At 30.9% G+C, this 60,948-nt stretch overlaps 5 protein-coding genes across 6 annotated transcripts; 1 reads left to right on the top strand and 4 right to left on the bottom strand.

Annotated features, from left to right (window-relative positions):
• Nucleotides 1-13,190: 13,190 nt before the first annotated feature.
• LOC114390971 (cytochrome P450 78A3-like) lies at nt 13,191-15,505 on the top strand. Its single transcript, XM_028351936.1, has 2 exons — nt 13,191-14,294; nt 14,535-15,505. The coding sequence occupies exons 1-2, from the start codon at nt 13,302-13,304 to the stop codon at nt 15,150-15,152; spliced, it is 1,611 nt and encodes a 536-aa protein (XP_028207737.1). The 5' UTR covers nt 13,191-13,301; the 3' UTR covers nt 15,153-15,505.
• A 9,703-nt stretch (nt 15,506-25,208) lies between these two features.
• LOC114391221 (cytochrome b5-like) lies at nt 25,209-30,130 on the bottom strand. 2 transcript variants are annotated; one of them, XM_028352272.1, is made up of 4 exons: nt 30,057-30,130; nt 29,763-29,863; nt 25,897-25,963; nt 25,209-25,757 (listed from the first exon to the last, which is right to left on the bottom strand). In XM_028352272.1, the coding sequence occupies exons 2-4, from the start codon at nt 29,847-29,849 to the stop codon at nt 25,471-25,473; spliced, it is 441 nt and encodes a 146-aa protein (XP_028208073.1). In that variant the 5' UTR covers nt 29,850-29,863; nt 30,057-30,130; the 3' UTR covers nt 25,209-25,470. The 2 variants fall into 2 exon arrangements, with proteins under 2 accessions (XP_028208073.1, XP_028208074.1); XM_028352273.1 differs by having other exon boundaries at nt 30,021-30,090.
• Nucleotides 30,131-34,380: 4,250 nt separating this feature from the next.
• LOC114390273 lies at nt 34,381-38,566 on the bottom strand. Its single transcript, XM_028350980.1, has 5 exons — nt 38,480-38,566; nt 38,265-38,313; nt 37,296-37,960; nt 36,459-36,609; nt 34,381-34,662 (listed from the first exon to the last, which is right to left on the bottom strand). Exons 1-4 carry the CDS (start codon nt 38,483-38,485, stop codon nt 36,460-36,462), a joined length of 870 nt encoding a protein of 289 aa, XP_028206781.1. The 5' UTR covers nt 38,486-38,566; the 3' UTR covers nt 34,381-34,662; nt 36,459.
• A 14,766-nt stretch (nt 38,567-53,332) lies between these two features.
• LOC114391058 lies at nt 53,333-53,986 on the bottom strand. The gene has a single exon (XM_028352058.1). It carries the CDS (start codon nt 53,984-53,986, stop codon nt 53,333-53,335), a length of 654 nt encoding a protein of 217 aa, XP_028207859.1.
• Nucleotides 53,987-58,506: 4,520 nt separating this feature from the next.
• Nucleotides 58,507-60,560, bottom strand: LOC114389428. Its single transcript, XM_028350099.1, has 4 exons — nt 60,183-60,560; nt 59,824-60,078; nt 59,377-59,536; nt 58,507-58,963 (listed from the first exon to the last, which is right to left on the bottom strand). The coding sequence occupies exons 1-4, from the start codon at nt 60,405-60,407 to the stop codon at nt 58,785-58,787; spliced, it is 819 nt and encodes a 272-aa protein (XP_028205900.1). The 5' UTR covers nt 60,408-60,560; the 3' UTR covers nt 58,507-58,784.
• Between the last annotated feature and the right edge of the window lie 388 nt (nt 60,561-60,948).

Consider the following 60,948-nt stretch of genomic DNA (forward strand, 5'->3'; position numbering starts at 1 on the left):
ATATAATCCAAATCTGAAGGGAGAGGGAGTGACTAGTTGTTTGTGAAGGGGTTAAATATATTTTTGATTCCTATAATTTAGTTTTTATTTTATTTTTATTATTATATATTTTTTTGTTTTAATTCTTATAAAATATGATTATTTTATTTTTTGTTTTTAAAATATTTTAGATAATGTTTTAAATAGTAAAAAAATGTTTTAAATAATAAAAAAATATTGTCGGACGAAAAAAATAAATATTTTATGAGAATTAAAACGAAAAAAATTAAAAATTAAAAATAAATAAATTATAAAACTAAAAATATATTTAAATCTAATAAATTTGTATAAAATATATGAAGATACTTTTTTTTTCTGTGTATATTATTTTTTAACTATTATAACTAGGAATTTTGATATTATTTGGTAATATTTTGATATATTTTTATAAACTTCAGCTTTTTAAGTTGACAATAAGATTAATTATCAATTGGAACTTAGTTTTACTTAAAACATTTTATCCCTTTTAGGATGTTTTGTGAATAATCAAATCAAGGTTCTTACCTATAAATTTAGCGTGCGTAAGTAAGTGAATACCGTAAATGAAAATTAAATATCATTAGATGAAAGATGGAGAGAGAGAGAGAGAGAAAGACCCTTAACCTTAACAAATTACAACAATAGTGGAGTATATAATTAAGTATAGCTTAACAAGAAAATTCATCAGCGCATATTAAAGTGTTAACACAATCCTCCATTGTGAGGATATGATTCTTGTCTTACCAATCACCTCCTCCGCTAATTATCTTAAATTGTTCCATCTTTCCATTGTGATAGACATTCATATCTTAGTTGATTTGTTCATTTAATTCTGCTTTTACAATAAAATAGCAGTGAGTAGTATGATTTAACATTTCCTGCATTATCCCAAAAGGATATATCACATATGTGTGTCAAATTAAAGATTAATTAAAAAAAACAAACTATTAAAGTTATTGATTAAATTATTACATCATACAAGGTACCAACTTGCAAGCCTGTACGTGCCGTGTTTGGGAAGATATAATGACTGGGATTGAGTTGATTGGCATTAACTTAACTGAAAGAATAAGTATAAAAAAAGCAACATTTCTTATGATATGATATATCATGGGTGACTAGTGTGGTGAATATTAAGCAGGCAAGGTGTAATTTAAAGGTTAAAATACTTCATTTTGCTTCTCGAATCAAATCTTGGGAAAGTAAACGAGAATATTACGAGCTCTGATCTATAATTAATGCTTCTATATTTTTATGTAGTTGATTGCACTTTGGTTATGCTCCATGCCTAAAGTACTCAAATTCGAAGGTAGGTTCTCTTCTAAAGTAAGATCCTCATTTTTGTTTCTTGTTGGGTTTTAGCGGGGGATGCAGCTCGCACATACCCTCTATCTACCGTGCATCTTAAAATTTTCGATCTCTATAGTTAACTTATTTCATGGGATTTAGAAAAGGTTAACATTGTTGTATTTACCCTCCCAAATAAAAAAGCTAGTGATAGGATATATTTCCGACAGAAACACTTCCTAGCTTTTACAAAAGTAATAAAAATGATTGAAATCTTTTAGAAGTAATGATATTTCAAAAAAGAATCAAAACATGAAAATATACAATTGTGGGACCCAATTTCACATCTCTGAAATATAGCCTCATGTGATTTGTGCTTTTCATATCACGACTAATTTTTAATACGCATGTCAAAAAGAAAGTGGCATACATGGGATATGAGATCGATCATCAACTCATTAGTGCAAGCCTTAGAAACCCTTAAAAAGCAAAATTCATCAAAGGACAAGGATATCTATTGTTGAACATATTCTCCATTCTTAGATCCATTTTTCTGATTAGAAATATTAAAAAAACTATTTATGGAGGAAAAAAAAAGATAGAAATCATTTATGTTTAGTCGTCCTCCACAACCATAAAAAGCCGGTCAGAATTGAGAGTATGGCATCATGAATCCAATAATCTTAGGAGATGTGTTGTTTAGATCCAAGTGGGGTTAGGTCCCCTCTAAGGGCAAGTCCACTAAGTTATGCTAATTAACATTCATTTTCAAATATTAAGGTAACCAATTTGAGTTTCCTTTACACTCTTAATTTCCTTGAATCCTTGTAACTAGGGATTGGTTGTGTTGCATTTTATTAATGGACAACGACATCATTCAGCAAAAAAAGATTGGCTCTTTTTTGTTACCACAAATTAATTCCCATGAGGCACAGTGTTTTCCTTCTCAATAAGATAGCTCTAGATCTTATTCCCTTCTCCCGTATAAAATAGGTCGGGGTTCTTATTCTCAATAAGATCCTAACATAATATGTGGTTTTTATTTACCATATAAAATCCTTTTAGTCATTCCAAAGTGTAATGATTGAATGACACCGAATTGATTTTTCTTTTTGTTAGTAGTGGAGTCAATTTTATTTGATTGGGGAACATTCACAATATAGTAAAGTTAATTTTTCAGTAGATCACTTTTTAAATATAAACGTTTAAAAAACGTTTACTTCTGAAACCTTAATTAAGAAAAATTCAACATTATCACATCAACCAATTACTCATTAACATTGAATTATTTTACACCGTACATAACTATTTAAAGCTATTATAATGATACTAAAATTACTTAGTTTAAGTGATAAAGAGCTTAATTTTCCTTAAACAAAGTCTTACATTTAAATTTTGTGAATGATAAAGTAAAGTCTTAAAAAGTGTTTTTTCTTGTAAAATGGGTTTACTCTAAAGATATTGTTAATGTATATTGGGTTTTCCATTAGAACCTCTGTCAAATACACCCATCATAGTTCGATTTAAATACAATACAAACTAAATCCAATACAATATGATCCATTTAAAAGTGATTTTAGATTAGATTGGATAATTACTTTTAGTTTAGTTAGAAAATAGTACATAAATCTTATTTTATTATCTCTTCTACACTTTTTATATCCAAACTAACTTTTCATATAAAACACAAAACTTATAAAAGAAAAAAAATAGATACAAAGAACAAGTTTAGATTAATTCAAAAATAAATAAAATAATAGACAAATCAAATACTAATATATATTTCTAAATAAATAATAATATGTAATTTTATGAATAAAATCATGAAAGAGGTAATTAAATATCAAAATTGATAAACATAAAATCATATAACTATATCAAGTAGTTAATCTCATAAATAAAGAATTAAAGAAATATATAGACACACACAATTTTGATTTTTATTAGACTATATCGGTTTCTTAAAATTGAATGTAAAATCCAATTCAATCTAATTATAATAATTTTATTTTTTTCATTTTTTTTTATTTTTAGTTTTCAACTTTTTGGTTGAGTTATATTATATCCTTCTACAAATATTCTAATATTTTATAATAAAAAGTACATTCAATATCTTAAAAAATATTTTAAAAAAATATTTACTATACAACACAAGTAGAATAATTAGTAATTTACACACTAGATTAAATTAGTTTAATTATGAACACCCCTGGTCCACCAACTCTAGTTGAATTATTAAGAGTCTCAAATATGTTTGAAGGATTATGTATAATCTCTTGAATATTTAAATATTTGTATTTTAAATTAGAATACTTCGTATGCTCCTTAATATATATTTATTTGTTAATAAAAAAAATTCCCAGATAAAAAAAATAAAAACATAATGATAAAAATTAATTGAAAAACGTGGTATTGACTATTGAAGACGTGCATATATAGTGAAATCATATTGCTCATAATAATTGTTTATAATACATCTTATATCGTTAATCAAAATGTAACCACAATAATATATTCTCAGGTACTTTATAGTTTGAACGCATACAGTTCCTAACTTCCTATTTTCTCTATTTTTCTTAAAAAAAAATATTCTCTCTATTTCTTAAACTATATATACACACCGTTAAGTTACAACTTACAAAGATGTTGTTGATTATGTCTTTTTTTAGACAGAAATTTATAATAACTCATTGTAAGCTGCTTAATTAACTAAGTTAATCCTTTTTAATCATTAGTTATGTCTTTATATATACAATTGATTCACTAAATTTCAGCAAGAACACAGTTTGACATCTTACGTTAATTTGTATATTCTCGTGCTTTTAATTTAATAACTATCAAACCTTAAATGCCATGCATTTTCGTCAAGTCCTAAAGCATGTTAGATGAAAATCATCGAAACTAATGCTAATAAACGAAGTTGATTGAGACGGTATACAAATTAACATCAACGCATATACTGGAGTTCCATAAAATATATACACAAAAATATAAAATGCAGTTTCTTCGTAGATTTCTATGATTCAAGGCGAATTTATTCCACTAATATACAAACATTTAATTCCAAAACTTAACGTTTGTAAATGTTAGGAACACTGAGGTGATTTCTTAGTAATGCATTTTAAGTTTTATAAATAAATGAATAAATAAATAAAAGGTCTCTAAACCATTTACTACTATTTTCCTCTAAAAGATACTAGTTTCCCAGCAACCACGTACTGGCATCAAAGAAAGATCCGGGACAAATACCTTAAACTAGGTTAATTAAACATGTAATCTAACAAATACCTTAAACTATGGATTTGGCATTGTCAAGTACGGTTCCAATACAGTGAAAATGATATTCAATTACCTGGATCCAATAAAATTAAGTATATTTTTCCACTAATGATAATCCGATGGAGAAGGTTTCCTAGAAGCTAGCTAGGTGCCTGTCTTGTTGGCGGTACCGACAATGCCAGGGTATAACTTGATTAGCTTAAAATTGTGTAGTCTACACGCTAATTAATTAATTATAATGGCTCAATGGTCTTGATGTGTACATCACACTTGCTTTTTTGGATTAAGAAAGAGTCATATGCGTAACAGAATTTGATATGACACTTTAATCCAAAATCTTAAAGTTTATATTTATAAGTCTTTTTCTCAATTATATGATGTTTAACTTATTTGTTTCTACTCAATGTGGAGCTTTACCCCACACTTATACAGTTATACTCCAAACATAATTCCATTATCTCCCTTAAGGTTGGAGACTAGCTGGTCATACACATTTGCCGTGTAGAAAAGTGTATGTGAGTCCAGTTTCAAGTGCTTCCAAACCATGGCTGAGTAAGGACAATCTCAGAGTAGATGAGATATGGTCTCTTGCTGATTGGTACACCTGCAGCACAAATTGTTAATAGACAAGTGTCTGTAAACGCGAAAAACCTTAGTTGGTAGGCTACCATGAAAGGTAAGCCAAAAAAAGTGAAAAATGTTTTCTGGTAGCTGCATCTTCCAGACCTAGGACCAATTGGCACGATGTGTATTAGGTGATGGACTTTCGACCATTAACCATTTGAAGGCAGAGTTAGACGTATAAACACCATTGCTTGAAGGTCCCCATATGATAATATCATCCATCTCATTATCGATGACATGATTCTGGAGTTCCTTCTTGACTTCATTTGAAATCACAGTTGCTAACATATTAAGACATCATCTCCCATTGTGATATATATCACGCAGTCTCATTTCAGTGTCTTGAATATTTACATATGATACAAGTTGGCACAAGTAATCATTCTACAACCATTTATCATACCAAATAGATATGTCTCCTTTACCAATACGAACCTGGAATCCCAATTTGAGAAAATCAGTGTCCTTTATTATGGAGTTGTATGTATATGATGCATCCTCCATCGCCTCTGCATGTAATATAGTTCCCCATACAAGTATTGTTTCTCCAATAACTAGACCCATGACTTGTGTCTATCATGGAGCATTTCCCATGTATGTTTTCCAAGAAGGGAGATGTTGACCGCCCCAAGCTTTGGGTTGGGTTAGAGTATTACAATTTAACCAATGACAATGTTTGCTTCCCTAAATAAATTTTCAAATTAATGCATCAATTTTATCTCATAGGCCCTCCGAGAACCATAGATTTTGCATGGTGTATACTGGCATTAAGGAGAGAACTGACTTAGGTAAGGTCACACGGCCTGCCCTGTTCAACAAGTTCATTTTCCACCTAGCTAGTCTTGAATTGATCTTGTCAAGAACAAAGTTGAAAACACTATTCTTTATTCTCCCTTTCGGCATAGGAAACCCAAGATATTTACCTATTTGCTTGGTGTGATGAAAGTGAGAGATCATTTTAAACTTATCCACTTTTGTATTAGACACATTATTGGATGTCATGAATTTGGACTTGTGGATATTAACACACAATCCAGAAGCATGACAGAAAGCATCAAGAACCTCTTTAACCAATTTCACTTAGGAAGATTTGGCCTCGGTGAATAGCAAGTAGTCATCTGCAAAAAACAGATGTGAGATACTAGGAGCATTACACTTAAGCTTTACTGGCAACCAAGCTCTCTCTTGCACCTTCTGTTGTATAAACAAAGATAATTTTTCCATGCATAGCACAAACAGATAAAGTGACATGGGTTCTCCCTGTCTAAGCCTTCTATTGGGTTCAAAACTTCTTAGCTTTTCACCATTCCATTTCATTGATAGCTTGGTGGAATTGGTGCAATTCATGATTAGAGTAACTATCTGAGGAGGGAAACCAAATTCTTGTAGTGTCATTTTTACAAAACCCCAATCCACTCTACCATAAGCTTTTTCAAAATCAATTTTGAATATGACAAATCCCTTTTTTCCTCTCTTCTTCTTATACACCTGATTATCAAATTCCTGACAGAATAGAGCATTATCAGACCTACCTCTCTTGGTGATGAAGCTACTTTGCAGTGGTCCAATCAAGTGATCCAAATGAGGACAGATTTTGTTGACCAGCACTTTGGAGATAGCTTTAAATAACACACTGCATAAACTTATTGGTCAGAAATCCTTACCCATAAAAGAGTTTTGTCAATCTTTGTCACTGGGGAGACAAAATCTGGAGACCATTTTTTGTACTGAGATAATGATCAAATATCATCCATGGCCCTTCCTCCATGACCTTGGTTCGGTCCATCTCTGTATCAAATTTCACCATATAGAAATTATTGCCAATATCTAGGATATCGAACCCTAGTGTTAATCTCCATAGTCGTGTTAACCTGCTTTTCATTACATTGTAAACAATACTCTTTCCAAGAAGCTTGACGACCAAAGCATCCTCCTATGGCACACACAAACCTTAAAAAACAGAGTTGGCTATGTGAACCATTGGCTTCAAACGAGTGTCATCTTCATACACTATTGTTGCTAGTTTTTGCTGTATCAAATCCACCTGTTGACGTGGTGGAGCAACCGCCTTATTTCCCCATGACCTTATCTTTGAATAGACACGTTGTTTATCGCCACCCCTACCATCTGGTGGCTCTTTTCCGGAACCGCCATCACCCATACCACTTGCAAAGAAAACAAAGTCTTAAGCCATTCTATTTTTTAGGGTACACTAATAAATGGATTTGAATCCAAGTTGATGAAAATGAATGGAAAACATGCAAACATCCCCCCATCGTATCTCCTTTACTTTTCTTTCTGCCATCAAATTGAAGGCCAATGAAAAACATGCCAAGTCTCCTAACTCCTCTATCTGTGGAATAGTTTGCAGTTTGGTTAGCAAATGTTAAAATATAAATATTTTTATGACTTAAAGTACATTTTTTGAAAAACATGCCAAGCCTCCTAACTCCTCTATCTTTGTAATTTTTTTTAAAAAAATTTATCCTTAAAAAGTTATGTTTTTGTTTTTATTTTTAATCCTTAAAACATTTTAGATAATATTTTGTTTACTGTTAAAAGTATTATCTAAGCATTATATAGAGTGTTAAGAAATAAAAATAAAATAAATATAATTTATAACAACTAAAAATTAAAAATAATTTTAAAAGGATAAAAACAAAAAAATATTAAAATGTTGGAACTAAAAGTATATTTAAACTTATTTGTATTAAAAGACAGAAAATTATGTTATACAAGATTATTTTTGCCTTTTTTATAATTTTTACAGTAATTTTTTTAGTTTCTTAAATAATATCCTAAAATACTACTTATTAGCAAAATTATTTTGATTATTATAAAAGTAGTATAAATTTTTTATATTATTAATGCATATACAAATTTTTCTTTCTATAAGAAAAACAAGAGGGATCTTTTCAAATATAATGTCACGATTATTTTTCCTTTTTAGTGATAAGTTATAACATGAAAAGACACGCCATTGTAATTCTTGTGAGATACTAATCGGTAGTAATAATTTATTTTTTATTTTTTTTAGGCTTAAATTTATTTTTTATATTTGTAATATAATTGTATTTAATTTTACTGTTTTTTTATTTTATTATCTAAATTTTCAAATATTTAATTTTAATATCTGTTATGGGTCAAAATAATGGATTCTTTCCACTAATAAACTATCAAATTATTAATTAATATTTATGAATAAAAAAATATCATTAATTAACAAAGAAATTAAATTCCAATTGAATGATAATTTTTAATGATTGGAGTCCCACGAAAAAGATGAGTGCAGGATGGAAAATTTGGGCAGAAGAAACAAGAAAGTGATGTTAAAAATGGATCTGAAAGGGAAAATGAAATGAATCTATGGACAGGGATTGGTAAAGGACGAGAAGAGGAAGAAGAACCGTTGATGCAGGTGAAGACAAATGAAAGGTGAGTCCCAATAAAATTTGAAACCCCACTTCACACGCCAGTCCCATGTGTTGTGGTCTGTATGTGAAAAGACAGTTCTGACCTAGAATGGAAGTGGAGTGTAAGAGAACTTAGATAAGAGAGGAACATTGGGTGACGTAGAGTAAAAAAAGAGAGTTTAGTGCATTGCAGAGTGTATGAGTGAGCTAGGGAGCAAAGCGTGGCAGGCTCGTACATGTAAACGTTGCCCACAATGTACTAGTGTACTCTTTGCTACAGTCTTCCACAGTATGCAAAATCACCATTCTTCTTCTATTTTTATAATACAACATTGTCACATACATAGGACCTGCTAAGTGTTCACATACGTCCTTTAAAATAAATGTAAAGCGTTAATAAACCTTTAAATAGCTATCCAAACATGGTATTGTCTCAATTACTACTATTTATCCAGCAATACCTATTAATATGAGAATAACCAATAGTTTGTTTTTTCTTTTTTGGTTGAATAGATAACCAATAGATTGTTATTGTTTTTTTGAAAGAGTAGTTTGTTATTGTTATTTACTAGTAAAATTGAAGTTAATTAAAATCATGCGATGACAAAAGAAATAATTGAAAGAAAAGGTTTGGTATTTCTGAGGATGGAGTTGATGTTAAGATTTAGGAAGATCTTTTAACCAGCAGGTTACTATAGAGGTGAATTTTGTTCATAGGTGATAGGCGTGGCATGGTATTTATTACGTAGTTTGGAAGAAGAATTAAAAAAATAAAAATGAAAATGTGTTTGGGAGAGAGGCCATACTGAGATGCTGATACTCATACAGTGTGTACTGAGTGCCCAAAAGCAATGTATGAGAGCCATAAGTGGATGGGCCTCATGTGGCCTTTCACACTCTCAGTCGCATCACCAGACAGTGTCGTGCCACACGACCCCCCACGTGTCAGACATCCTAATCTGATTTTTTACTGCTCCACGTTTATTTTGTCGTCCCAGGATGTCTTTTTTCCCCACGCGCTTTTCCCAACCCCACGCGACAAGGGAGCACCCCCAATCTCAATCCGATCGATATCTATCAAAAATTCACATTTTCAGTCCACTTCAACTTGTGATGTATCCATCTATTTTTTGTTTTTATTTCATTCCAATTTTTGTTCCGACCATTTACATTATGAAGCTACAACTATTAGGAGCAATGGGGTTCAATTCTTAACATGTTTCTCATGTCCTCTCCTATCTCTCGCGGCTAAACAAATAAAACCGCAATTTAAAATTTCCCCAAAAATAGATTCCCAATACTAGAGACATATCTAACTCATCCTCTAGACAGACCAAGTTATGGCCAAGGCAAGCCTAACAACATATCGGGTAGTAAACATGTTTGTCCCTTGAGGGTCAATATTAGGAGAATACATCTAAAGAGTTATTGAAAAATGTCTCGTATAAATAAAGGTATGTTCCACATCTCATTTCGGATTCATGATTAGGGTAGCGAACTTAGGAAAACAAAACGGAAACGTTTAGTTTTGGAAGATTGTCCTCCCTCCTGTGTCTTCTTGAGATGAATATTAACTAACAAAATTATCATATCATCTTTCTTCTCATTAAGTAAAAAAACTTGTTTTTTTCTTCGAATTAATCCTTAATTAATAATTGTTTTAACTTAAAACTATAACTATTTTAATTTTAAAATATGATTATTGTTTAGCACATTTTTATCAATCTAAAGTCTGAACCCTAGCTAATCTCCTCCACCTAGTAGCAAGAACTAAGAACGTGACCTTTGTATGTTCAAAATTTCTCCATCCATTTTGTTCAATTTCATTCTTACACTAGGATCGAGAGATGTGTTGACATAGAAAGCGTGAGTTACAAGATAGGAGAGACCATGGAAAACGTAAGGGGAGATGATTACAATCTAGGTTTGTAACTTTTGTTGTTTCTTAATTTCCTTTTTGTCCATGTTAGGGAAACTCTTTGGTGTCGATTGTATAAAACTTGGTTATCTAACTAATTAGCGCGAGCGATTCTTTATTCCTTTCGTCCATTGACACACTACGTCGCTCCCACACGCTACTTCGACCGTGAATCTATGATTGTACCGTTTTGTTACTAATTGTGGCCACCTTATGTGAATTGGGTTGCCTCCTAAGAGTGTGTCTATGCGGATATTTATATAAATTGTTTAACAAATTTTATTATTATAACAGATGATTTAACCTTATGCTTAGATAAAGAATCAATGTTTAATTGATTCATACTAATAAAAAATCATTTTTCAGTAAATTTTTTAAATATAATTTAAATTAAACATTCACTCTAACAACTTTAATAATAGAGTAAATATTTACATGAAAATTTAAATTTGTGATATTATAGAACTCATAAATTTAAAATAAACAATTAATTTAAATAATTATACACTCTAATGAAATTTCTCAAGTTACTTTTTAATTCTCTAGAATTCTAACCGGCTTTCATCAATAGGAAAGTAACATTTGATTTGCATCCTATATCCTTTCTTCGTCAATGTTTATCTCAGTCTATTATCTTATATGGCCGTGGAGTCAATTTTGGAAACTTCATTTAAAAGAAAAAATATTTTTAATTAAACAAGGAATAAATTGAAATCTATAGTAAATTTACTACTAAATATCAAAATAAAGACATGGCAGCATAACTTAATAACTATCGGTTTAAAAGCTAAGTGTACCAAAACCCCAAAATTTGTGGGGTACAAAAAAATCTCTTTTTTTTTTTTACAATTGATTATAGATATAAAAGTTAATGATAATCATGTTAAAAGTGAATCTCATATTCAATTTTTTTAGTTGCTGACTCATTTTTCACGTAATTTTTTGTGTCTTTTTTGTTTAACATTAATAACTTCATATAATTTTTATGAAGATGAATCTAAGATAAAAAAAATTTACATCTTAAATTAATAATAAAAAGATTCACAATCATACCTGAAAGTCGAAAATCATAAATTTTAAGGATTAAGATGTGATATGTTATTATTAAAATATTATTATGTAGTCCATATTTTATTGAAAAGGAAAATTTTAATTAAAATATCATGTTACATGTTATTATTGTTTATTTTATTGATATTATTAATAATTAATAGAAATCAAACTTAAATGTATTACGATAAAATCAATCAATTTGAAATGTTTTTTTACTAAAATTTTTAATGTTTTGTTTTTTACGGATGGCCAACTCGTTTTAGAGATGTAAACCAACAACTTCCTGTACGTACCCTAAAAGCATGTTATTGTAGTGGAGGTTACTGGAGGGATCCACCATCCCACATGTTAGAATGCAATGCCTCTCTAATAACTCTGTCACCACATTTCAACAGTTTTGGCGTCGTATATAGTAGTATAAACACGTTCTCGGGGTGGTGAAGGCATTCAGGGGCAGGTTGTGCCTAATAACAACCATTATCCTCCAAGCATTGAGTTTATTTGTATGAATGCTTAAGTGATTAAGTTGGTCTTTCTCCAAAAGAGTCAATCAGAATGCAGTTTTAAAAAATTTAATGTAATAATAATCATTAGTTTAAAAACAACAACTATTGATACGGTGGTTAATTTTATATTTTATAAAGGTAATGCACAAGATTCCTAACTGATTTGATTATCTCTCAAGAATAAAAAGTGCACAAGAGCTTTGCTGACTTTGACGAATAATATTCATACATTCACTCTTTTTGCATCGCATGCCGTGCCTCACGGCCACAACCACCACCGTGATGCCGGCGTTGTCCCCTCCTCACAGCGTGTGTAACTTGCGTTCTATTTTTCTCTCTTAAAGGTAACGCAAGGTCCTTCTCTTTCTCTAGAATTTTGTTTTTTTTTTTAAATTAGATTTGTGGATCAGCCAGTTTAACTCACGGAATCTACGAGATGAAGATGAATCAATATATTAAATTGTATAAAAATGTAGGACGGACTAATCCAATCCACTAACAATACAAACTTATGTGAATGTGAAGGGGCTTAGAGGGGAGGACTTCCTTACCCACCCATAATTATATTGGAGACCTAAAGCATATATATTCGTGTGTTGAAGGGAAAGCGAAAGAGAAATAGGTTAGGTAAAAAAAAGGGAATGGGTACAAAGACACACCAAAGCGGCCATGGCGCGTGCATTAATCACCAGACCCAATCTAGGAACTTACTTTTTCCAAGATTTCGTCTTGCATATGTGGCGGCGCAGTTCTAAAGATTTGCCCCGAAATAACGCTACCCCATTAATTTCATTTATAACCCCCCACTAAATAAATCATACTCCTCCTACTACTCGTTACCAACATCACAATAACAATAATTAATACACGTCCCTTCTTATTATTTTCAATGTTAGTATTACGTTATTATTATCAATCAATCAATTCCTTATTATTATTATTAATATTTTTTTCCCGTTGTGTACGATCCGTTTAGTTTAGTGTTTGTATGTGCGCCTTCTCGTATGAAACATGTAACATAAGATAACCAATAACCGTTTATGATTTTACTTCCCATACCAATCCCTCGAGTGTTTCTCCCTATATATATTCCTCAAACCAACCTCTCCCTTACTCACAACTCACAAGTCTAGTCCCTTCTTCCTCTATCTCTTTGGCTATTAGCAAACACTCTCATATTTGGTTGTTCTAGTTCTCACTACCATGTCAACCCACATTGAAAGCCTGTGGGTGTTGGCCTTAGCCTCAAAATGCATTCAAGAGAACATTGCATGGTCACTCTTGATCATCATGGTCACTCTCTGGCTCACCATGACCTTCTTCTACTGGTCTCACCCTGGTGGTCCTGCTTGGGGCAAATACTACTACTTTAATTACTGGAAAAAAACCACCTCAACCAACACAAACATCAACCTTAAAATGATTATCCCTGGTCCTAGAGGCTACCCTTTCATTGGGAGTATGAGTCTCATGACATCCCTCGCACACCACCGTATTGCTGCGGCGGGGGAAGCATGCAACGCCACCAGGCTCATGGCTTTTTCCATGGGTGACACACGCGCCATAGTAACGTGCAACCCCGATGTCGCTAAAGAGATTCTCAATAGTTCCACTTTTGCTGATCGTCCCATAAAGGAATCAGCTTACAGCCTCATGTTCAACCGCGCCATCGGCTTCGCCCCTTACGGCGTCTACTGGCGTACCCTCCGCCGCATCGCCGCCACGCACCTCTTCTGCCCCAAACAAATCAAAGCCTCCGAGCTCCAGCGCGCTGAAATCGCCGCCCAAATGACAAACTCATTCCGAAATCACCGTTGCAGCGGCGGTTTCGGAATCCGCAGCGTGCTCAAGAGAGCGTCACTGAACAACATGATGTGGTCGGTGTTTGGACAAAAGTACAACCTTGACGAGATAAACACCGCAATGGACGAGCTATCCATGTTGGTGGAACAAGGCTATGACTTGTTGGGCACCCTTAATTGGGGAGACCATATCCCTTTCCTGAAAGACTTTGACCTACAGAAAATCCGGTTCACCTGCTCCAAATTAGTCCCTCAAGTGAACCGGTTCGTTGGTTCAATCATCGCCGACCACCAGGCCGACACAACCCAAACCAACCGCGATTTCGTTCATGTTTTGCTCTCTCTCCAAGGTCCCGATAAATTGTCTCACTCCGACATGATTGCTGTCCTCTGGGTAAGTAGGCTATTTTACCAATTTTTTCTAACATTATAATAAATTAAATTATTTATTGGTCCATGTGTTTTAATAAACTTGACCTTATACACTGTTAAAAAAGTCTAGTCTAGCTTAATTAATGGAACAAAATGTCATATACTGCCATCACGAATAAAAAAAATTGACCTTGCATAGTACATGATATAAATAAATGAATGTGAGGTTAATGTTAATTTTTATTTTTTGTGGGGGGGACAGGAAATGATATTTAGGGGGACCGACACGGTGGCGGTTTTGATTGAGTGGATACTGGCGAGGATGGTGCTTCATCCGGAGGTGCAAAGGAAGGTACAAGAGGAGTTGGACGCGGTGGTTAGGGGTGGCGCTTTGACGGAGGAGGTCGTGGCGGCGACGGCGTATCTTGCGGCGGTGGTGAAAGAGGTTCTGAGGCTGCACCCGCCGGGCCCGCTTCTCTCGTGGGCCCGCTTGGCCATCACTGATACGACCATTGATGGGTATCACGTGCCTGCGGGGACCACCGCTATGGTTAATATGTGGGCCATAGCAAGGGACCCGGAGGTGTGGCTGGACCCACTTGAGTTCAAGCCCGAGAGGTTCATGGGTCTGGAAAACGAGTTTTCTGTTTTCGGGTCGGATCTGAGACTCGCTCCATTCGGTTCGGGTCGGAGAACATGCCCCGGGAAGACTTTGGGTTTGAGCACCGTAACCTTCTGGGTGGCTTGGCTTTTGCATGAGTTTGAATGGCTACCGTCTGATGAAGCCAAGGTTGATCTAACGGAGGTGCTGAGGCTCTCGTGTGAAATGGCTAACCCACTCATTGTTAAAGTTCGCCCTAGGCATGGATTAAGCACTTAATGATAATATAATTAAGCCTATCTACGTTATTAACTTGAAATGTTTTAATGGGAAGGAAAAAAAAAAAAAAGAGAGGTTTTGTTTTGCTTTTGCATGTGGCAAGTGCATGGCCCTTTGGAGCCACTAAATGTCAAGCGAATGGATGAATCAAAGGTAGAAAGCTTGAGATGGCTCTGTCTCTATACAATGGGGTCATCAGGGTTTTTTTTTGTTCTCTTTTTTTGTTTTTCTTTGTTTTTATTAAGTTGACTAGTCTCAAGTTGTTTGGTTATCGAGCAAAAATTAGAAAATATATCTATTTCCATTGTAAATATTTTGCTCAAATTAATACGAGCTTTTTAAGTTTGCCTCTACAACTATTCCCCACCGTTAATAATAATCTCACGTTAACAACTAAAATAAAAAGAGACAAGATCAATGAAGTTTATTTTGTAGTACAAATTTAAAAAGAAATGTTTTCTAAAGACTGGATGTAATAGTACACTAGTACATTCATGCTACTGTGGGTTTAGCTATTGACAAGTTAGCACACGTGATTACTTCATAATTGTAAGTAACGGATTACGGATTGTTGCTATATACGACACAGTGAAGCTTAAATGGACCAAATGTTAATTTGATTTTTCTGGAGTGTATAGCTTCGACGTAACTATATGTCTAATCAATGTCATGTATGGTTGAACGAGTATTTTCGTGGGGCCTATAATTTAATATCGCGTTGCGTTAGGAATTGCTGTAACAATCCCATCTCTCTCCCACGAAGGCAACAAGTACTGTTGATAGCCGTGTTTCGTGTTTCGATTATTATATTTTTTCTTTTACCTTTTTTTTCGTTTTCATTTTCTGCCCATTTATTATATTGTATATTGTATATAAACATGTAGATATGTTTCGACATCACACTCACTCAACTTTAGGATTTTCGGATCCAAGATATTGTCTCCTTTGATACTAGTCCATCGTCACAATTTTATTTTTTAGTAAATAATCCGTGACTTCAACCCATAAGCATGAGATTTTGTGGCTACCATTACAAGATATAACTATTATTCAACGAATTCCGTGAACAGAACGTCAAGTGCTTGAGTTTGCAACTTGGGGTAGTCATTTATCTATCATGCAGGAGTTGTCAATTAAACTAAAATTTGAATGATATTGGCAATTTGGCACTATTCAGTGATAGACAAAAACCTTGGCCTGATCTGGCTCTACACAAAGTACATGGTTCCCTAGGCTTTCCAGTTCCGTGGCAATTGTGACTGATCTTATGCACAGTGACATATTCATTACTATGGGTGGGGGCAACGCTAGGTTTTCAACTTGTCGTCACCTTCCACCTATGATGGTTTGCACCACAAACTCTTTTTCTTTGTCACAAAATTGGACCACATTTGATCTATATGTAAAATTTTCAAGGAAGAGGTATTTTAGACTTAGACTATATATGTAATTGACAGTAGAGAGGGTACATCTTACGCAAATTTAGAACCTACACAAGGGAATGTTTTATTTATCACTATGCTTTTTGTTAATCTTTTTTTCCCGTTTTGGTCCATTTGAATTTGGTTTTATGTAAAGTGGGTTTGCCCCATTTCAATGAAATTGGTTACCATCATGATGGTATGATAGGTAAAGGGGTCTCAAAATGATTATTATCACCAATATTTTCGGCATTTTTTGTGTACATAAAGCTGGCCATAACCATTCAAGTCAAAAATCAATTTAGTTGACCATGGTCTTCAATTATCCTATTCTGGTCAACTTAGACTTTATTCCCCTCCTCTTCTTTTTATTCCTTTGCACATTTGTATAAACAGAGGTAATTAACTTCTATTCTCTCTAAATTCTGGTTCAAGAACATGGGATTTGAATTTAAGTCATTGTAAACTTGCAATCATGGTAAGAAAATTATTTCAGCTAAACAAATTGGCTCTTCATGATTGTAAAATTGGATTCAAAATCCATTCAACTATAATAAGAAACTTTTTTCAATTAAACCAATTGAACACATTTGGTTTGGATAAGAACTATCAACAATTTTTTTGTACTATAGTAGTGAGCCCTAAGGATAAGAATTATGGCGAGTTCATCAAAACTCGCACGTTTACCATCTTAACCGGGCCCGAGTGTGGTGGCCTGCATTGGGTAAGAATCCAAATCCATTGAATATCTTGTTCCAACTTTTTAGGAAACAAAATGAATATTGCATTGACAACTCCAATTGTATGGAGGGCATGGAAAAAGATACTCATGTTTCTGTTCCTTCTGACTTAGGTTTTCTCCCCCGTTTTTTCTTTTTTTAATAACAAGAATATGCCTTATTTACTCAGGGTAGTATACTATGAATGAGGACTGCAATAATAATGCTTCCTTGACAACTAGATATATCTCAGTTGAATTAGATTAAAGCAATTAAGTTAATTTGATTGTGGAAGGTTAATTAAAACACATATCATTATCATCAACTTTATACATACTATACGGTATTGATTCACGAATACAGATATGGATGGTACTGTATATATATTGTCAAAGATGAAAACACTTGACACTAGCATAAAGATTTGTTTGTGTATAAATTGTCACATCTAACTTTTTATTTAAACACTAATCAAGCATTGGTCGCTACTAGATTATCAGCCGAAAAACAACAACACTCTTCATTGGTATTTAACAACTAATTTGTTTAATAATGGCACTAGTGTAATATGTGAGAAGTCCTTTTTCTGCTGCATGTTCTTCTTTCTGGTCCAACGTGGAGGAAATTTTGTTGGGAAAACTCGGACTTTCCGACTTCGTGAAGTTAAGATAGATACTTAGTAATTAAAGGTAGTAATGAGAGTACATGATTATAATTCTCCAATATGAAGATTCTTCCACTATATAAAATGATAGTAGGGTTACAAGGATGTGTTTACAAAATTGACTCACTCTATGGTGACTCACTCAAGCTTGAGGATAGAGACTTCCCAAGCTATTTATCTTCTCTCTCAAAGAGCCTCTTTCTCACTCTAAGGAGTGGATTCACTCTTGTCTTAGATCGACTCACTCTACGGTGACTCACTCAAGTTTGAGGATAAAGACTTTTCAAGTTATTTATCTTCTTTCTTAAAGAGGCTCTCTAACTTTCTAGCTTCCTCACTCTAAGGAGTGAATTCACTCTTGTCTTGGAATCGACTCACTCTACGGTGGCTCACTCAAGCTTGAGGATAGAGACTTCTCAAGCTATTTATCTTCTCTCTTAGAGAGGCTTACTCAAGCTTGAAGATAGAGAATTCCCAAGCTATTTATCTTCTATCTCAGAGAGACTCTCTACTTGAATCCGTTAGGAATGAAGGCTCCTACCCTTATTTATACTACTCCACCTCCACAATGAATTGTGGAGATTAATTCTTTATAATGCTTCACACATACTAGGAGTCTCTACACTCTTCTACTCCCTTCCATAAGGTTTCAGAAGGTTCCACACATCTCTAGAATATTCTAGAGGTTTTCACATTCTTCCACAAGCTTTTAGAGAGTTCTACACTACTCTAGGGTTCTCCAAGACGTTCTAGAAAATTCTACACTATTTTAAAAAGCTCTAGAATTTTCTAGAACCTCTCCAATTAAGGAGGGATCCCAACAAATTTTTATATGTTGATTACTTACTAGTCTACCATTTGCATCGTTTTCAAAACTGAATAGTAAAGTGTATATTCTCATTCACTTCTGACTAGACTTTTTCACGTATTCACTTTTAACAAGTTCCAAATACTATCTTCCTTTATTCAAAGGCTGTTGTACTTATCAACACAAGTGAAATGAAATGAGATTAGACGTATGGATGAGATTATGGGATCATGTGCTAGACAGTAATGACACCAAATGAGACAACGATCACAAATTGTTTTTTGTCAATGATAGGTAGTGTTGTCTAAACATGGTTCACTTCATGGTCTTTAAAATTGAGTAAATGCTGAGATCAAACAAATATTAAACATGTTGAGTCTTGCGTGTACCGTGCTTATAGCTTGTTTTTCCTATTTGGCTCATGTCATTAAGAAGGTTGAAGGAACAAATGGAGCCCAAGAGACAATTAGACCTTTTCTCGCAGTGAATTTGACAAAGACTTGCCAACAATTAATTCATTAAGCTAAATAAATAGTAGTAATATACATCAACCAAAAAACAGCCACAAGTATGGCCTAATTAACACGATCCTCTATATATCCCTAATTAAGGCTTGCCCTGCCTATCACTAGACAGAGACACTGACCCAAAAGCAAATCCAAGCACAAGGGACCAAAGGGTGGTTGTGGTTCCCTTGTTCGGATAAGGGAACTCAAACTAAGATGTTTTCCAATATTCCATGCTTCAAGTCCATTTCAATCTGATTACTTCATCTAGAAGAATAATGCTAGGTGCTTGCATATACAACTATACAAGGCTGTTTCATGGCCGTACGTGTGGTAGTTCCTTCTGATTTAATTAAATTAGTTGACAATAACCTTAATTTATATATGCCAAGTATTTAAAACCTGTGTATCTGAGGCCACGACCCATGAGGATCAAATTAATGATTCTCTCAGTAGGTGTTTTTGAGGCTAATGACCACACATATTGATAGGATTGTGACATTGACATATTACAATATCTATTTCATTTAGACTAAGAAAATAGTATTAAAAAAAATGATTATTCATACCTTCACTCTAAAATATATCAAGTGAGAGAAAGCAAGAGAAGAAATAAAGATGATAATATGATAGGTGATATAATATAATATAAAAACAGAGACATAAATAATAAGTGCTAACGAAATGTTTAAAGTTGAGGCGTATCCTTCAATCATTATGCAAATATTACCATTACATAAATGGTCTTGTCTCATTTTTTCTTTTTTTCTTCCTCCCTCTCTTTTTGTTGTATAATTTTTTTATACAATTTTTTTTGCATGAAGACAAAATATCTCTTTGATTAATACCCATCCCTTTTGGGTGGTTAGCGCAGTACATACAAGTATTTCCAAGCATATAATGATGACAAGGAAAGCGATCTACGTATCAAGTTGAGCAACATTGTTTTCTTTGCAATTTTAACAATTAAATTATATGGACTAATGATGTGATTGCCTGATAAAACAAGGCATTGTGGGGGTTCAACACTAATGCAAGGTTTCATTCATGCACTCTTGGGTTATATATTTAATGGAGGGTATGTCTGTAAGGGAAATAAATTTTGTTAGAAACAGTGCATTTAGAAAAAGAACAGAAAGACATGTCCTAAGGCTAATCAGAAAGATTAGTGATGATCAAGATGAAGTGTACGAATTTAATGTTCCCTCCTTGCTGATTTTGACACAAGCGTCCCATGACAACATTTTCTACTTTCTTATGTGTCTGTTTGGTGAACTCGACCATTCGAAGTATCTAATCTAATTAGGCCCTCTACCAATTAATGTGGCATATCCCCCAAATCTCGCAGATTTGAGACACATTTAATGATGAACAATCAACCCAGTAAGTTCTAAGTAATGCCATTTTTTGCAATTATTAGGGTATAAATCCAAGAAAGTCTGTTTCAGCCAGCTGATATTTTAATTTTCTACACGCAAGAGAAACTTAGCATGTACAATCCTACCTAGTAGAGAGACTATATTGTCTTTTACTACCATCTATAGGATTACATAGATAAGCTGAATTATTGGTATTTACTAATCACTGAAAATAATCGTGCCAAATTGGAACTTTCCGAAGTATTTTAATTATTATGGACATAGCCAGCCTAAAACCATGCACATGCAACAATTAATACAAAAGTCTAAGGTTACTAGCCTCTATATAAGTATAACATTATAGGAAACAGACAATAATAATAACAGGTAAATATAATGATCGGATATATTCTCAGTCAGCATCCTATTGCAAATTTAATATCCTTGGGAAAGTTACTAAATATGCTCCTTAAATGGCATTATTAGAGTTATTGGTATTCACGAATAACAGAAGAAATTTGTGCTTCTGAATTTTCCGTATATCCACAATTTTGAATTAGCATTTCGAAATTGAACAGTATGTCATTATCACAGGACACTAATCATCCTCATAGTTCTTCTTGAAGGATATAAATTACCTGTACTCATTTGATTTTCCTTTTCCTATTCCCTCAATAGAAAAACGATACGTGGTTTGAAAAATAACTTTCTCTCTTATTTGCTATTATTTTGCTAAGTGTCATTTTTTTATGGGAGGATAAGGAACGAAAAACACAAAAGGACAAATGATATGAATCTTGTAGAAGGTGAGTTTTTACAATAGTTTAGCTTAATCTTCTAAAGATTAAAGTTAGTGAATCTTGTTCTCGAGTCTTCTTTTTCTGAGTGAAAGCTAGATGTTTTTAAAGATTCAATATTGGGCGGAGAGGTGATCGAGTACCTAAAAGTATTCTAGTAGAGTATATCGTCAAATTAGTCTTTAGGATTTAAAAATTTTCAATTTGTCCTTGACTTTCCAAAATGACATTCATTTTATTTCATTTTTTTTTAACTTGAGTATCTCTTGACCGACAATTAATGACTAATGCTTTGAAGCAGTGAGATTCATTTAAAGGTTTCTTTTAATAAATATTTTTTATATGCAAACATCAAATATTAAATTTCTAATCACATGTTTAAAAGATAATATTATCTATCAAACATGACCCTCTATATTAGTTATTCCTTTTTAGTATAAAAGGATAGTAAAAAATAAAATAAAAAACTAAACTAAAATTTTGAAAACTAAAATGATTTGTGTAATCTTGAAAATTAATTAAATTGAAAATTTACTCACAGGCACTTATGAGAGTCAAGTAAACGTGACTTTCAACTTAATTAAGAATCTAAATAATATTATTAGAGTATCTATAATATATAGTTGTTTATATGAATTGTTTATCATAATTTTATATAGATTTAAACATTTTAAACAAAAATTAACTCCTATTCTAAGATTGTTAAAATGAGTTTATAAATTAATTTTATAGGTCCTACAATACTTAAAAGTATGTTTTTTACGGTATAATATTATTAAACAATAATTACTTATATAAGCAACTTCACAATGTTTTAGTGAGAAAAAAATTTAAACAACTTTACTTAAAATCAAACAACTTATATAAACACTCTCATGCCGTTCGAAAATGAATATTGGTTACTACCTTTATATAGGATCATGCCCTACAATACAATCCTTACATTTGCAAGATGGACAATTCAGAGTGTAGACATGTGTAACAGCCGAGGATCACGGAATGCTAGTTATCCTAGACGTTAGTGGTGGTCTCTTTGTTGGGACGATAAAGTAGTATTGGACTCAATTGTGGATAGTTCAATGCATTCATCAGGTTGTGCCCATCAAAGCTTTTATCCAAGATCAGTTCATCCCCTATTGAATACTCTATCCAAATTGAGTAACATACAATGACTCCTAATTACCAAAATTATCGATATTTCTAAATCACCTGGTTATGCGTTTTAAGTTTAATTTTCCGGATAATCTTAATTATTATCAACATAACAGCTTAAAACCATGCAACAAGGCTAGGTTTCATGTTGGTCACCATTAGCGTGACATTCCAAGAAACAAACATAGTATGTAACAAGTTGTAATATCTATTGAAAATTTCTAATTAACTAGTGTTAATAAAAAGAGTTTCACATGTAAATGACTTCTAATTAACTTCATATATAGTTCGAGTTGAGGGAAATTATGATTTCACATGATCTTTTATGTTACTTCTAGAATTGTCCTTGTTTCTCTTTCGTTCTCTCTCTCTTTTTTTTTCTTTTCGGATTGCTCGTTGTTTTGTCCTGTGAATTTGCACATCAAATCAAAGTTCTAAAGACTAAAGCAAGAATAATGATATTCTAGAGAAACCACTATCTACCAACCTCTTGCAAACATAGCGGACATTATTGATAAGAACACTAATCAATGTATGTGACCAAACATTAGGTTGAGATACATTTGTTACCTATTTATTGGTTTTTAATTGTTGAAATGTGTCACTTTCCACATATCCAAGCATAGTCTTATAAAAACTTGGCATCGTATGAATTAAATTAATAAAATTATTTCACAGCTTAAGGATAAAACGAAGACTACTGTTTCCCTTATAAAAAGTCATAACTAAAAATATAGAAAGAATTTTCCCTAGCCTTTTCCTTGTAAAGATTTATCCAAAGACATGAAAAAAAGAAGAGAAAAAACTTATGCTACCAAAAGCCTATCGGTTTATCAAATTAATATGAATGACATGACACCAGTTGAAGCTTGAGTCTTTATCCTATTTGAGTCTCATTAAACAAAAAAAAATAAAATTCTCCCGGCATATTCATCCCATATACTTTATCCTTTTTATGTTAGAAAGAAAAAAAAGGCAAGTGAAAAAATTTTACTGAGAAAAAAACAAAAAGAAAGGAGTGTGAAATAAGGTGAGCTCAAATATGCAATTGACAACATAACAAAGGGGACAAATTTGTTCGTGGGTCGTTTAGTGTTTTATTGGGCCAAACAAAGTGGGACAAACAAGATTTTACGTTTGGTTATTGCCCTCTAGCTCACAAAGGAAGATGGATGGGTCCAACGATGTCTACACCTAAATGACACATTTTGTCATGGGGATTCACTAAGTGGGGGACCGAATCTTAAACTTTATTTTATACTCTCTCAAGTCTCATCTATCTATAGCTCTACGGTCAGTTCTAAAAGAATTATAACGGGTCTACAATGGATTCAGCGTGATTAATATCATAAGTGAAAATTCATTTCTCAAAAATGTAAAATTCTTTTTTCTCTTTTTGTTAAAAACCAAAATAAGTTAAGAGAATAGTAGGTTCTAATTTGCTTCGAACGGTTACATTTGGTGTATGAAACAAATTTGATCATCGAAGCAAGTTATCCAGCCAAAATTATGTGCTTGTTAAAATTAAACTATTAAGGGCGCCGTTAGAGGAAGAATATTAGTTGTAAAAACTATTTTGCTGCTGGTTGTATTTGTTTTAATGATAATAATTACTTATACAAATAAACTAAATAATGCCTACAACATACCCTGACTAAGGAATGGTAAATTTTTTAAAGGTGTTGCAATATAGGTTTCTTCTAGGGTTTGAGGTCACCTAGACAGTGTATTCAAGTTACTTGTTATGATGATACCCCCTCGAGGATTGGAATTCAGTTTTTGCTATCGTGGAGAATCCCCGAGCATAGCAGAATATCGTTGGTTGAATCGATTTGATCATGGTTTGATGCAATCAAATTAATTAATTGGTTGGAGATCGTTCAGAGGATACACAACCTTTCGGTCTTAAGCGCATAGAAAGAAAAGGCAGAAGATGTAATTGGTCAATCTAAAGGGTTCAAAAAGATGTATTGACTATTGTTGAAACCTACTAACGTAAGCCTAATAGTAAACAATTTAAATACTTTATATAAAATTCTAGGTTCAAACCTGCTATTATACAAAACTATTGTTGAATATCTAAACCTAACACAACATGTAAAAAAAATAATCTAAACCTAACGCAAGCTCAATATGCTAAGTATACAGAAACCATAGCCCGAGAACAATAACATACAGATAACATGGTTAGATCCATATATAGCTTTCTCAAGCAAACAAAAGGGATGGGAATTGAATAAATATTATGAGAAATTAAATTTTCATGTGAAAATTTTGTGAATCTCTTTTTAAATGTACAAAAAGTTTCATAATCTCACCTGTTTAATGTCTATGAAAAGAGAGATGAACACAATTATAATATCGTCAACATAAAGTAATTCCCAAACAAGATACATATTTGTACTTAAGAGGTATTCACGACTTTGATTACCTGCCATTAAACGATTCAATCTTTTTAACAAAACAATATTTAGTCAGGGTTACAAACATGGAACATAACAGAAAATAGCATTATATGTACTCCAATTACTAGGTTTAATTGAATCTATTTCAAAATATTATTCACGAGATACTAGATTGAGTCTAAGTCTCCATTTGCTTGAGAAGAAAGGGGGAAAGAGAATAAATGAATAGTATCATGAGATGATCCAACACCTTTTTACTCTGATTTAGAACTTTTATTTCTTTTCTTTCCACTCAATCGAACGGTACCTAAATAACAACAAGCATAACTTGAGCAAGAGGCCACAACACACTAAGAATACAAAATTAATCCCCGCATGGTATTTGAGATAGTGAAGTAGTTTTAAATGATACCCCAAAAAGAAAAGAAAAGAAACAACACTGCCACCAGTCTATTATTACCACTAAAACAATGGTCACAAACTCAAATTCAATTTTCTGACTCAGTGGACTTGTTTTTTTTGCCATAGTACTGCAGGCCAAATGCAAAGGCCAATATCAGCAATGGCACTATGTACTGCAACATCTTCACAACAAATCCTGAAGATTGATTGTTATAGGCAGGTGGTGCTTGTGTTGGTTGGCGTACACTGTTGTTGCTGGTAACTTGTGCTGGAAGAGTGTTGGTGTCAACCTCCCCAACAAAGTATTTTTCCATCATCTGTGTTGCTGAATCACTGTGGCCAATATCTTCAAAATCAGTGGTGGCATCCTTCTCTGTGTAAAGACCAAAACAAACATTCTTGGCTCATGTCTATTATTTTCTCTGTTTCTTTATTGATTAATTTTCTGTGTCTATTATTTTGATTGCATAATGTTAATGGCGTGAAACTGACCAAGATAAAGTGATAATTACCTGTTGCAGTCACTAAAACTTCATCACCTCCTGGATGATCATCCAAAAATGGGGTGACATCATACACCTGCATCAATCAATGGAATGCATGTTACTATGCTAGGCAAATTATTCTGATGTATATATAATCCTACTATTTGAGGGGAGTAAATATCAAGGAGATCTACACTAATGAGCCATGAACAACCACATAAGGAAATTTGACACCATACTTTAACCGAAAACTTTAAGGCTCAGGTTTATGGGTTCTCTCCTCACTTATATGGTTGTAGTCTCCCTCTCGAGTAGAAGTCATTATCATCCATGAGTATTCCATACCCACGGGACACGCCGCCAAGAAGACTTTCGATACAAGGGATCCCCAAGGTTAAGAATCCATTGCCGTCATCTCACTCGTCTGATCCGGTCACCAAGTCAAACCTGGCTCTGATACCAGTTGTTGGGGAATTGAGGGGAGTAAACACGGGGAGATTTACACTAATAAGCCATGAACAACCACATAAAGAAATTTGACACCACGTTTTAACCCAAAACCTTAAGGTTCAAGTTTATGGGTCCTATCCTTACTTATATGGTACTTAACTTTTTCACTTCTATTCAATATGAAACTTTACCTCACACTTGTATTCCAATACTATTTGTAAGAAAAATCCAAGGGAATATCTCCTTAAGTTTCGATACCCAATTAATTATAAAACTGAAAAGAGAAGGATAAGAACTAGGGGAATGCATTTGACATCTAGAAATAAAGGTACAAATTAGTATGGTATGTTTGTTTAACCATTTATAGCCTGTTTGGGGTACCGTTGGAATTCCTCAAACGACATTTTGTCAAAGCAAGCCCTCTATAACTTCTCCGTTCAAATGCATTGACTGGCCAATCAAATGGTTAGTTAAGCTGTTCTTTTTTATATATATTTCTTTTTGCACACTGTTTCATAATTGAATGGATTAATAATATTCTGCCCTGCAGAAAGGGCTGCTAAAAGGGAATAAAAGAAAATTTTTACTAAATAGAATAGCATATGTTTGGGTAAACATTGCAGGTATATCCAAGGTACTTTCGTCAAAGTATTTCCTTCGTAATTTCTCTATTTTCTCTATTTAGATGTGTTAGAATTTATGCTACCAATGTTTGATCGCAAAAGCAAACATACCTTTAAATATTGGTAGTATGATTTTCAACACATCAAAAACAGAGAAATTATGAAAGAAATACTTTGATAAAAGTATCTTGGATATCCCTTCAACGGTAACTCAAACATAAGCTACCTTATTCTTTCTAGTAGAGTTTTTCTTATATCCCCTTCTACTAGTCCTTCCAGCAGTGCAAAGTATTATTAACCGTTCAATTGTCAGACAATGTGTAAAAAGAAATATATAAAAAAATAGCTCAACCATTTGATTGGCTAATCAATTTACTGTCAGATATTTATTTCAACAATGTTGTTTATGGTAGCATCATCATAACTTTATAGGCTCGATAACATTACCAGTCCCTAAAGTTTCCTAAACTAACCACCAATGAGTTCATATTTCTCTCTAAGAGTAAAGACAGTCTAAATAGAATATTCAATGACATGGTTGCCATTCACATAAATGATTGACATTTATGATGTTACCAACAAGGATCATTTTTCTTTTGCTGATAACTAGGAAGGAAAGAATTAGTATCATTCTGATTAGATAGAGGTGGTGGTGTGGCAGCCTTCAATAGGATTGAAAACATTATAGGCTTTAAGTAAGGACAGGAATGAATGAGGATTTCCAGAGAAGATAATCTTTGAAAATTGAAATCAAGAGTTTTTAGCAACGTATTTTTTTTTGGTAGAAATCACAAGCGAAAGGTATTGAGTAGGAGTGGAGGTATTTGAGAAGATTGAGATTCTGAGTGCTTGAAGGGGGTGGAGTGTTGATGGATGCAGAGGTGTTTGTACTTTGTTGATGGAGACATCAATATCTGATACCATGTAAAGTTATAAGAAGAGAGGAAAGGTGATCATTCCCATTCGCCACCTCTAAATAAGTTGTGCTCATGAAGCTTTGGGAGATTAAAGGTCTAGGAAACCTGGAGAGTAAGAATTTTTTGGCTAAGTTTCATTTGGTAGAATTGTAGTTTGAAGATTTTCTTCTTTCATTGCTTTCCCTTTTCGAGTGTGTGTGTATTCTCTTCTCTTCAATAGCATTCCTTCTTTTAATAATTAGAAGGAAAAAAAAAAGTATACAGGCCAATAAATATGCAGTGGCCAACACTACAGACAAACAACTTGTTCTAAAAAGTAAAATTTGGTTCGTTTTCAACCAAAAAAGAAAGTAAAATCTTCTTTTGGATAGGAAATGACATGTTAGTTTACGAATTAGTTAACTCAGTTAGTGTTATGACAATATGTAATGAGCACTTGAAAAATAACTCATTTAACTTCCACTTATTTAAACAGGATAATCCTATTCCTCAATAAATAATTTCACATCAATGTCACTTCGGGAAAAGACTCAACAGCCAGGAGCCATAGATCATAACAAGATCAACAAGCATCAAATATAGTCTCCTTACCAACCAGGCGCATGCTAACTAATTCATGTTGAATGACTGAACGGTTAATACTAGATAGTGTTTTTGTACTCCAATCCTGATAGTCATATCCCTCAACAAAATTATGAATACAATAATTCTAATAGTATTTTTGTGGATGCTATAGTGTCAAAATGAGAAGGAAATAAAAAAAAAAAAAGGCAATCCAGTTTTTACAAATGGTATATATATGACATTTAATTATGCCTAGACAACTCTCTAAATCATTAAATAACATATTCCCATTGCAAACACTGTGATTAATCTAGCTTTCAGTATATTTCATTATTGAATATAATCAAATACGCCCCCTCCATTCCAAAATGATTGACGTTTTAGCATTCAAATTTTTTTTCACATTGATTGATGTTTTAAGTGAAATATTAAAACATCTCTTCCAATTTTGCTCTTTAGTAATATTGTTTTTTTATAAATACAATGCTTTTATTGAAATAAAGAAAGTAAAAACATTTTTAATAAAAATTGACCCTTATTAAATACCATTGTCGGTAAGTATTTGTTTTTCTTAATCCATGTGTTTAAGGTTTTTCATACAAATTAAGAAAAACAAATACCCACAACAATAGTATCTATTAGGGGCCAATATCCTAACTTTATTTTTATTTTCAATAAATATATTATTAAGTGTTTTAAAACAACAATATTTATTAGGGTGCAACATTGAAATACACGTTTAAATATTTGTTTGAAAACATCATTAACCAATATGATTTTTTTAATGCTAAAACATCAATCAATTTAGAATGGAAGGAGTAACATTTATCATAAGGGGAGACACCTATTTAGAATCATTGTATGAAAATCCTTGTTCATGATTATTATTTGAGGGTTGGTAATGACTAATGACTGTCATTTTCATCTTTTTCAGGCATTCCTATAACCCTATCACTACATAATTACAGTCCTACATGTCAGACTTCGGGATTAAATTGATAAAAGAATTTTGGATTATTTTTTATACCAAAATTTTAAAAATTAGATGTCATACACAAATTTTAATTTTTTTTAATAACTTAATATAAAATTCAAATTCAATTAATGGCTTTTCTGAATAAATTGAACCCCATCCACCTCACTCCCAAACCATGCATGGGGGAATTTTGAAGCCCCCAGGATTAGTCAAATCAAGTATGATAAAGTCATGAATGTGCAATTCAACTATGGATTATTCACAAATCAGATTCATCCAATAAACAAAAACAGATCAACTAAGAAAAACAGATTAGGAATCAAATTTATGACAGAAACTCAATTTCAGATCACAAAAACTCACCTTCCCTTTGACTATAATCCAACAATCCTTCCTGTGATTGTGTTTAGCCACCTCTTCAAAGGTAAAAGTCTTGGTTTTTGAACCCATCTCAGTCTCTTCCACTGCACACAGAAAAACCAACCACACCACATTTACAATTCACACGTTATTCATAAAATACAACACACAACAGGAAAATATAATTGTTTAATACTAAAAACCCAAGAAAAATTCAGATTACGAAGGCTAAAAAATGAAGAAAGAAACGAAAGGCACAACCATTGATAGGAAAAGTTGAAGAAGAAATTTTCTTACACGGTGATACAGAAAAGAGAAAGATGGTCTTTCTTTAGGACACCACTTTTTGTTGTGGTTTCTCTTTCTCAACAACCTTAAATTATTTATAATACTTTTTTTTACATTTGAAAAGTCCAAACTTTAAATATTTTTTAAATTTATTTGAAAATTAAATATAATATTAATACTATTATTTATTACAAACTTATTTATTAAATTCAAATATTTTTTATAAACAAAAAAAGATAGTAATAAATGTAATATTAAATAGTTGGAATAGTTTTTACTATATAAATAAAAAATATTAATTACATTCATTCATTTGTGTATTGAATATTTTCATAAAACTTATAAATTAATTTTTAACTTACTTGACTAATTATTATTTTTTGGATATTTAAATAATTTTTTTGGGTACAGACCTTCTATCATACAGACTTATTTGACCAATTTAAAAGTTTGTTTGAAAAAGAGTATTTTGAAAGATTTTTAAATGATAATCCACAAAACTTTTGAATTTATAATTTTTTTGTTTTATTTTTGTATTGTTTTTATCATAATTTATATTTGAATTATTTTATATTTATTAATTAATTTAGCTATTAATTTTATTAAAATATTTTTAATTCAACTTATTTATTTATCAACTAAAACTGTTTGTCCTGCCCAACTTTCAACAATTATTTTTTATAGAAAAAATTGGGTATTATTACTAAATAAACAAATAAAAAGGGAAAAAAGGACATGTACCAGACGAGACATCGTGTCTAACGCTCAGATCATTAAAGTCAAACTTTGAAATATGTGTTTGTACTTTGTTTACCTGGAAAATAATATATTAAAAGTAACATTTAAAGCAGCCAATAAAATTGAATTTTATTTAATTTGACAAAAATAAAATCTTGACTAGGAAGATTTGCATTACTCAATATTTCTTGTTTACCATTTTTTAATCTTGTAATAAAAAATAACTGTATTATTATGGAGAAAAAAGACATATGAAGAATACATGTGTTTTTTTTAATGTAAAAAAGTATTCAAAAAATTTATATTATTAATTTATCAAAAAAAATTATATAAATTTTAATATAATTATTATAAAAATGTATAAAATTATAACATATAATAATTTCTGGTAAATGATAGTTTATATTATCAATACACATACTATTTCTTCTAATCTTATTTCTAAGAAATTAAATTGCTACACACTTTACTTTTTTTTAGATATTTGTAAAATTTTTGTAAACTTAAGAGATGATTTATTTACTTTTTTCCTTTTTAGTAAATTCATTTTTTCTTACAAAATATTTATATATTTTTTTACTCTATGAAAAATTAAACTGGTTTCATATTTTTATAAAATAATATCATTTGTTTCTATTTTTTATTGATAAGAATTGAACAATAAGATAAGATTTATAACATGTTTCCTTATTCGTCCAAATTAGTTTGTCATTATAAAGTTTCAATGTGGTATGAACCTAAACCAATTAAGTGTCTACAAGTTTTGAGGTCTTTAACATATATTTTACTTGAGTTCCTCTTTAATACAATTCATCAATGTTTATTTTATTTTTCTATGTGAATTACATCTGACAACTACACTTTAATAATGAAGTAATTTTAACATTTCATTCTTCAATAACTTATTTAATCACTATTATATAACATAGTTTATCTCAAATTAAATCTTCTTTTAAAAATCTTTTCAACATTGACATTAATCACAAGAAGTAATAATAATATATTATCAACATTACATACACTAAAAAATTGTTTTTTTAACATAGTTCAATACTTTTATTAGGACACTAATTCCTTTTGTTAGTAATTCTTTTAGTTTAATACTTTTATTAGTAATTCTTTTACTAACTTTAATTTGGAAAAAATATCTACATTATTAATATCAAAGTGATGCTTACTAAAACTTAAATTTACACATATATGCAAGCACGCACGTGTGTGCACACACACGTATCATTAAAGATTGTTCGTTTTTATAATATATTAGTATAATATAAATGTTTATGTTATATAAAAAAAATATTATATAAAGTATTATATTATAATTAAAATTCTTATCAAACAAATATTTTGAACGTATAAATATATTTTAATATTATAATAAGTTATTTATATTGTTATATAAAGTTACTTTTAATTATTAGTAGTTTCTTTTCTAAAAATATTTGAGTTCAACTTAAAAATAAAAATGAAAAAGATGGATTGTGCAACAAATATTATTAAAATAAAGTTACTTTTTCATTGTGCATCAATAAAAAATATAAATTGAAAGAGAAAAAAATTAACAAAGAAAATCCAAAAAAAGTTGTTAAAGAATTTTTTTAAAATATTTTTATTAAATAATAATTTTTAAAAATATTCTCATTTAATATAATTATTCTATTTTATATTTAGATAGAAAATAAATTTTACTAATTTTTAATAACAAATTAAATACAAATAATATAATAAATTTATTACTAATAATTAAAAAATATTTTATAAAATATATAAAAATTCAATAACTTAAAAAGGTCCCTGTTCTCTTATTAGCCTATGTGAGTCAATAGATGTTAGACTATTAGCACTCACATTTATTAATTTTTAATTGAATGCATTTATTAGTACAAGGATTAATAATCCTGTTTACATATATTCTCACTCCTAGTTGTTTTCGGATTTTGAAATTTTCTCCCCAAATCATCAAATATGAAAACACTTCAATTTATAGTATGTGTCATGCATGTGATTTCTTTGCCTTAGACACTTATTATGAGTTTTTCCTACTTCATGTGATCATATGTCAATCAATCATTATTCCTGCATTTGCTTGAAATATTGATTTTTTTCATATAAGTGAAACCTCATGATCATAGTTGCATATTGGTTGAAAAAACCAAGGATTTCTTGCCCCCAAATTCAATCATAGTTGCCATAAATTAAAAGAAATCTGTAAGTCTTAAAATGTAGAACTTAATGCTATCATGAGATTGCGTGATATAATCATTGATCCAACTCCTAGCTAGTCCATAAAGTGTGATGGTTTAGTTCCCGTTGATAGTTGCCACACCTTACCAAACTAAAATACAACACTCAAGTTATCAACTCACCATGCCAAAAAAAATTGAGTCAGTCTATGCCCATTTATTTTGAAAATAATGGCATCAGCACACTTGTATTTTGATTTGATCATCTACACCCATAAGTCCCAATTCACCTAAGTTTTGGGATAGTATAAACTAACTTCCAGTTAAATTATATGAGAACTTATTTTGAATAAGTTTATTTAAACTTTTAAAAGATACTTTTATAAGAAGTAAAATAAATAAAATAACACATTTTTTAAAACAAAAATAGTTTAAACAATCATACTAAATTTTTTATTTTATTTTTAAAAAAATATTTTTTAACAAATAAATTTAAACAACATTTTATTCTCCAAATCTCCCCATATATAATTTCTGCACTTTTTAATGAAGCACGTCACAAACTGATGAAAGTCAATGGCATCACATAACTTAGCAGGACTAGGCAAGAGTCACCCTAATCAAAAGATATTTAAGGGTTTGACTTCCAATTACTTAATTAGGCTTTGGTTGTTAACCTTGTAAATAATGAATCGGAAGAAATGTTCAATGAGCTACTCGTGGAAAAAAGAGAGACTCAAGCTACTTTCGCAGATAACATTTGTTAAAAAAATATAAATTTAATTTTTTTATTAATAGCATAATATTTGATATTATTAAATGATTTTTTAATAATTGATATTTTAACTATTATATATTCTTAGAAAGTTAACAAAAGATAACATTTAGATTATAAATCATAATTAATATTCTTGTTTATATTGAAACTATTTTTAACATTTTAATATGACCATTATTATTATTATTCTCATTTATAATTAGTGTATAAAATATATATTTAAGAATTAGAAAGAAATAAGAGCATGAAATTAGAACTATTTAACACATTTAAAATAACAAATATATATTTTTAAAAGATAAATAAATAATACTACATGGAACCGTTAATGAATTCATTGTAGATTTTCTCCTCCTCCTCCTTCATTTCTAACATTTTTCTCATGGCATACATTTGGTGAATTCTTCAGATAATCAAGATAAGCACTAAGTATATATCATCTTTTGCGAGGGAAGAGAGGGGGAGTGTTCTTATTATTTTTTTGGGACACTCACATTATTTTGTGCCGAACTTGGAGTTGTAGTTCCTAAGAAAAATAATATGATACTATTTGCATGACTTTATTTGTTTGTCATTTTTTTAGTGGAAATTTTCTTTCCGTCGCACCATAAAATTGCTCAGCTTGCATGCATTAAATCCAATTATTATCCAAAACTATGCATAAAGGCGTGCCAAAATATAAACCTGAACCACAGGCAGGTACATAGAGACATCCACTCCTTACGTCAAATTAAACTAAAGCCAACAGAAACAAAGGGATAGCACAAATTACAGAATCACATGGGTTCAATGCATTGGTCATAAAAAAACAAGAAGAAAATCTAAGTATTTGATCTTACATATATCATAAACAAATCTACGTTTTCAGATGATTAAAGAGTGATACTCCCATCAGCTCAATACTAGCTAGTACCTGCGACAAGTCAGAAATTATTTCAATACAATTAATTCCAATAATAATTAATGAAACAGATAGAGAAATAAATTTATTTATTGGACTCGTCATTTTATAAATGGCCAATTAGCTATATAAACTTTGTTAATTAGTATAAAAGAATTGAAATATATAATATAATATTAATTAAAAATTCCAATTTCTTTTTCCTCCTTTTTCAGATGGAACTCATCGAAGAATCATGTAGATATAGCTACTTTTACCCCCAATAATAGCTATATCATAAGAAGAATGCCATACAAAACACGATTGTCCTCGTGACAACTGACAAGCTGAAGATCATATGTACGTCTTTTTGTTTACTTTTATATATTTCCATCAAATCCTACAATATAGCTATACATATAGCTAGGCTCTATAATTAAGTAGAATAAATGAAACGACAAATTATATTTATATAAAAAAATTATCTATTTTCAAAAAATAAGAAATAAAATGAGAAATAAAATAAATAATGCATGATAATTTTTTATGTAAAAATGCACCATTTCTTAAATCAAATTAGTACCATTAACTGGATCATGCACACAATTACAGTTTTTGAAATTGTCTAAAAGTCTCCTAATAAGCTAATTGTCATATGCATTAGTATTAAAAAAATATCAATAAAACTAGATAAATTATATTGCCTGGCTTTTGTCCCTACTTTTTTCCATTATATTGGCTGGCAAAAGGTCACAACAAGAGGAATACAATACGTGATTGCCACTTTAAAGATGCATTAGAAGATGTTATTTTTACCTCCTTGCTTGGATTTTTCAGGGTTATTTTGTGGGAGGGACCCATAGATTATAAATAATTGATCTATTACTATCATATGGAAAATGACATTTTGGAAACTGGTTTTTGGACCCTGTATCTTTCTCGCTTGAGAAATGCATGTATATACGTAGCGGTAAATATACTAAGCTGTAACTTGTTAAATCGAGAAGATGTTGTGGTTGAAGAAAAAAAATGGTAGTATTAGTTTAATGAGAAAAACAGAGAAAAATAATGCAAGAGTTTCCTTTTTTACTTGCAAAGGTTTGTCAAAAAGATTATGAATGAACGAAAGATCATATTTGGGATACAAAAGCAAACGATAATCACCTATGCAAAACGTTGATTTTAATAATTTTTTTATATATTTTTTTTTAAAATGGTTTGTCATAAAGCTTGTTCCGATTACCTTAGTCTTTGATTAATGAAAATTGATTGGATGATATAAATATTATGAGTTTAACCTAATAATATGATATATTGACCTGTACCAACGGATAAATATACAATTATTATAGAATAATTTCATAAATAAAAAAACCTGTATATACCACAATCAATGTCTATATTAATATATAATTTTTTTATTGCCTCTAGTGTTATCTTTTTCTTCTTTCCTTACTAATCAGTGAATGTGTGATTAGCATCACCCATCCAAAAATATGTTACTAAGTCAAGACCAATAAATTAAAAGTGTAAAGGGACATTTGTTTTTGACTAAAAAGTGTATTATAATTTCTTTTTCTTCTAATATATAGGTCAAAATTAATTATAAGAAATACTAGGTGGAAATTTTGAAGAAATAGACGACCTTCATTGTCTATTCTTGTTCCAAACTATAAAAAGAAATATCTATAGACATCATCAGAACAAGCAAATGTGTATGTTTGTCTAGTGTAGAGAAAACAAGTAAGAAAAACCATATTAAAGATATTATCAGAAAAAAAAAGGCACTGTTTTAATAGATGAAAACACATAAATTGGAACTACCATACCTTAAATTGGAAGGAAATAACTTGAGCCATTGCCTTCATTCATGTGATTATCAATGTTTAATCCTGCTGCACTCACTTCCTGACCTTCTGGTTTGTGATTCTTGACATCAAGATCCGGGTGGATTTTCCTCTTCAACATCTTCTTCATCAGCTACAAAGCATTAAAAAAATACTTAATCAAACTTATTCAAGCAAAATCTGCTATTAGCGGCTTAATCAGATTGAACTTCCCGACACTATATACATGCATGTTCCCAAGAAAACAACAATTTTGACTTGGTCCAGCCAGTTAATTTGTTTCATATTCGTTGAAGAGTTTTAATTCCACAGTCTTTAGCTAGTGAATGAGGCACTGGCTACAAAAAATATTATTTATCAATGGAAAAAAATAGACAGTAAAATTGTAACCATTGATATAACAATTTGTCTAGCAGAAATTAAAGTATTGATTGATATAAAAATTTAGTTTATACTAATAGAAAAATATATTGTAATATTTAATATATAGATAGTATATATTAACTCTATTAATTTAGTGTAGATCCACAATATTTTAATAGTAAATAGTCTATATACTCCCACTGTAAATAGTTCTTATATTCCCATTCAATAACAAACCATTTTGTATAATTAGTTTGTTAAATTTTATATTAATTGTATTAGAAATTATACTAATAATGATTTTTGATTGGTTCATCGTGTAATTTTTCTTACATTAAAAATGCATAAAAATTCAACCGACTTTAACTTTTGTTAAACAAACGTTTTATCAATGAAAACTAATCCAATATCAAACTATGAGTGCATGACATTTTCCCCCCTGTAATAACAACTTACTTTTTTGATATCTTTCATTGGATGGGGATTGTCTTTAACACGGGGAATGAGCTTCTTGGCAAAAGAGAGTCCATGCTTTGCTTTAAGGTTTGGTTTTTCACTTGAAGCAAGGTGGCAGACTTTGGCATAAGGGTCAAGCTTTATCTTAACATCAGTGTCAGCCAAGAAGAGATCAGCTAGTGTGATCCTTTCTCCTTTCTTCTTCTTTTCATCAGCATCCACATCGTTTGATTCCATGACTTCATAAGAGATCACAGGTGGAGCCACAACAATTTCATCATTGAAGCTTCTAACTACCACATCACCATCATCATGGTTGTTTTCACTAACAACATCCACCTCAAAGTTGTGCTCAAATGAGTTGTATATCAATGGATTCAGTTCCTCGTGCGCAGCATTATAGCCCTTTTCCTCCTCCTGATGATCATCAACCATGATGTTGTTCTCTCCTTCACCATCTTCTTGTTCAACTTCAATCTCCAAAGCAAAGTATTCTTTGTGAGGGTTGATGCTCTTTAAGGGATCATAGCCGAGAGTGCCAATGGTTAGAATGCCATCTTCCCATCCACCAAGTGATTCAGTGAGGGCAACTTGTTTCAGCAAAGCTTGACTATCCGTGTTGTTAATTGTAGGTTCAGTCTTTTTCATGTTTGTAGCAAACCCATCTGAGTGAAAACCAAAAGATTCATTAGAAGAAAATATGACACTAAAACAAAAACAAATCCTTATCTCATTAGCTCAGGTCTGCTACATGGATCAGATGACTCCATTTGACTCGGTTAAATATCAAAGTTTCAACAAAAAAAAAAAAAAAAAAAATGTCATTCTCTTGAAAAAAAGAAAAAGAACTAACACCTATGTGTATATCATGAAGATTAATTTGTTTAATGCCACCATATATGGAGCTTGTGAAGGATGTGGTTTATTAAATTGCAAATGAGATAAGTTATACATAGAGGTCAATCAAACCTTTCAGAGTGTTGTGATGATGAAACCTCTTGTGAACCCAATTGAAGATCTGTGACAGAACAAGTCATATATGAAGATAATTAACATGAATACCTATAAGAATAAACCTCCAACCTCCATACGTAAAGGAGGAGTGAAGGAAAAGTAGTACAACTAAAATTGAACATGCATGGGAAACAAAAATGGTGTTGTATGCATGGTTTCAATTCAATCACCTTCATTGTTTTTCTCGATCAGAAAAGCTGGCCAGAGAATGGGGGCTGTGCAAGGGTAATATTGAAATGGAGTGAGGGGAGTGTGAGGGTCAACATAATATGGAACAGGAATAAAACCAACAAATAGGACCAACATTGGTGGTTGAACTAGGCTGTGCCACGTGGTCACTGGCCCCCATGTAGTTCAACCATGTTCATGTGTCCGTAGCATAATACGCTTCAAGAGTCATCATATTAGTCCTCTCATCAGTACTTGTTCACTTTCACGTTGCACATGCTGATGGCAAGTTTTCATTTACACAAACGTTTGGTGTTGTTTGTTTGTTTTAGATTTCCGTGGAATATTGATTTTTTTTTTGCACTACTGTTAATTGAATATAATTGAGAAGTGTATTCAAATTAATTTAAATCACTAGTTTTTATATTGAAAGGTACGTTACGGTGTGTGTGAAATTAAATTGATTTTGGTGTAAAACCAATAGGCCCCCTTCCTTGATGATTAGTTTCTCTTTGTTGCCTACGTTTAACCCAAAATGGCTATTACGAGTCATTTTAACAAGCAGTTGGGATGCAATCTAAAAACCAGTTAACATTGGTCCAGTTCCTTTCCTAATTAACTGTTTCCTGTGTGTACTTTTCAATGAAATAATCACTTGAACACCATTGATGGATCAGTAATGAGTAAATTGCAACAGAGTACTAATTAAATACCTTTGGTGTATTCATACACTACATACACGGTATGTATTGTAGATATAAAATTAATTTGATGGTAAAATATAAAGGAAGAAAAGGATAAATTGTGAGTTTAAATTTTTTTATTAACAAAAATTAATAAATTAATAATTAATATTTATTAATACAAAAATGTCATATGTATTTGATATGTTTAATATGCACAAGAATGTTCAAATATTTCAACAGTGTGATAGATGAAATAACTCTACCTACTAGAAGCTTTAAACTTGATCAATCTAATTAAGGTAGCTTCGTTTCACCAATTTCTTTGTCTTTACAACATTCATCATGTCAAACAGATCCAAATTAATGATTACTTCACCGAGCAAATCTATACCTATAAAGCTCTAAAGAGATCACATGCATTTGCTATTCATATACTAATTAGTTAAATGATATTGGATTAATTTTTGTAACATAACTTTTATCCCACAAAAATTAAACTGTTTATATAGACATTGCAGATTTATATTAACAATATATATAGGATGACTACTGTGAGAATGTTTGATTATTATGATAAATGATAACAATAAATTTGGATTATAAGGATGATGAAGATTATAAGTTAGTTGGTGGTTACAAAATCACTTAAAAAATTATTCATTTTACTTTTAATATTGATCATTTATGTATGATTTATAGTCCTAGTTAATCCCAAGTGTTTTCACAAATGTCACTCCCTAAAAATATATCAATGCTAGTGTTATAGAACATTATATATATATATATATATATATATATATATATATATATATATTAAATGTTAGTATAATACTTTATACTATTCATATATTTGTAATGTTTATTCTAAAAGTTTATTTTTTTTAATGAAGACTATTTTTTATATGCAATTTAAAAAAAAAGATAAATAAAGCCTTATTAAGAGAGTAAATGTACTTTAATTTTAATACATCAGTGTAACTAGGTAAAACTAAAGAGATAAATAAAGACAAACTACAAAGATTAACACATAAAAGAAAAGAATTGAACATTGTCTATCTATTCACAATCTAACTTTTGTTATGCATAATTCCTATAGATCATACCACAATGTGTAAAAAAAATGTTGAACATGATGAAAATTTTTCCTACTTTAAAGAGAGCTTAATTGGGTATAATGAGCAAAAATATCATTAGGCTTGATTTTTCGTAAACTGCATATACCATATCCGAATTGTTATCGTGCAAGATAGAAATAAGTATTTATTATCTTCCTTATAGGAGAAATACAACACACAAAAAATGCCTTGCAGATAAGACAATATAAAAAAGGATCCTTGCCTTAATCTCTTAAACATACACAAGAATGTCCCATGAAATATACATGCTCAAATCGAAGTTCTCCATCTCTCACAAAACTCCAATCCCTATAACTTAATATACTATCTAAAAAACCCGAATCACAAAATAATAAGTCTTTTCAAGGTCAATCTTGAAGATGAAATATTCTCTCCTACTCTTTAAAATAACTCCACTAACTCATTGACCAAAAAAATGCAATCTAATCTCAGCCTACTTGGTAAAAAAAAGTTATTTAAGAAGGGATAATTACATAGCCGAGTAATAGAAAAAAATTATAATGATTGATATGTAAATGATATTAATATATATTCATATAAACTACTGGTATTTTTACTTAATTTATTAACCAACTTAAAGACACGAAATTTCTTTATATTTAAGAAATCACCCAATCAAAATCTTATATTTTAAGTAAAACTAAACTATTTTTAATAAGTTCCTCTAAATTTTGTTGAAAATTAAATAATAAATGCTTGAAAAATCTGTTCCAGAATGCCAACGAGTCCCATATCGATTAAGAGTTGAAATTAAGAAAAATTTATAAATATCATTCTCTCTTAATCTATCAAGACTTTTTTTAAGGATAAAACCGTTGTGACCAACCTATTGCCAAAACAAACAATACCATATGATTTTTGACAAAATACTTATTGCATAATTTAAGTTAAAATTATATGATTTTGTCTTGTTTACTTATCTCATTTTTTAATTGATATACAAATTATGATTTTCATTTTTCACAATTAACTCTTTCTAGTTTAGACCCGATAGTAGTATTCTTAATTTGTGAGTTGTGAAAAAGTCATTGAATGGTAGTTTTTAAAATGGTTTTTGTAAAATTATTTTTATTGAAAATCTCATATTTACAAAATTGTCATCACCTTATATACTAATATGGTTTTTGAGAACTATAGTAAAAGATACGTCATAAAAACTATTTTTTTAATAATGTGCTCATTCATAACAAATAACCAGAAAAATAATTCTATATGTTCATCTTTGAGACCTAATAATCAATGGTGATCCTTTAAAAAATAAATGGTGAATATATATATAAGAAGTCCAGAACTAAATCGCCATAAGACCCTCCTAGCAAATGGACCACCACTTGTCATCCAATTGATTTTAACCATATGATATAATATTATTTTGGTGAATGGTTCAGATATATCAAGATGCACAAGCCTTAGTAATGGTTATTAAGTCCTTTCCTAATACTTGTGTCTCAAGATTTTGGTGGCACACTCTCAATTAGGATGAAAGGACAATGAAGACATAGACAACAATGAGAATTTGAATTGGATAGAGAGAAATAATTTTTATAGGGCTTTGATGTGGTGTTACTACTGTAAGATTAGAAATCGGTGCATGATGTTCAATGAAGCAATAAAACATTATTGTCACCAACCAAACCGTCACCACCATGCCTCCTAGCCAGAAATGGTAAAATGAACCGGCCTTACTGTCAGGTCAAGCATAAAAAATGGATGGGTTGGGTCATTCCAAATTCTACGTGGATCTTATTTTTTGTGACTCACTCAAGTTCAATAACTTATCATATCAGACCAAATTAACTCAATTTATTTTTGTTAGTTTAAATTTATAGCAATAAGATAAGATTTTGTTAGGCCCTGCAAATCCTACCCATTTTGCAATCTGGCAATCTCTACTACTGGCAATTCCATTTAAAGCACCTTCCAGCAAACAGTCTTTATGGCAATGATTGATTTGTAATTTCCAAAGTTAAAACACCTATTTTGTAAACCTTTGAAAAGAAGACCCGTGGTACTCCCAAACTTACTGGGAGCACCCTAAAACAATAGAACTAGTTTGGAATCCTTATTATAAGTGTTTAGGATAGCAGTTAATCAACTTTTAATATTTTTAAAATTAATTTGTATTGCTTGAATTAAAAGTAATAAATACTCTGAGTTCGCACATATGATATGATGTTAGATTTTGAAGTTTTTAATTTGTATTCAGAGACACACTTTTTAGTAAATTATTTTTACTTTTGGAAGTACTATATTTGCTTTCGGTAAATGAAAAAGGCTATATTTGTGGACATAATACTTAGCAAATGGAAAAGATTGGGCTTTGAATCCTAATTCTTGGGATTTTTTTAATGAAAAAGAGATCAACAAGAAGAGGTGTATATAATACAAACTCTAAACGTAATTTTCAATATTTTTTATGCGTAAATCATAATACAATGTCAAGTTTATTAGCAAGTTTGAACATTGAATTGCCAAAGAATATCCGACCATGAGATATTGCTGGTTGGTGCACAGTCACATTAATGAACTACTTGCTGTTGTTATTTTCTCTTCTATCGCAATGTAGGAAAACTTTTTTATGTCTGTGGACTAGGGTTTCATGCTCGTTATCCATCAAAACATAATTTAAATTTAACCCGTAATTCACCTTACTGTACATTAGAGTTACCTCATGCCATCAATTAGTTCTTAATTTTGATAAATGATCTGGCACTACCTTCTATTTCATCTGCTTCTAATAAGATCTCAACACCATGAATTAATCGCCGAGTTGGATCAATTAAATGGCTAAGCTATCTCAAGACACAAAAAATGATTTTTTTTTTTTATAGTAAGGCCTTGGTATTTTTCGGAAGAGGATACATAAATTGATCATGAAGGAGCTGAGTTATCGAATATTAATGTTAAAATTAGGCAACACATGGATATAAGACTAATTAAACAGATGAAGTTTTTCTTCTTCTTCTTCCATGACGAATCAAATATCGATGTAGTGGTGAGATATTTCCTTCACTATACATATATATTCACGTGTGATGTGCCAAGTTACTTAAATTGCTGCATTCAGCCTTTCGGTGACTGTTGCAAGTGGGCCTTTGCACAGTGTTCCTTTTTTCTATTTTTAGTTTAAATTTTGTGGAAAAAGCTTTCTTTACACGCCCATACCAAATCCACCCCCACTTTATCTCAAGATCTGCAAGGACAAAGCCTTACCGTTTTTAACGAATGGTTAATATATAAATGGAAAGCAAATAATAAAAATATGTTAGACTCGGATATAATTATTATAAATGATAAAATTTTATTTTAAAATATTTATTGAAGACATGAGTTTAAGACCATTGATTAAGTCAGAATAATTTATATCAGCTAATTCATGGATTCCTAGTGAAAAACTCTTTCATTGATGCGTTTAGAAGATAGGAACTAATTAATTATTGCTTAGTAAATTCATATTTTTCCCATAGTACAGAAGAGTTGCCTAATATACTTCAATTTTGTAAACTCCAAGTTTCAAGATTGAATGCTTCCCTAATATACTTCAATTATGAACACATTTTGATTACAATATTATCAAATCAATGGACTACACGAATCAGGTATTTGTCTTCTCGCTTGTTTGTTGTCCACTAACGACGGTATAGGCTATAGTCCAACAAAGTCTTCCTCAATGCTTCAATGTCTGCCATAGCAATGCAATTTAATTTGTAGCCATTTTTTTTATTATGAGGATAATTTTAAATAAAGGATGGGTAACAACATACTCTTTATCACACTCTTTCATATATGCTCTCACTTATTGATTTAAATGTATTGAAGACATTAAATTTTTGTGATTTTCAATAAATTTCAATCAATAAGAGAGAGTGTGTCACATATTACAATCCTATTATTTCTCTTTTGAAATTAATATCAAAAGTAGCTCCATAATTCAGTATGGTTGTGTGAAGATGAAGAGGGACAATGTAGCAGGCAAAGCTTCCACGAGGGCAAACCAGACATTCACAAGAAGAATGTTCCATGAAAGTGAAAGCCTTAGCTGGAAGAAGGTTTCCAAGAAGGCTTAGCCAAGAGGAAACAGAGTTAAGGGGCATTTGGATGGCATTCAAATGATGGTACTATGTTTTGACTCATAGCTATTTGTCTTCTTGTAAGCATTGTGCAAATGCCTTGCACCAATTGGGATGCGCCCTTCATCTATTGTCTATCAATGGGTCTTAGTGTTGCCTTAAAAACAAATAAATCGCTTTGGATTCTTGTTAAAGCTAACTGCTATTATCTCTCCCCAGCTGAAAGGGTGTGTCACATATATTTGCATATCGTCAAGTGGGTCATATGATTATTGAGTACTTCCATACTACTAGCTTACAAATTTGAGTCACAGTTAGAGCAAATTTTGAGGAAGGAATTGAAGGATGGATGACTCTATTGGGATAACTCTGGAGTGATGGACGCAGAACCTTAGAAACTCTCCACACACAGTAAAGTTAGAAACCAATAAGATTTAATTCAAACGTTATAATAAACTTTAGAGGGTTGTTTTAATTTTCTTCAATTTCTCTTGTGGACAAAAGGGAAAACCTATAGCATACAAAATACACTAAACAAGACTTGTTCATTACAAAGGAGGAGCAAGGCCTCCCCTTCATATCAGTATTACTATAGTGGTGAGCTAATTAAGGTTAGTCTTGTTGGTAAGAATAAGATTTATATCCCTCTACAATTTGGGTTTGAATCACACTACTATAGTGAAGATTTCATGAATAATTTGTACATACTTCAATAAATATTCTTCATTACAAAAGAGAAACAGGATTTTCCTTTAACATGAATACTAATATAACTGTAAACTAACAAAAATTAGTAAGAATAACACTTATATCACACAAGGATTTAGATTTGAATTTCACTACAAATGTATAGACTTCGTTAGTGAATAATTTATAAATACTTTTATAAGTATTTTTTAAATCGTGATACTTGTTCTAATATATCATATTCCTGATTTTGTCGAGTTATTGAAGTTTGATTCACCTAAACTTTTATTAGATAAAAAAAACATATATCCGTCCAAAAAATGACCTAAAGCAACTATGCTTAGAAGGCCATTGCAATGGCCTCCATGTTTAGTATTTAGATGCATTAGTACATAATGCTTAGCTAGCTAGTGGCCCTTAGAAATTTAATGTGCAGTTATGTACGTATAAGAAAATACTAGAGACAGAGTAAACAGATAAACAACTAGAATAATGTGGTTTGCTTCCATGTTTAGCTTTGTAATCTCAGTACTGAATGATGGGACTATGACATGTAGAGACACCCCGTACAAGTGCAACTGTTACACCGCTTTCAGGTTTGTCCACATGATCTTTTTCACTTTCTAGCTTCTTTCCCACATCCCATTTTCTTTTTCCCCCTTCAAAGGGTACCTACACTTCACTCTGACTAATTTGTTAGGCATGCACAGTGTTCCTTGCCATGTTAACGATAAACGGTACCCTTTTGCAGTTTGGATCTTCACCTAACTTGGTTATTTTGTGGGGCATCTTGGTTCCATAATATATAAATTAAGCATGTTATGAAAGTGCCTATCCAAACAGCTCAGCAATTAAACAGCTGGCTAAGTTCGTGAAGGGTTCAAGTTCAAAGATTCAGAATGTTAATTGTTAATTCCAGTTTTGAAACACAGCCATGGAATCAAATCAAATAAAATAAACTTTAGCTTATAAAATTACTGCACCTTATGAGTTATACTTATCTACTAGGTGAATAAGACACTTGAAAATCAAACATGGAATTCTGAATTTGAAAAGGTAGGTTCTTTTGTTTCAAGATACATTGTCCGTATATGATTCTCAATTCTCAATGGTGATTAGGTTCAATGGTCCATTGAATGTAGGTTCGCATAATTGACCGTGTAATGAATGAAAGGCAAGACACTTTCTTAATCCAACTTCCTTCATGCTAAAAATTTCACGGTCCAAAGTTCCTTGTAGACCCTAATGAAAGAGTTTGAAGGTATCACCCTTGTCAAATAGATGTGTTCTTGTATCTTGTTCAATGCACATGCAAGATTTTTGTCCACACGTAAGACCCACTTAGAGATCTTGCAAGTAATAACATAATCACTATTAGTGAAATTTGGATAACCATTAGGAATTATAATATGCTAATATGTCATTTGCACCCAAAAGAGGTGGTAAATTTTGATTTTTCTTCTTTCCAAAAAGAGTGGTTTAATGCCTTACTCAATCGGTTGAAGAAGTAAAATAAATAAATAAATAAAATATTTTGACATCAAATTTACAAACATAGTTAAAATTTTATGTTTATTTAAGTGTCAAGATTTTGTCCTTATAAAAGAAATATGATTAAATTGAGAAAAAATGATATTTATAAATGATATTTGATTCGAATTCTTAAATGATATGAGATTTTATAACTTAAAAAAAAGTAAGTGCTAATATAAGATTTAATATTTATAACAGAGCTTACAATATAAAACCATCAGTTCTTAAACAAGAGAAAAATAGTGGAAGTTGTTTCTATATTACTCGGTTTAGAAATTCAGCTTAATTAGTTCATCATTTAACTTCTTTCACATATATCACCATTTAAACTGCTATAAATTTTATTATCAATTAAAATTTGTTTAGGTCACTATACTCTGCTTGCCTAGATGATCATATATTTATCCTACCTTATCTGTCTGTAAAGAATTTGTGGTATTACCTTCCTTGATAGATACTTTCAAATACTGTCGATTTCAGAGACAAAATGACACTGAATTTTATAATTTTGTAATGAATAATGAGTAAGGTTGATAATTAATAGTTACATATATTTGATTTGACCTCTTAGTTCTATGCGTGCCTTTGTTTCCTTCTTCAAGATCCCCTTTTCTCCATAATGCGACGGTGATAACCTTTTCATTTCAGTACAACCCATTAAAAACTGTGTAATCTTACAATTCATTTCTAAAGATTACGTTCGGTTCATTTTTTTTCTTCTTAAAATCTACTTTAAAGTTAAAGTTGCATTGAAAATAATAGCTTTAAAAATAAAATATGTTATTTAGTATTTTTTTTTAATTTTAAAGTTCCTTTTAAGTTAAAAGTTTTTGGAAAAATAATTTATTTTTTTTAATTTTATTTAAAATGAATCACTTCACTCAATGAAATAATATGTTGATAAAATATAATGTAAAATTAATTTAATTGACATAAATTTATTTTAATGATAACAAAAAATACCTCGAAATTTTAAAATATGTACACTTAGAACTTTTAGTTTATAAAATACAAAAAATATTTCAGTTAATTAAAATTAATTTTATAGATGATTCACAAATATTTTTTATATATAATATTAATTAATTAAATTTAATAATTAATGAAAAATATCAATATAGAATAAAATTAAAAAAGATGGTATTTTTGCTCGAGTTGGGATTTGATGCATGAATATATATATTTCGTGTAAACTCCAAAATAAATTCCATATTAACTTAATTAAAATATTAATTTTCTAATTATCTTCTATAAAAATAAATTGATTATTTTAAAGAGTTTTTCAACTAATGTGTTTAGCCCAATAAACTAAAAAAAATTGAGCCGATTACACTCAAGGAGGTGTTACTTAATGAATATCTCAGTTTATATTGCAAATAATTCTTAATTCTTCATATGCTTGCATTATAGTAATTTCTATATAGGAGTTTTAACTAAAGTTTTTTTTTTTTTTTTATAATCAACAGGTGTATTACTCCTCACACAGGGTTGATTTATTTTTGGGATAAAGTGATACTTTCAGGTTAAAATTTTCTATAAAAAAAAGTTAAAGGTAACTATATATCAATTATATATGCCTATTATATTAACTAGGGGAAGAGCCTCTCAAAATTTTTCAAATAATAAGTTAAATACAGTTAATAGAATAATGGTAGAATGAAAAAATTAACAATATAGAAATAAAAGGAAGTTAATGTAGGTTAGACGAAAAATTTGAAAATTTAAGAAATAGTATAAAGATAAAATTTTCCAATAAAATGTGAATATCAAAAGAAAATATTTCCTTTATTATTAGTATAGATAATACATAATCGTGCATATGAATAACATATTTCATTGAGTATTATTGTTGGATAGAAAAAACAAGCATAAGAATTTTATAAAAGAAAATTGCTTTTTAGTTGAAATTAGTCGTATATAAAAACGATAAATAATTTACACCCATGATTAAAAAAAAAACAGTGACAATTTTGAGAGAGAAAAGAGTTTTTTTGAGAATGAAGGTAATTTTTTGACACATAGTTGCACGAGTACGTGATACCATTTATATACTACTGATACAGTGAGCAATTCAGTTACTAATTGAACTAATTAACTCACTGATCTGTTCTCATCTCGTTACATTAATTAATCTTCCGCAAACTTAAAGTCGGAAGATATTGAACTAAGTTTGTATTTTGCACTGTTGAAAAATATAATGACTAGCTTGGTGAGAATAACAGCAGTTTAATTGTTTTGATGAAGGATTAATTGAAGGTATACGATGGACCTCCAACTGGGGTTGTTGAATCTTTTCCTTAACAAAGTGTTTAGTTAGAAAGTAGGGTGGTGGTTCTGAACATTCAATGCAAAACCTCGTTCATCGGTGGAGAGAGGTAGAGAGCAAAGAAAGTAAGTGGCAATGGATTAGTGGAGGAGCAACATCAAAAACATGAAAGGATTTGTTAGCATCAAATCAAATACAAGGGTAATAGAGAATGAGGTAAAGTTAATTGGACAAGAAGATACGAGTTAGACGATAAGAAATGGGGATTAGACTTAAAGAGAAAGTGCAATTCATTACATTAACATGTCTAGCTAGAAATGTATACTACTTTAACTATTTCGTGCCTAGGCATAGGCAACCATTGTGAGAAGCATTATATGATGGAATTTCCTTTCTTTTCTATCATATTTTGCTGATTTATCGGGATATTTGTTTCTTCTTTTCTTTGAATTAGATTTAAGCAATACAATGTTTTTACGCGAGAATCTCGCATTAATCTCTGGCTCTGGTCACGTTTTTTCAGCTTTATGATGTTCATAGTTCTATATATTGAATGTGTCTATCTGTCGCGTATAATCTTCTCTTAAAAAAATAAAATATTATCAAGTTTCTCTGAAGCATGGGTACTCTTAAATTCTAAAAGCTGTATCGTATACGTATAGGTCGGATTTGCCTTTGCTATGTTGATCTGAATTACTGAATATGTTGCTTAATGCTTATTAATATGTTGCATGCATATTTAGATTATATCAAAATCTAGATTAATATTTAGTATCAGAATTTTGTATATCTCTACTTTGCTTACTCTGTTCTGTTTTTGGAATTTGCTAAATTTATTGGATTTTCGGTATGATACTTCAGTACATTTTTTTTAATATATATTTTAGTTAAAAATATACTTTAAAATCTTATAATTATTAGTCTTTAGTAGTATATTTTAACGTAAGAGAGGAGGAATAGTGTATTCTACAATTTTAACATAACAAGGGAAATGTGTGGTATAAAACTTCCATCTATCAAAAGGAGCTAGAGAAGTGTAATTTATTTTAATGACGTTACATGTGTTAAATTGACTAGATCGTATGTTTTAATATAAGAGGCAAAAATAACATAATTATACATGACAATGGGTGAGTCGGAACGAATTTGATTCTTCCCATCTCTGTCCACCTTTGTCGAGGTGAGTTTTAAATTTTGATGCACTCACCTTCATTTTTATCCAATATTTTTTTTAGGAATGAAATAACTTATGGGTAATCAACTGCATTATTTTTTATAATTTAAATTTACTCATATTTTAAAATAAACTTTATATTAAGTTACTATTGAATATATTTTAATTCAAATAAAATATAAAAAATAATAAAAATTAAAGAATTAAATTATATTTTTAGTTAAATTTATTATTTTAATTTTTTCTATTTAATTATTATTATAACAATTCAAATTACTTAACTATTAAACTAATTAATTTAATTTTTTAAAATTATTAAAAAATAAATTAAAACAATAAAATCTTATATGTGTGTGTTGTTACAAATAAAAAATTGTAAACAAAAAAAATAACAAGACGGATACATGTATTTAGATATCCATCTGTGTCCTTAAAAAGTTAAGCAATACTCATACTGAGTTAAAACAGATATTGTCCATCAGGGTGAATTCAGGTGAATATATGAAATTTCTAGGTTCTTTATCATGATTAAGTATAGACATCTTTTAAGTGAGTACAGTGTAATTTTTGTTTTCTTCATTTTTTTTCTTCTTTCCACCCATATTTCTAAAAAAATGATATGTGGTGTTGTCATTTTCCTAAGTTACATAATCAAGCCCATAATATAACAATTAAGGATTCCTTTTTGTACACAAAAAACATGGTTTAAGCTTCCATAAAACAAAGTTCGTAGATTAAATCATCATATTAATAGGTTATGTTCAGTTTTTTGTTTGAGGAACTTCAAAATCAGTTTGGAGCGAGAGTAAACATATGTGATTATTATAAAAAAAAAATACATTTGTACTTGAAAATTTCATCTGAAAATTCAATTTAATAAAACCAAGACATGAGTTGTTTTTGCAAATTCATTTATAAATGTGATCGAAACTTAAATTTACAAACTTAATCAAAACATACTTTAAATTTTAAATCATAAGAAAATATTTTCTAACAACCGGAGAGCCGAACGCCTTTGGAATTGATCCTTGGCCAAATGGCTTCTTAATTGGGGATAATAAGGTGCAATACTCCTGGATTATGGTGGTTGCAACTAGTACTGTTGAACACCAGTGAGTTGTTGACACACTGTACATTGCTGTTAGTACTGTACACAACATTCATTATTGGAGTGGAAGATAGTGTTCTCACAGCTTTATCACTCTTTTGAATGGGTTGCTGTTTCTTTTGGGATTGGGTTATTTTCATTTCAGCACCTCTATTTTCCCCTACAATTGTTATGACCCTTATACCATTGGCCTCATCATAACCCGAAGGGTTTGTGTGAAGAATACCTTTCACTTTCGTTTCGTTTTCTTTGGTTTTTTCATGAGAGGAAGTGTTTGTTGCTTCGAGAGAAGGTAAGCGGGGCCATGGACGAATTGGAATTGGGTTGGCCATGGAGTTTGGAATATTGGAAATGATAAACTCGAGAGAATGAAATGATGCTAATGAGGAGGCTTGTTTGATGTGAGCATGAAAATGTACGACTCGTGCAATCCTATTTATAGATAGATGCCAGAATGAATTAATGCTGATCCAATTAGGATATCATAAAATCACAACTGAAACAAGGATTTTTTATTAGTAGTACATGAGAAAAGGGCAATGAAGAAGAAAAATACCTATAACCTATTACCTAGCTAGTAGCAAACACAAGTGAGAACATATATAGAAATTAAAGTATTAGATTCTATTGGCATTTGGCATTTCAAGCAGCTAGCACAAATATAGGTACCATCGAAGAGATGTTCCTAGAATTTGCTTTTAAGGCCCAAATTAAGTCTGATTAATTTCTAGTTTCATTAATATTCATGCGTGTACGTTTGAGAATTCAATCAAATGTACTAGCTATCATATGAAAATTCAACTGTAACATGGATATTAATTACATCTGTTTCCTTAGTTACATAGTTGCAGACCCCATCATCTAGCTACCTTTGTCAGCTTTGATACACCTGCATGGAAGGAACATTTCATCAGTTGAATTCTTCAATTGTTGTTTAAGGCCATAAAAAATCTCTTCCAAACTTTTCACGCAAACCAATATATATTTTTTGAATATTGTTCTGCACCTGAGCAGTTGTACTAATTAATCCAAGGGTTCCACTTCCCTCACTTGTTCCGATAAAATAAAACTAGATAAATACAGCCATATGAGCAATTATGGAAGGTTCTGCATTAACAAATTTACAATTTGGTGGCATCTGTAACTAACTTGATTCTTGATATGAAATGAACTAATTAATGCTTTTCATGATCATCGATCAAGAGTGGACGTTTCTGAAATTTCAGCCACCGAGAATCATATACATTGTGGAATGAGCTGAGGCTGGCATGCACCTGTGACCTGTTAGTATGATGTAGTAATTGTACGGTGGATTATGCCTTCTGTTCTCAGAGGGCCAAAATCAGGACCATTGATTACATACTCTCTTCTCCTTCTTTGTTGTATAATGACCAATCAAGGTCTCTGATTTTGCATGAATATTTTGGCTGCATGGAACTTTTTGTGGAGAGATAGAATCCTAATTTTGTTTCCAAATAATTACCTCACTCGTACTTTCTCTATGAATTCTTAATCATGTATGGTTGCCAATTAACAAGTAGAACAAATATAAAAATGACACTGAGGTTATTTGGAAACTCGAGAATATATTTGTCCAACATCACATCTTGAATAGGGCAAAGTTAGAAAATATTATTGCTAGATCGACATCTTGTATAGGGAGAAGTTAATTTCTTTTTAATTTTCTTACGATTTTTTTCACAAAATTTGCTACGGCGTTAGCAAAAAATATAATTATTTCATAAAAAAAAATCATAGAATATTATAGTGTCTTCTGTGTATTCTCGTACAAGTTTTATTTTCCATATAAAAAGCTTAATTAATGAGTCTTTCATAGTTTTTTTTATAAAAAATAATTAGGAATTGAATGAATTCTCTATTTTTTTTAATTCAGTAGCATTCGAGAATATAAAAATCATAAAAAGGAAAAAAAACTAAGGAGTGTTATTAATAAGTAGAACAAATATATCCAAACCATTACAACTATTTTATATATTATCAGCATAATTATTTTGGCTGTTCCAAATTGTTTTTTCTCAAGCTTGACACGCCTTTATTTTCTCTACCTAGTAGGCTAGACATATCAATCACACCACACAAAAGCTTAAAAATGAAAAAGGAACTAAATAACTTAAAATCACTACCAAATGGGTTTAGGTCTAGCAAATTAAATTACTTAGAATGCCACATTGAAATCAATTGCGCTGACCACTATCACGTTCCTTGAGATGGATTAATCCCTCGCCAAATTGTTTTTTTGGGATAATAAGGTGCACTCCTGGATCATGGTGTGTTAAACTAGTGTGGAACACCATTGAGTTGTTGACACACTGCACATTGCTGTTAGCATACAGGGATCTCATTTTGTGAAAGGGTTTCTTGTGGGATTTGGTTATTTGAATGCATGCACCTTTATTTTCCCCTGAAATTGTTATGACCCTTATGCCATATTGACCCCCAGAACCCGAAAGCTTGGTGTGAATACCTTTCTCTTTCATTAATTCGTTTTCTTTGGTTGTCATCATAACCTCTTTTTCATTTTTTTGGCCAATGCCATTGCCATTTCCATCAGGCTTTTCAATGTTCCCTTCAATTTGAGGCTGAGCCTTCAATTTGGCAGTTGGAAAGGTGATGGGGGTAGTGAGTTTGAGCTTTTGTTCAATTGGGCTGTGAAGATCTGGTGTTATTGGAAGAGATTTTGTGGCACTTTCATTGTTGTCATTAGAAAAGGTGTTTGTTGCTTTAAGAGAAAGTTCTGCAGTGTGAGGTTTAGGATGTGACTCTGGAGCAGGAACTGATCTTAGAGAGGCCAAGCGAGACCATGGACGAATTGGAATTGGGTTAGTCATGGTTTGGAAAATGGAAATGCTCAACTCAAACCTCAGTTACACAAGAGATATTATAACACACAAATGAGGAGGAGGTAATTTTTTGTTTGATGTGAGTATGAAAATATATGTTTCATGCAATCTTATATATAGATGGAGTCAATAATCAATGCTGATCCAATAGGAAATCATAAATCACAACTTGTTGGTCGCATAAAAGGAATAATATGTTTATTAGTGCATGAGGAAAATAATACCTATTACCTTGTACAAATTAAAACATGGAATGACGGAAAAATGTGATCAAAGCATTAGATTCGATTTGGCAATTGGCATTTGGCACGTACAGCTTCCAGCTGGCACAAGGCTTTATTCGTATATGCCAAAGTGATACAACGAAATTTTGCTTTTGGGGACTGTCTTACTGATTAATTTACACTCGATCTCATACATCGTACATTATTGAGCCTTTCCTGAATAATTCAATGCCTGTTGGAGAGAATTCGGTGCAATATATATGTAAAATGTAAAAATCCATTACAATCATCCTTGCCATATTTGTCAATATATAGTATATTTGTACATATATCCAACATTTATCAGTTTAATTAGTTCTTTAATTGTGGTTAAAAGGCCAAAAAAAATGTGAACTGTCTAGATTTAGATTCCATGTATGAAATGAACTAATGCTTTTTCATGATCAAGTGTGGACGTTTTTGAAAATTCAGCCGCAGAGAATCGTATATTGACTATTAGTATGATGTACGGTGGATTGTGCTTACTGTGCTTAGAGCGGCTCCATCGTGCTTCCAAGTAACCTCATTAATTATTCATACTTGCTCTCAACATTTTTTTCAATCATGCATGCATGCATGGTTGCCAATGCAATGAATTAACAAAATTCACTCACAGAACAAGTTGATTAATTTCCTCCTTTTGGGTGAAAGGAATAAGTTGGATTAGATTCTGCATGACAACATCAAATCTTGTATAATAGGCAAAGTTTTTATTTTTTTATTACTTCTTCGTTCCAAAATATATGATGTTTTGAAAAAAAAAATATTTCAAAATATATGTGATTTTACAAAACTAATGTTACATTAAATATTTTTTCTCAAGGATACTCTTAATAAATACTTTAGTGGGAGTAGTGTATAGGAAGAATAAATGAATCATTAGGAGTATTTGCGGGCCGATTTGGAATAGTTTTGATTAAATTTAGGTCTCAATCCAATCAAATTTAATCAATTCGATTTTCATAATTTTTTTAACCCAACACAACTGAATTCATTGATGAACAATTTTGTCCGATTCGGGTCAACGGATTATCCATTTAAATTTAGTCTTTTTTTTCTTCTTAAACCTACTATTTTGTATCATAATTCTTTCAAATATCCAATACAATTAACACAATATTATCAAATGTCTAAAAGTAGTAAAATTGATTCATTTAACACGATCAACAAAATATTATAAAATAGACTCATACAAATCAAAACAAATTATTTTTCAATGAGATTTACTATAATAGTCTGAAACACAATTATTTCCTACAAACTAATTTTTTACAACCAGATTTGCTATAACCACATTTGTTGCAACCAAATTTGTTGAAACAAATGAACAAAATATGATTCATTAATATTATAAACATGTAGAAAAAATAAATATGAAAAAAGGTGAAATAAATAACAATGTACTTGAAAGTAATATTTTAAGAAGTTTCAACACTAGTAGTCTCAACACTTAGAGTCTCAATACTCGTAGTATTTAAAGTCAAATAAAATAACTCTAAAAATTTAAGCACAACCTTGCTAGCACAAAAATTAATTGGTATTTTATACATATATAAAAATGAAATAAGGGATTACACATCTAATTCAATCTTTTTTGCTTCATTTATTTCAACTTGCAAGTTATTAACATTTTGCTTAGTAGATCTGAGCCAATTTTGGACACAAATGAGAGCTTCAACAGTAGTAGGACTCAAGGAACTATAGAATGAATCTAGAATTCTACTCCATGTACTAAATACAAACTCGGATGATACAGTACATACAAGAATAATCAATATATCTCTAGTCATACAGGAAAAAATATAATATTTGGATGCTTTTAATTTTCGTCAATTCAAAATGTAAAACTCAGTGTGATCATCTTCAACATTATCCTTCAAATACCTATCTAACTCATTTTTTTTGCACCTCACCCTATTTTTTTTTCATTTTCATCCTAAATTCATCATTCCAATCATCACCCTTATCACCTTTGTCATCATTATGTTGTGAGACCATGTTTGAAGCCAATGTACTAGAATAGGCTGAATGGCTACTAGAATGAGAAATGGAATGTTGTAGTACATATTGCTGAATCAGTTTGTGAATGAGGTTTTTCAATTTTTTTATCATGTTCATGCTCTTCTCAACATCATACATACATTTAAAACAAAATTGAATGTACTCACATTTATAATGAGGATCAAGAAAAATAGCAACAAGCAAAATGTAGTTAATTCCATCACTTTTCCAATATTTGTTAAATTTTAACTGCATATTTGTTGTCATCCTTTGTATCACTAAGTCATCACTATGCATTTAGTGATTTTTGAATACTAACTAGCTTCTTTAAAAAGTGTTGGCAGTAACATGCAATGACCCAAGAAAAAAAAAGTTGCATCATAGGAAGTTCAAAAAGATAATAAAAATACGAGCATGTTACCAATCAATCTCTTTGGGATATGTTTCCTCTTCACTAGATATGAGATTTAACATATATGCAGTAGCGCTAAAATGCATGCTTATATTTTTCAGCAACATCTAACATCAAATAAGTAGAGTTTCACCTAATTGATACATTAAGTATTAGCATGACCTTAGTGGATGCACTTACTTCTTCAACACACCTCTTAAAACTTGCAAATCTACTTGGAGAAGACTTCACAAACTTACATGCAACTCTTATTTTTCTAATGGATAGGTAAATTTCTTTCAATCCATCACTAACAATTAATTCAAAACATGAGCAAAACATCACATATGCATGAACTCTCCATTCAACAAAGTATGTCCATTCCAAACACTCAATGCTCTAGCTAAATATGAAATAACTAAGTTATTAGAACTTGCATTATCCACTGTTACAACAAACTTTTGAAATCATCCATTCTTTTAAACAATTCTTTCACCTTTCATCAATGTAACTGTCACACACATGTAATTCATATCTGGAATTGACGTCCAAGTATCCGTAGTAAGTGAAACTATTTGTTTATTTACAGACAACACATGCTTCAACTTCTCCTTTTCATCATTAAACACATGCATGCAATATCATCTTTAGGTTGAGATTAAAATGTCATCAAATCACATATCTTAAGAAAAGTATAATAAGAAATATTTTCTTTAGTAATAATTTCTATTTTACTATATAAAACCTTTAAATTTGAAAATAAAAATATAGAAATAGATCATTTAAATCAGGAAATGTCAAGGTCGTGTTTATTAATTTTATTTAATGTATAAAATTTAAATTTCAATAATAATATTTTAAAAAATATAAAAGAATAAAATCTGATGTTCATTTGTTCCAAAAAAAATTCGGGTGTTCATACTTGATGTAAAAGAAATTATGTAACTTTTTTGCATCCAAAAAAGAGTACTATATACTAATCAACCCCATTTGTAACATAAGAATGAATTAAAGGTGGGGAGGTAATTAAACGTTCAAATGAAGGTGTATTGCTTTCGAATTTAACTTTTTTAACTAGGCCCAGCGTGCGCTCCTGCCTGCATATTTTATAATAAAAGTTTGACTTTTATATATATATGGTTGACTATGGCTCACATTTATTCTATAATTCATGAAACGCACAAACAACCGTCGAGTGTTGGAGCTTGAAGCTTTTCATTTGGGAGACAGAAGAATATGTACTCTATCCAAGAATTCATTCATAAAAGTATGCTTGCATATATACTTCCAAACATTTTTAATGTTTAAATATCCAGAAAATAACAAGGCTTTTCGTGAATAAATTTATACAAGGATGCTATACTTTATCTTAGCTTGAAACCAACAAATACATGGGCCATACTTTTTATTCATCGAATAATGTTAGTTCTTTCTTCTTTTTTTATTTACGGAAACAAACTAATGGAATTCAAATGATAATTAAATGAGTTATACAGGTTGAAACTTGATTAAAAAAAATGGAGATTAAGTATAAATGGAGCCAGCCTCGTACAGAAATGAACAACGGCATTGACTTGCTTTTTAACAAAACCAAAACTAAAACTTTGATGATTAAAAAATGAAAACGGACGATTAGATTCAGCTTCCATTGGGGAAGAGATTTTTATCTTAAAAAAAAAATTGTCAGCATTTGATTAAGGGAAAAAAAAAATAGCCATCACATCACATTTTAATTTAAAATTTAAATTTATAATTTTCTCTTTACTTATGTGATATTAAATTTTTTCATCTTTATTCAATGTGAAACTCGGCCTATAAAAAAAAAACCCTAAAGGTGTAAAGAGAGTATCAGATTAAGATAGACAACATTGGCTGATGGGTCCACTGTCATGTCACCGAGGAAAATAAAAACGATTTACATTGCCATAAATCCCGAAGTTACTTTTGGAATCTGATTTCACTACTCTACAACTACCCAATTAATTACAATGACATTTATATTCGTCTCCTTCACTTTTAATTAAACACACTTCTACACCTTATTCAAGAAAAAGAAAAAGTGTGATCTTAAACTATGAAATTGGGGTGATTTTGGTGTTGCAAATTGGAGTACATCTAAGGGAAACATCATTCAAGGCCAGTTTGTGAACTCAAACACTTTCAATAAAATGTCAAATCCAGTGGGAAGCTGTGACACAAATAGCAGCACGTTTAATGTATTCAAAGCAATGTGAAGACTTCTTGCTGTTTCACTCCCTCTCTGCATTGATGGTACCAATGCTGCTGAAAGTGCCCACAACACTGCAATAGCTGGAGACAAAATTTGGCCTAAACAGTCATTTTCCATACCAACAATGAACCAGAAAGCTACATGTTTGAAAACTAAAAATATACAAGAGTAAATTAAACATATTTTTTTAAAAAAAGAATATGCACATTCAAATATCAATATGTCTTGCATTTAAAACTACCTATACAGATTCTTCTTGTATAATTTATATTCATTCCCAATTTCCTAGGTGAAAAAAATGGTATATTTTGAAATAAAAAAGGAAAGATGTGTAATCTAACCATCTCATAGAGAATGATTTACTCAATGCATAATTGATCAATCTGTCGAAAAAGCTAACAAAATTGCCAAACTGTTCTAATTCATACTTTTTTTTAAAATCCTTACTCTTTTTATTTATTTTCATCATCAAATGCAAATTTAAAACTTTTACCTGCTCCTCCAAACAAATGTGGGCCTGGGAATAGCTTCCCTGTCCTAATCCAAGTGTTCAATCCTCCACCAACAGCCTCAAGCACCCCAAATCCTAGAAGTATGGATCCTGCATTATAATGCCTATCCTTGTAAGACCCTTTTAGCAGCTCTTTCCTCTCCTGAATTTCAGAAGCCAAAAAATTAGGTACTCCACAGAATTCAGCAATCCATGGATTAACAAAATCACACAAACCTTATATCTTGTACAAAATTAAAAAAAAAAAAATACATATGGGGCAAATCTTTTAACTAATGATATAATATAAGCCAGGGTCATGCTAATTTCGAAAATCAATTTCATTACATCAAGCTTAGGCAATTTTAAATTTTTAAGACAACTAGTCAATGACCATATAGAAATTTGTTGGATATAATATAACAATGGAAATCATAAAAGCAAGGATACCTCAGTAAGTTGCTGAATTTTGAGCTCAATTTCTGATGGTGGTGGCACTTCTTCTGGGGTGACTGGGGTAGGCTTCACTTGTTTCTTTAACTCATTAATCTCATTCTGAATAGTCCTCACTCTCCTCCACTGCCACCCCAAATATCCTGCCCACAAGGTGTACAAGAACAAAGAAGCCATCACAATGGGGTGTATGAGAGCAAATGTTCTTCCTTCCAATATCCCAAATTCCCCTTCAACAGCAAGTGCCACATCCTGTTTCAACAACAATTATGTCACAAAATAAGAGAGAAATAATTAGCAAGTGTTACTAAGCATGATGAGATCATAAACAACTATTGGGGCAGATAGATCCTTGCCTTTTGTTCCAATAAAAAGGGGAGTGTGATTGATGTGAGGGAAAGAGAGGCATTTTTTAGAACATTGCAAGATTGATCTAATAATATGGGAGGATCTTTTGAAACAACATTCAATCTTGAAGAGATGTGAGGAAGTGGATGAAGTTTTGGTGTTGATTTGCAGTGTGCCTTGTGAGGAAGAATGGAAAGTGTTGGGAAAGGGAGGGTAGAGGCCATGAGCAGCATCCTAGGAAGGAAGAAGAGTGAGGCAGGATCTGGGGGGTGGTGAAAAAAAAAAAATTAGAAGTCCAACGTTGGAACAGTACAAAAGATAAGGTAGCTAGGATTTGAGATTTTGAGAGTGAGATGTGAGATTACATGTAACATGTTGACATGGCACCATCCACATGTCAGTGCCGTATAATTCTCAACAAAAAGTTCAAAATACACATGTGAAGAAAATGGAAGGGGCTAGAGACAGTTAGAACTTAGAGGCTGCTTAAGGTAGTTCTACATATATTATTGAGATGCTAAAGCGTGTGAGAAAGAATAAAAGATGTCATAATAAAAGAAATTAAAATAATAAAGTGAAAGAGAGATACAGATATTATGCTTATATTATTGAAGAAAATTATGAATCTATTTATACATCTAAGAGATCATACTGTTTTAAAAATTCTTAACCTTATATATAACGCTAATTATTAGTATTGATTTTAAAAGGATTATTTATAAGTAGAAAGCAGATATGATACTATTTTAAAATTAAATAAAATTATGCATGGTT

This window comes from Glycine soja, chromosome 16, assembly GCF_004193775.1.
Source record: "Glycine soja cultivar W05 chromosome 16, ASM419377v2, whole genome shotgun sequence".
Taxonomy (NCBI): Eukaryota; Viridiplantae; Streptophyta; class Magnoliopsida; order Fabales; family Fabaceae; genus Glycine; species Glycine soja.

Bases quoted from the DNA above. Each gene is read 5' to 3' on its own strand.
- LOC114391221 (XM_028352272.1), bottom strand. From the start codon at position 29,849: ATGGGTTCAAAAACCAAGACTTTTACCTTTGAAGAGGTGGCTAAACAC. The intron at 25,964-29,762 runs GTGAGTTTTTGT...TGATTGATGCAG, and splicing joins GGATTATAGTCAAAGGGAAG to GTGTATGATGTCACCCCATT. The intron at 25,758-25,896 runs GTAATTATCACT...GTCTTTACACAG, and splicing joins AGTTTTAGTGACTGCAACAG to AGAAGGATGCCACCACTGAT.
- LOC114389428 (XM_028350099.1), bottom strand. From the start codon at position 60,407: ATGCTGCTCATGGCCTCTACCCTCCCTTTCCCAACACTTTCCATTCTT. The intron at 60,079-60,182 runs GCAAGGATCTAT...TTGTTGAAACAG, and splicing joins CCTTTTTATTGGAACAAAAG to GATGTGGCACTTGCTGTTGA. The intron at 59,537-59,823 runs GTATCCTTGCTT...TCTGAAATTCAG, and splicing joins AAATTCAGCAACTTACTGAG to GAGAGGAAAGAGCTGCTAAA.
- LOC114391058 (XM_028352058.1), bottom strand. From the start codon at position 53,986: ATGACTAACCCAATTCCAATTCGTCCATGGTCTCGCTTGGCCTCTCTA.
- LOC114390273 (XM_028350980.1), bottom strand. The intron at 37,961-38,264 runs GTTTGATTGACC...GTTTTCACTCAG, and splicing joins TCATCACAACACTCTGAAAG to ATGGGTTTGCTACAAACATG. The intron at 36,610-37,295 runs GTAAGTTGTTAT...AATGCTTTGTAG, and splicing joins CAATGAAAGATATCAAAAAA to CTGATGAAGAAGATGTTGAA.
- LOC114390971 (XM_028351936.1), top strand. From the start codon at position 13,302: ATGTCAACCCACATTGAAAGCCTGTGGGTGTTGGCCTTAGCCTCAAAA. The intron at 14,295-14,534 runs GTAAGTAGGCTA...TGGGGGGGACAG, and splicing joins ACATGATTGCTGTCCTCTGG to GAAATGATATTTAGGGGGAC.